The sequence below is a fragment of the Eublepharis macularius genome, chromosome 1, assembly GCF_028583425.1.
Source record: "Eublepharis macularius isolate TG4126 chromosome 1, MPM_Emac_v1.0, whole genome shotgun sequence".
NCBI lineage: Eukaryota > Metazoa > Chordata > Lepidosauria > Squamata > Eublepharidae > Eublepharis > Eublepharis macularius.
The window spans coordinates 228,702,547-228,772,569 of NC_072790.1; the positions used below are offsets into that span (position 1 = coordinate 228,702,547).

At 45.3% G+C, this 70,023-nt stretch overlaps 4 protein-coding genes across 7 annotated transcripts; 2 read left to right on the forward strand and 2 right to left on the reverse strand.

The window, feature by feature from the left end:
* Positions 1-1,176: 1,176 nt before the first annotated feature.
* Positions 1,177-17,458, reverse strand: GLMP (glycosylated lysosomal membrane protein). Of its 3 annotated transcripts, XM_054991166.1 has the most exons (9): positions 17,365-17,458; positions 12,343-12,600; positions 10,314-10,511; positions 8,818-8,898; positions 7,884-8,102; positions 5,367-5,644; positions 4,112-4,252; positions 2,105-2,170; positions 1,177-1,699 (listed from the first exon to the last, which is right to left on the reverse strand). In XM_054991166.1, the coding sequence occupies exons 1-8, from the start codon at positions 17,449-17,451 to the stop codon at positions 2,146-2,148; spliced, it is 1,287 nt and encodes a 428-aa protein (XP_054847141.1). In that variant the 5' UTR covers positions 17,452-17,458; the 3' UTR covers positions 1,177-1,699; positions 2,105-2,145. The 3 variants fall into 3 exon arrangements, with proteins under 3 accessions (XP_054847141.1, XP_054847131.1, XP_054847150.1); XM_054991156.1 differs by lacking the exons at positions 1,177-1,699; positions 2,105-2,170 and having other exon boundaries at positions 2,172-4,252; XM_054991175.1 differs by lacking the exons at positions 1,177-1,699; positions 2,105-2,170; positions 8,818-8,898 and having other exon boundaries at positions 2,172-4,252.
* A 7,171-nt stretch (positions 17,459-24,629) lies between these two features.
* CCT3 (chaperonin containing TCP1 subunit 3) lies at positions 24,630-41,817 on the reverse strand. The gene is made up of 14 exons (XM_054991213.1): positions 41,713-41,817; positions 39,104-39,165; positions 34,864-34,914; positions 34,671-34,733; positions 33,506-33,602; positions 32,253-32,370; positions 30,926-31,112; positions 30,107-30,256; positions 29,198-29,330; positions 29,002-29,083; positions 28,117-28,297; positions 26,933-27,178; positions 26,082-26,213; positions 24,630-25,014 (listed from the first exon to the last, which is right to left on the reverse strand). Exons 1-14 carry the CDS (start codon positions 41,741-41,743, stop codon positions 24,910-24,912), a joined length of 1,638 nt encoding a protein of 545 aa, XP_054847188.1. The 5' UTR covers positions 41,744-41,817; the 3' UTR covers positions 24,630-24,909.
* A 3,642-nt stretch (positions 41,818-45,459) lies between these two features.
* Positions 45,460-50,219, forward strand: TSACC (TSSK6 activating cochaperone). The gene is made up of 4 exons (XM_054972981.1): positions 45,460-45,529; positions 46,441-46,470; positions 48,688-48,843; positions 49,993-50,219. The coding sequence occupies exons 1-4, from the start codon at positions 45,484-45,486 to the stop codon at positions 50,217-50,219; spliced, it is 459 nt and encodes a 152-aa protein (XP_054828956.1). The 5' UTR covers positions 45,460-45,483.
* Positions 50,220-52,092: 1,873 nt separating this feature from the next.
* Positions 52,093-59,835, forward strand: SSR2 (signal sequence receptor subunit 2). Of its 2 annotated transcripts, none has more exons than XM_054998088.1 (6): positions 52,093-52,170; positions 54,410-54,564; positions 54,980-55,078; positions 56,365-56,473; positions 57,292-57,369; positions 59,273-59,835. In XM_054998088.1, the coding sequence occupies exons 2-6, from the start codon at positions 54,410-54,412 to the stop codon at positions 59,381-59,383; spliced, it is 552 nt and encodes a 183-aa protein (XP_054854063.1). In that variant the 5' UTR covers positions 52,093-52,170; the 3' UTR covers positions 59,384-59,835. The 2 variants fall into 2 exon arrangements, with proteins under 2 accessions (XP_054854063.1, XP_054853244.1); XM_054997269.1 differs by lacking the exon at positions 52,093-52,170 and adding an exon at positions 54,104-54,203.
* The last annotated feature ends 10,188 nt before the right edge of the window (positions 59,836-70,023 follow it).

Consider the following 70,023-nt stretch of genomic DNA (forward strand, 5'->3'; position numbering starts at 1 on the left):
CACCCATACATCCTGCAAGAATACTCCCCCCATGGACATCTGTCTAATTTGACCAGGTGGATTAAGACAGCTGGATAGTTTCCAGGCAAGATATTACAGTCTGAAGGCAGCTTGAACCACCACAGCCCCTCTAAAATAAACCTGGCAGTTTTTTGAGTTTCAAGCACATGAGCCACTGTAGTATAGTGGCTGGGCTGCAAATCAGCACTCTTCTGGTTCGAATCCCACTACTGCCCTGAGCTCAGCAGGGGGCCTTGGGTCTGCCACTCCTCTCAGCCCCAGCTCCCCAGCTGTATTGTGGGGATAACAACAACACTGACAGTTCATTGCTCTGAGTGAGACATAAATCTCTCTAGAAGAGCAGTTATTATTAATTATGTATTGTCGAAGGCTTTCACGGCCGGAGAACAATGGTTGTTGTGGGTTTTCCGGGCTGTCTTGCCGTGGTCTTGGCATTGTAGTTCCTGACGTTTCGCCAGCAGCTGTGGCTGGCGTCTTCAGAGGTGTAGCACTGAGAGATCTCTGTCTTTTGGTGCTACACCTCTGAAGATGCCAGCCACAGCTGCTGGCGAAACGTCAGGAACTACAATGCCAAGACCACGGCAATACAGCCCGGAAAACCCACAACAACCAACTATTATTAATTATGTTTCCTTCAAGCAACATAAGTCAGCTGGTGATGTGGGAAAGAGAACACAAATGCAAACCCCCATCTCACATCTTTTAACTGCAATTTCCTCCCAACACAGCCTTGCCATGTGATACCTTCTGCTCTCACTTCCTTCCTACACACCCATGCAAATCCAGAGAGTAACCCCTTCTGGACAGATCTGAAACAGCCTCACTGATCAACAAACATTCAAGTCAGTAGGAGCCTGCAATTCTAACACTAGAGCGGGAAGTTTCTGTCTGGTTCTCCTGCTTGATTTCCCCAGGTTACACCCACATTTGCCACAGAAAACTGTAGTGCCAGCAGTTAATAAAAGTCACTTGACCGAAGGATGTGCCCAACTCAAAACGGCAGAGGAGTGGAGACCTTTTCTCAGAGCTGTACGTACTCTGTGAGCCCCTGCAAGTGCAGAAGAGAAGCTAAGGTGTGAAACCAGCAGCAGAGGGGGGAACATCATAGAATTTTATAAAACCACAACTGGTGCAGAGGAAGTAGTGGGGGGGGGGGAGAGTACGTTTTTTCCTTTTATGGAAGAACCCAGAGTCACCCAATACAATTGGCGGGCAGTAGATTCAGGACATACACCTGCAATTCTTCGCACAAAGCATAATTTTCTTAAGGAACTTGCCATTCCAAGACCGGCTTCCATGAGTATAAAAGAGGATTACATACGTTCATAGGAAGTTTGACAGCTATCGCCCATGGTGACTAAATGGAACCCCCACATTCAGAGGTTCTGTACTTCTTAGCACCAGCAATGGGAGGATTGTTACCTTCATGAGCTTCCTGGAGGATGCTTGACTAGATGAACCCTTGGTGTGATCCAGGAAATCAGTTATGTGCTTTGTCCAGCATCCTGATCATACATCTACGAATTGGTTTCATTGCACGACACACACACCCCATTTATGATTTTGGAGGACTCTTGCATCGCTCTCCCCAGTCAGCTTTCGTAAGTTAAAAGATATCCAGCAGTTCGGCAGGGAAAGTACTCCCTTGATTACCTTGATTGTACTTTTCTTGAAACACCTAACCAGAGAGGAAAGTACTTAGGCCGGAACCAACTACAGGTGGTATTAAACATGGCGGTTATATAAACTCAGCACCAATAATAAAAGGGGCTGGTTGCCACCTTTTGGGATAAGAAAAGAAGCAAAACTAAGCCCAATACACACAACACAGATGTCACTTGGAAATTTGCTCTGTACCCAGAAAATGTATGACTGAAAATTGACAAAAAATATCCTGGGACGGAGTATGCTCCAGCTCCAACTGGGACAGAATGTTGAAAGCTGGGGGAAGAGGCCGTTTGATCAGGTCCCAAAGAGCATAAATAAATAATCCTGGAAGGGAAGATATTCCCAAATTTACATAGTCCCTCACACCCGATCCCTCAGTTCTTTACCACAGTTCCTCATAGACCCAAAAGCTTACCTAGGTAACATTTTGCTTCTGTTAATTCTCTCTTTAGAACTCTAACATGCAGCAACTGAAGGAAAACTGTATGAAAAAAATAAACTTATTTTAATTGGTCCAAGACAGACAAAATGGGAGAGAAAATAACCCAGGGGCCCGCCCCCTCCATAAGCCACAAAAAGGAAAAGCATCAGTTTGACTACATTACAATGCTGTGCAAAGTAGAAACCGCAAGTACATCCATCCTGATAGGCAAAAAAAATAAAAATGTTACCACTGCTCAGTTGAAGGCCACATCTCAATAGGAACTTCAGGATGGTAGATCATCTGGTACTGTCAGGAAACGTGTCAGGAAACAGGATCCTCAAATACTCTTTGGTTGAGAAGCTATAAGTAGGGCTAGTGAAGAGTATGTACCATCAAGCACCCTGCTAAGAACCAGGAAGTTCAGGGTCAGGGTTCCTGAAACATGTCCATTTTTAACCATCTGGTAGCAATGCCTCATAGCCCTACATTAAGCACCACAACACGGAAAGGTATCCCTCTGGGAGAGAAACAAAATGGCTGACACCAGCACTCAACAAGCTTGCAATAACTTGACTCCCTACCAAGGCTTGAAAGGTTTAACCTTGCCTTGGCAGAAGCCCTAATCCAGCCCTCCTCTGCTCAGGAGAACAGTTGGAAGGCCAAATGGAGCAAACCAGCCTTGAGGCTTGGGGAAAGTGAGAGTGGTGTCAAGAACCTATTAATATACCAGTATTTTTTTTGAGGGGGTGGGGAAACAGGAGCTAACTTCTACAATAAAGAAGGTGCATTACTTGATAATCAGTGCAATTTTGTCTCTCGTTACGGGACAGCAGCCTGTAAACATCGTAACTAGTAGTAAGCCTTTTCTTTAAAAACGACGAAAAATAATAGCCAATGTCCATTCCCTGTCTAAAGTTCAAACACTTTTGACAGTATACATATGGGGAAGAACTCAAAGGATGCTTTTTTAAAAAGGAGTTCATATCTGTAGGAAGTGCTGCTATTACTTCATGAAGAAGAGCTTCATATCTTAAGGATACAGGAGCCTCAGCTGGAGAAGGCGGCAACATCCAAATGAGGCATTTTACAGCAGCAATATCAAAAATATTCGCAATTCTGCATGAATGCAACCATTACATTAACAAGACAGTTTTTTATCTATTGGCTAAGCCAAGGGTTGGGGGAGGGGGGGTTGAATGTTGCCTGAAAATACAACTCAAAGCTAAAGAGAGGAACAATTTCCAAACCAGCTTTTTGGAGGGAGGGGAGAAGGAGGGAAAATAAGGGAAGCCCTCTGCCTGCTCTTAAGGCAAAAGTTTTCATAGACAGGCAAAAAACAAACAAACCCAATAATAGTAACATAAACATTTTCAGTTGACTGTGTGAAGTGAGAAACAGAGGCCCACAAATTCTACCTTCCTTAGGGCCCAAAACAGTTCTTGGGATATATGCAAGGAAGGAAAATAAATTTAGCCTGTCCAGTGTTCCTAACTTTTTTTTTTAAAAAAAAAGAACAAAAACCAAGCACAACAACTGCTTTGGACGCACTATACGTAGGACCAAAGTGTCAATGGAACTGAAAGCAGGAGAACTCATTAAGTGGTGCAAAATTTCAAGTATTACTTGAGCACTGGAAAGTGAACACTTAAGTAGTGGTCGTTTGAAGCAGCTGAACTTTTAAACATGCTCTCCATCACCTCACTTCTCAATAAGCTGTATGTCAGGGCAAGAAAGTAATCCCTGCCCGCCCCAAGGCAGCACCGTAACGCTCATTAAGGATACCAGAGCATGTCAAAGGTACCAGAACACCCACTGTGAAAGCCTGATTTAGAGATCAGTTATGCCACCATGAGGCAACCCTGTAGCAAATGTAAGCAACTCATCCCAGTAACAGCTTCCCTTTGGAACAGACACCAGAAAACAGTTTGAAGTTAGTTTGGTCACACAGCCCAGAACAACCATCACAGCGATCAGTTGATAGGTTCATATTCAGAATACCGTTTCTTCCGTGAGACAAATGCAGCGATGCTTCCCCCAACGAGCAGCACTACTGGAGTCCCTAACCCCACCGCAAGGATTGCAATCACTAAAGTGGAAAAAGTGTCCTTGGGAGGTTCACCAAATCCGATCAATGCGGACCTACAAAGGATGGCAGTGGGACGGGGTGCGAGGGGAAGAAAAAGAGGAAAAACTTTCATTAGTGATCAACTTGTAATTGTCGCTCCCTTCCCTCTCCCACAATCTCCCCCACTACCAAATTTGGCACAGGAATCGCTTGTTCCATCATTCATTTGATGCTCTACAGTATCATCTATATTGACAGTGTTGATTATTTAATACGAAACAAATATTAATGGGTGTGTGTGTGTGTGTCACATGGTCACTTATTACATAATGGAGAATACACGAACCCTGAATTTTGTAAATTAAATAAACTTGGAGGATCCTCTTACTCTCTGAAATTCAGCAGGTGGGAACTAGAGGTAGGTCTCTACCATTGGCAGTATCTTCCTCTAAGTACTTGGAGGAGGCCAATAGCAATGGATTATTGACAGCTCTATATTGGAAGGGCAAGGGCAAAACTGGGTGAAGTGGGGAATGGAAACTATGATCCATTCCTGGTTTTTTGAACAAAACGATTAAAACTCTCCTTTTATCTAGACAGGAACAGTCAAGGGCATCTACAGAAGTTTATTGGCAATAACCTGTATAGATTTGTTACTGGACATTACAGTTTTAATATTGCTGGATTTTAGGGCATTGTGGAGAGCAGTTTTGGAAGCCAATATGTGGCTGAAAAAGAAGGCCATTTTCTTTTGTTTCTAGCAGAAGAGGCAGGCTACTCTTTAGTAATATGCTTGCGGTCAGGGAGTTCAGTTTGCTGTCTCCCTCTCCCCAAGTGCTTTCCACACATTTTGATGCTTTCTCTTGAACTATTCTGCCTACAGATCCCCTACTGCTTAAACGTCTCTTCTTTTTTGCATCTTCTTACAAACACACTTTATCCCTCCTGTAACCAGGTGTAAACATGAACTTTCTCTCTCTGCCCCAAACCACCTGAACAAAAAGCTCAGAATCTTATACTTCCTAAACTGCTGTCAATGTTCTATGACTGACAGCTTCTCCTGAGCAGCTGTGTATGGCTGGAAGAATACCAGGAGGATCATGACAACCCATGCAAAGGCTACAGATTCTTTTAAAGCTTATTTGATACAGCTACACAACACCCAACAATTCAAAGATGCTCTCTCACCAACTCAAGTAGCGTTTCTCTTCATAGGCCTCGCCATCCTCACTGCCAAAGGAAATATTGATGGCGGCTATAGCATGGTGACTCTCAAGATCCTCCCCAAAGTAGGCATGGGCTATGCTAGACCTGGGAACCGTGCAGTTTGTTGTCTGTAGTGGGTAATACTGGCAATGGATGGTGTCTGCCCGTTCAGCATGCTGGGAGCTGTACGCAGTCGTCTTCCACTGGAGGAAGCTTGACGTGGTGCTGTGGTTGCGGGGCACAGAAACCAACTGCGCCATCTGCTCCAAGAGTTAGGTGAAAAAGGGGGCAGCTGTCAAATTGGACAGGAGAAATATGGTGGGAGGCCACCATCACATACATTTAACAATTTTTAAAAGGCCAGTGATTTTTCCAAACGTTTTCTTCCTTTAGGAAATCCTTGTTATGTTTTCTGTTGAAAAGCTCTTCCATGGAAGCCTGGACATTGCCAAAAATTCTGAGAATGAGGTAGAAGAGTCCTGAGCGGACAAGGACAGCACCGATTCAGGGCACAGGTGGCACTGAATCACTTTTTAAAATAGTTTCCTACACAAAGAACTAGATCTGCAACAGGGACAGCCCAAACCTCTTTTTCTTTACTTGGAAGTCTCAAGAGAGAAGGTCCCACTGACATCTAAGGATGCATGTACAGGTTTGCAAACTTAGCCAGTCAGATCAATCAGAAGAAATGTTTTTAAAAATAATGGTAAGAATGAAGACGGCAAGTACTGCCTTAGAATACGAATAGCCTCCTCCAGGAGAAGCAGGAAATACTTCTTCTAAAAGGAGGACTACTACATTGCAGGCACAACAAAGAATGCCTTTTTCTTTTAGAACTATTTCCCCCTTCCATTACATTCTTATGTCAATTTAACCCCTAAAACTCATACGATTCATTCCTTTAAACTTGGGACAATCTTAGCAGAAGACTAGCACACCAAGAAGTTGATGAGTTAGAACCTTTCCTTGCCATTTGCTAGCTTTCTGCTTTCAGGAAATGTTTTCTGTAAACTTGGGAAGCCGTAAAGAAGTGGTATTTATTTGTAGTTCAATCCACCCCACCTGAGTATTTTACCATATATAGGTCAAGCCTTCGTTCGTACCAAGTACTAGTTAAGCCTACTGATCAGTTAATTTGATACTCCTTTCAGGCAGCAGAGAGAGTTAGCAGTATTTATTGTTTGCCTCATTTATAGTTCAGTAGTGGCCATGCCATTTTCAGGGTGGGGGGGATCGGGCTGATATTTTCACTGGGGAAAATGATCAAAAACTTTCTAGTGAACTCCAGGCCTCCCAGGAACATGCCATATGCCAGTGTTCCAAATCCAGGCTAAAAACAAAAATCAAGAACATGAATTGTTAGTAGTGTTTATTGCCTGATAAGGAAGTCAGCTTGACTCTCAAATGCTTGTACACCCTGGAAATCTCATCAGTTAAGGTGCTACTGGACTCAAATCTTGCTCTTCTACTGCAGATCAACACCTAAAACTATCAGCTCTTGCATGTGTCCTCTGGGCAACTATTACAAAAGATTGCAGGAGGATCAAAGGAAGTATCTTTTTTCCCTGAACACTTGATCATGTTTTCCTCTCTTTATCCTGCCTTTCTTCCAAGGAAAGTTCAGAGCAGTGTACGTGTTGAACCATTCCCCATTTTATTACACAACAGCCTTATGAGGTAAATTAGACTGAGACTGAGTTATTGGCCCAAGATCACCAAGTAGATGGCAGAAAGGAGATTTGATTATGGGTCTCCCAGATCCTAGTCTGACAGTATAACCACTATACCATGCAGCCTGTCAAGCATGTCAGTCACAGCTTTGACGTCACATTAGCTAGAACTATGGAATGCAGAAATAGGTTGGTTTCTCATTTATGACTAGGTAGAATACTGCCTTGTATCTCTGGGTCCATATGGGCTAGAATTTTATCCAAAATAGCCCGTGTGATATAGTGGCTAAGGACAAGGCAGACTCCAGGTTGAAATTTCCACTCAAAAGTTCACCTGGCTACTTACACCCATGCTCTCTATGCTTAACCTTCATCACAAGACTGTTGTGAAACAGAGACATAGAGTATCATGATTACAGGCTCTTTGAAGGACGATGGGATTAAAAACGCAATTTTTTTTTAAAGTGAAATCTGTGAGTCCTTAATGGGTATCAGGTGGCATGCCCAGAATTCAGACAAAAATCAAGTCACCCAGACTCTGATGGGACACAACACGAAAACTGCCATGCTAGAGAGACCCCAGAGAGCTTTGTTATGGTTTCTTTCCTCAGTAGGTCAGTTCCAGACAAGGGTTGAAGTTTGTCGGGAAATCACTATGCCCAGCACCAAATGCCATATCCTGAAAGTCAACTTCTATAACCTCAAGTATTTGGAGCCTAGTCTAATATAGCTAAAGGCACTCTTCAAGTTTCAAAGGTTTTCTTATTGTTTGTCCTGGGTCTGGAGTCCCTGGCATTGAAACAATTCCAGCAACAAGCCCACACTGTACCTCAAATATCGTTGGCGTATACTCGTCATCAATGGAGCGGATGGATTCCAGCTGTTTGCGCCCCTCTCTCTCTTCCACTGTGACAATCTCCAGAGCAAAGCGAGAGTGGTTGCCCCGTGGAGCAACCCCACTCATGACAAAGTTGACCTTGGAACAGTTGGCTGTGTGGAGGAGCCGGGGGAGGCGGGCATCGCGGCTGTTCTCTTCATAAGCTGTGACCTGAGGACGACGCCAATGTTGGAAGATAATTTGGCAATTTCTTTCCAGTTTGTGTGTGTGTCTACTAGCAAGGAGAAGGGACAAGGTGCTATCTAATTGCAAGTTAGGAATACAGCTTTATCAGCCAACTGCTGATAACGGTAATGGGGACTACAAGCTGGGCTGGGCTCCTCTGACCTTTGGGCCCCAGTAAAAGGTACCTCATGTAGCGGCCATGTCAGGTATTAGGTTTTTATTATTTATTTTACCTTTTTTCCTGCACGCTCTCTAAAGTAATATTTTATTCACTTTCCAGTAAACATAATGTATTTTATTTCTCTGTGGTGTTTCATTGGTTCAGGTTTCAACCTGAAAATATTACCTAGCCCAATCTAGCCTTATAATAATAATAATAATAATAACATTCGATTTATATATTGCCCTTCAGGATGACTTAACACCCACTCAGAGCGGTTTAGAAAGTATGTTTCTATTATCCCCACAACAAAACACCCTGTGAGGTGGGTGGGGCTGAGAAAGCTCCAGAGAACTGTGACTAGCCCAAGGTCACCCAGCTGGCTTCCAGTGGAGGAGTGGGGAATCAAACCTGGTTCTCCAGATTAGAGTCCTGTGCTCTTAACCACTACACCAAACTGGCTCTGCTGCCTTCATAACTTTGCTGGTTGGGCCAGCCTAGATGAAACCCAGCTACAGTCTGGTAAAGGCTTTCACTCACCATGTTCTGACTAGAGTCTTTTCCACAAGGGGCTTTTTCACTGGTTCCGGCCCCATACTGCATCAATTTCTCCCCAGAGTTCTACACACACGGTCAAAATACTCCAATTCAGTCTCCAAACTACTTCTCATTGTTGCATTCCGCACAGAGAAAGGCTGTGTCTGCTGCTCAATCGATCTTTCCCTGGCTTTTCTGCAGCTTTTCTCCCTGTACGCATATCCTGATTCCCCCCCCCCCAGCAAAGTCAATCTGGGGCTTTTTTGAAGCGCAGAATGCTTTCTTCGGTGTGAGGCCTGGCCCTGGTCCTACCTTTCATAGTTGCTTTGTGTATTTCAATAGAAAAGTAAATAAGGAGCTGGGATGGGTCAAAGTTCCAGTTTATTTGAAGAAAATCTCTCTACTGAGCTCTCTCACTTGGCTCAGGCCATGCTGAAGAGAAACAGAAAGTGGGTATTTCCCTTGCCTCATTCTTCCCAGAAAGTACAACATAACCATTCTACCTCTCATTGTTCTTTTCCATACTGCTGCAGGCAGAAGGGATCATCTCTTAGGCTTGTAAAGGCAGTTTGATTTTCATAACTGAATTGGGCAAGTCCAGCAAAGGGTACCAGAATTATCAACCTCCAGGTGAGGCCTGGAGATCTCCAGGAATCACAACTGAACTCCAGATTACAGAGATCAGTTCCCCTGGAGAAAAGGACTGTTTTGGAGGGTGGACTCTATGGCATTATATCTCACTGAGTTCCCTCCCCAAGCCCCACCTTCCTCAGGTTTCACCTCCAAATTTTATTATATTCCCAGTGTGGAATTGGCAACTCTGCTCGGTATTAGTGCAAATACAAAACAGTGTACAGTGAAATATGCATGCAAATTCGTCTTCTGCAGGCATTTGGAAATGGCAAAGTTGTCCTCAGACACTCAATCTGTTTCCTGATAAATGGAAATCCTGCTCAGGTAGAGATTCTACACTTTTTGGCCCAATTTGACAACCCTAAGGGCTAGAGAATTGCTTTAAAAAAGAGCCAAAATTCTCAGGATTCTGGGCTTACACCAACTGCCAAGGACAAGAAATTCCGCTTCATTCAGAGCCCCCAGGGCCCCCCAGACAATGAATCCCTGTCCCCTCACATCACCCAGACCTGACACAGTGTATGAAAAAAATCTGTGACTTGAGATAATAGGCTAATATTACCTGTGTGTGTGCAATAGTTCCCCCTACTACACACACACACATTCTGTTCCTCATATCAATATCCCAGCTTTCTTCCAAGAAATTCAGGGCAGTGTACATGATCCCCTGCCTTTTTATCCTCACAAGCACCCTGTGAGGTAGGTTTGGCTGAAAGAGAGACAGGGAAAAAAAAAGAGTGGCCAGCTCAAAGTTAAGCTTTCCCCCTCCCTTCAAAGGGGGGTGGGGTTCAAGGATCTTATAGCCACCCTCCCAGTGCCACCTTGCCCAGGTCTCCCTAGTTTCCCCCCTCAGTTGCCCTATTTACCTGGAAGGATATACTGCCATTCCCAAAGGTTCCCTCAGGGCCTGAGGCAGCACCCCGAAATGTAGCTGTCAGCGTGGTCTTGTTCATCTTATCACCAAGGCTTTCCCAGGTGAAGTTGGCCAAATTGTAGGTAGGGTAGAACTGATCTGCAGGGACCTTGAAGAGATCTGACGTGTTGGCACCATTGTACTCAAACACCTAGAAATACCCACATTAGAAAACTATGAACATATAGCTTGTTTCCACATTTCAGTTGCTAAGACTTGCATTATCTCAAAGGATCACGATGAGCCAATAAGGGCATCTATTTAAAAAACATCTATTCTAACCAGGCATGCACATCTTTATAAGTCTGCTAGAAAATGCACAGTCTCAGACTTTGGTGCATCTCTTAAGTCTTAAAACAGCCAGCAAGGGCTCCTTGGCAGCTACCCTTCAACCCCCACATTTGTCACATGGAAAAATATTGAAGACCACAAAGTCAGCTACTGTTTAATGCAATGTATCTGCATGCTAGCACATGCAAAAGGGCAATCAGGATGCCCCGAGTTCAAATCTCCCATTGATTGTTACCTCTCTATGTAGTCTTAAGTAAACTCTGTTCTCAGACTCAGACTCCCAATTAATCCCATCAGCAAGATAATGGTTGTAACAATGGCTTTCCTTACAGGACTGTTGTAAGAATGACGGATACAACATGATGATAATATTGCATAGGTCCTGCATGGCATGGTAGGGTCGGAAACTCCAACACCCATTGCTAGGAAGTCTGATAGCCAATGCTATCTTATGCAAAATCAAGAGCCCAAGATAGCAATTCTATGCACACTTACCTGAAAGAAAGTTGCATTGAATTTAGCAGAACTTGCTTCTGAGTAAAAATACACAGGATCAATTACCAGGAACGTTCCCCTAATACAGGAGGCTTTCCCACCAGCGAAGTGTATTTGTGAGACCCAACTAACTATATTAAAAATCAGGTTCAAGAGATTGCAGTCTCTCCAACCTAAGAGTTTACAAGCAGTAACTAGGGACAACATCTTCTTGGACAGAAGGCCTCAGACTCCGTACTTCTCATTTCAGGAACTAAGCAATGATGTTCACACCACAGCTATCACTACCCTGCCACCATACACTACTGTCCCTGCTTGTGTCTGAATGACTCCCTAATATGACACCCCAATACATTTTTGTTTCCTGGCTGCTGCCTGAATTTTGAGGGTCCAGAATGGAAATGAAGAAAATTGGGAGCTTCGGATCCCCTCTCTGCCGACTGACCAGCAAAGCTCATCTGAGGGAACTGTGTGCACTTCATGTAGTCATAAGCCCAGACTTATTAATGTCTCTGGTAGGGATCCCATTCCCCTGGTGGGGGTAGTGGATTCCTGCTTTCACCCACTGGCCCCTGCCTCCACTTACCTGGATGGCAGGGGAGGAAGGCATCAGAATGGGGCCTCCTGGGCACGCTCGGGGGGGGGGGACACCACGACAACAATGTCACTGACATCGTTGTGCCACCCTGGGAGCACTCCTGTGCTTTGCTGCAGGTTGAATTGGGCCGCAAATGGGCCAAATGGGGCCTGTCTGAGGCCCAAATTGGCCTGCTGTGGAGCAGGTGTGCCCCTTGCGCCTGCATGGTGACATCGTTGGAAGTGATGTTACCACACAGCCACGGGGCCACATGCGCTAGAAAAAAGGAGGAAAGAAAGAAGGTAAGAGCCAGGTCTCCCCCGCCCCCTCACTTGGAGGGTAAGGGGACCTGGCAACCCTAGTCTCTGGGCTTGATAGTGTCTTCCTGTGCCACCCTGGGAGCAAACTCTTCCCTTACTTTGGAAATTGAAACCTAACCACATATCTTCCCTGAAGCAAAGTGCTTTCCCACCAGCTCCTCCCAATGGCAGCCATTTTGTGACTGACCCTGTCCTTATGGCGGCCATTTTGTGATGGCACCTGCTTCTCTCTCAAAATTCTAGAAGGGCTCACAAGGTCAACAAGGTTGACAATTCCCAGACGCTCTGCAAAAACACACCTTGGAGAAGATCACTGCTGTGGAATACAGGACACTGTCAGTGGGTTCTACGTGGACGGCTCCAGAGGGAGCGGGAGAGAAGAGCTTGGTCCAGTTCACATGAAGGGTGCTGTTCTGGCTTCTTGTGTATACCAGCAGTGCTGTGGGCGCCCCAATGGTGCTCCATACATAATGGATTGTATCATTGTTGCCCACAGCCCGGATGTGCAAGAGGTTGACAGAGGAGATGTTTAAACCAGGGTTGTATTCCAGAGAGACCTGGAAATGACATTTGTGCCAAAGTTTAAGTCAGTTGCCTGTATGTGAACTCCTGCTCTAATATAACAAACCAGGATCAGGCTAGCAATATTGACTCCTCTTTCAAATGGGTTACAGAGAACAGTTTTGCCAAGCACAGGCCATGGAGGAAGGGGTCTACAGATCCATAAACTTGTTATCTTTTCCCTTGCTCTCTTTACGGTATTTCTAGTCAATGTTTGCAATTATGCTTTTGTCATACCATTAAAAATTAAATATAGGAATACAAAAAGAATAGGTAGTAGAAAAGAGCAAGAGTCCAGTAGCATCTATAAGACTAACAAAATTTGTGGTACGGTATGAGCTTTCGTGAGTCACAGCTCACTTCTTCAGATACACCTGGAATGTGAGTCCATCTGTCCATATATCTTGGGGTGATTGCAGAAGCCAAATGACAATAGCCAGTGAATGTAGGGTTGCTAGGTCCCTTAAGTCTCCCAGCGGGCAGCCTGGGAGTGCACGCGTCCCAAAGGGTTGAATCCAACCCCCCCATGGGCCCAACTTGTCCCGAAATGGGCCTATTGCAGGGCACGGAAGTATGCCATGGTGGGGTGCGGGGGTGTGCTGCGCCGCCTGAGGGGCACCCCAGGAGGGCACGTCCCCTGGTGGCCAGGAGGAGGAGATCCCCTACCCCCAGCGGGGGGATGGCATGCCTAGGTGAATGAAAAAAGGAGTCATGATTGGATAGGGTGGGGTATGCAGAGGGGTAGTAGGTGTGGAGAAATCAGCACTGGCAATTATGAGACAGGAAGACTAGGTATCGATTCAGTCCGGGTGAATGCATAGTTTTGAGCTTCGTTATCAATTGCAATTCAGCAGTCTCTTTTTCTAATCTCCCTTTGAAACTCCTCTGCAGGATAACTGCTACTTTTAGATCAGCCACTATATGTCCTGGAAGATTAAAATGTTTCTCCATTGGTTTTTGAATATTTTGGTTTCTGACGTCAGACTTGTGTCCATTAATTCTTTGTCGAAGGGACTGGCCAGTTCGTCTATTGTAGAGGGTGGAAGGGCACTGCTGACAGGTGATGACATAAATCACATTAGAGGATGAGCAGGAGCATGAACCCGAGACGGTATGGCTGATATTGTTGGTCCACTGGTGGTGTTGCTGGGATCTATATAAGAGCAAAGTTGGCCTCTTGGTTTGTTGCAGGCCTTGGTACCAGAGTCCATGTTAGCGTTAAGTAGTTAATCATTGTGGGTGGAACAAGAATATGTAGTAGTAAGTCTAACACAATAATGAAATGAGAACCACCAGCAGCAGCCTGAACATAGCCCTTAAACATTTTTCAATGTTTAAAACATATATATGCCACCTTTCCACCCAAATAAGCCCCCCTAAGACAAACACCAAGGCATTATAATAGCATTTAAAATGTATATATTAAATATTCAACAGTACAAGTAAAAACGTGGAAGAGAAAGAGAAAAATCTTCTGGTGTTTTACACCAAAACACCGTAAAAAACAGCTGAAAACTCCCCGTCCTGCATCCCTCCCAATTTTACAGAGTTGCTTGGCAGAACAGATCTCAGAGAGCAGACAGGCTCATACAGGCCAAGGGCTCACTCAAGTATTGGAGGCATCCAGAGATATTTAGGGCTTAAAAATCAATAAAAGCACCCTGAACTAGGCCAGGGAACAATCACTGCAAAGGAGCCTGATCTGGACAACACATTCTTTGTGGCAGGGTCTCTCATCTGCTGTTGCATTTTTATTTTAGAAAAGAAAAAGGTGACAAGGAAGGACTTTATAAAGGGTTTATAAAACTACACAGGGTGTTGAGAGAGTGTATATACTTCTTTCCACCTAGAATTTTAGAACTCCAATGATGGATGGGCAGTAGCTTTAAACTGAGAAAAAAGAGTACTTCTACTCACAAGACATAATGACTGCATGCCATTCACTGCCACAAGCTAGGTGGCAGTCACTGGCTCTAGGGCATTAAACCAGAAGTAAAGAAATCCATATTATTATTCTCTGAAATCCGTTCAGAGAAATCTGAACTTTTCATGAGCTTGTTCCTTCACCCAGCTGAGGTTTCCTTCTGCATTTTGATCAACGAAAGCTGGATGTATTCTCCTGACCAAAAGTCACACCACCCATTTTCTACTCTAGAGTTCACACCAAGAGCATGCATCTGAAGAAGGGAGCTTTGACTCTCAAAGGCTTATACCCTAGAAATCTTGTTGGTCTCTAAGTTACTATGGATTTCAAATCCTACCAAGAGTAAGCGTGAATTTAAAAAGTGCCCCTGAGCATGTACAGAGCACCTTCCAACAATGTCTTCGTATGCCTCTAGGATTAGGTACACAGCTACCAGATCTGAGGGTTAGGACTAGAAGTCCCAGTAGCTGCCTTTTCAGATGTTAAAGAGCAGGGAACAAGTAGTAGTACACTCATAAGAGGAAATGAAATTACTTTTGAGCAGATTTATGAACTTTGTTCATTTAACTTGCATCAAAGGCATTGTAGACAGGCAAGCCAACTGCACCCCCCCCCGCCCACACCCTCTGACGTTTCCAAGAAAAATGACCACCTCAGCAGTTCTACTTCTTCCTCTGAGAAAAACAAAACTGACTTACTGCAGAGATTAAACAAATAAGGAACATTCGCTCAGTGACTTTTAATTGGGCAGGGCACTTAAAAAACAAAACACCATAACCTGCCTCACACCAAACAGGTAATTCCATTTGTAGTAGTTTCACGAACTTTGATTCAACTTGACAAGGAACAGTCCAATTGAATTTACTGTCACAGGTAGCCTCAAGGGAAGAAGCCGGGGAAGAAAATGAAACAGAATCACTTAGAAGAACAGCGCTACTGGATCAGACCAATGGTCAACCTAGAGCAGCATCTCCCCGTCCCAGGGGCCTGCTTGATACTGCAGAAAGCCCATGACTAGGGCTGCAAAATAATAGTCTTCCCCTACCATTCAGTACCCAGAGGTATACTGCTTCTAAACATGGGGGCTCCTCATTCAGTCATAGGGGCTAATAGCTGTTGATAGACTCTCCTCCTCCGTCCTCCGCGATCCTTTAAAAAAATCCACCCTCAGCATTACGCCACATTCTGTGGCAGTAAGTTTCTCAAGGAAAAATGTGTACCTTGTGAAGACACAGCCAATTCATATATCTGGGTTCAAGGTGGGGAATTAAGTTTTGGTGCTTTTTTTTTTGTGCAAGCAGAAGTTATAATTGTATTTTCACTTGCATTTTGTAATCCACCTTGGATATCAGTGAGAAAGAGAAAGGATGACTATAAATAAATAACAACAACAACAACTTAAAGAGTCATAAAACTTCAGCCACAGGACAGCCGTGTGTTCACACAGTCTCTTTCTGCCTCTGCAACTGAAACAGATTTCCGCAAAAATACTAAGTCGACAAATGTCCATTTCAAATGCCAAGTAAATAAACGTTAATGCTAGATTCTGGATGTTTTGCTGTATTGAAAGGGGCAAAGAGCAAATTCATAGTGTCAGAAACCCGTGGTCGGCATGCACTGAGTTGGCATGCTCCATAGAGGCACCCCACCTGAGATCACAGGATCTGCACTGCACTGAAGCTGGGCTAAGCCCCAGAACCTTATCAAAAGTGAGGCTCATCCCAAAACATGCTATCTCCAGACTTCTCAGACTGGAGACCCACACCCTGAAAATGGGACACATCCATTGTTTTTAAACCATATATGCACACCTTTATTGGACTTTTATCTCTCCAAGGAGGAGATGGTGACTGGCCCAAAGGCACCTAATAACAATAGTGTTTATAGTTCACTTTCAGTGTACCACTTAAATAGGTGCAAAGATGGTAAGCAGCCCTAATGATCTTTGATTAGGACCAATTAAAGCATCCCCTAGCAGCGAGCAAGCTTTTCAGTGCCTCAGGCTGCCCTGTCAGGCTGGAAGCTTAGGGGGGAGGGTTAAGGGGGGAGAGGAAGGCAGGAAACTGTATAAGGGCCTGACAGAGAAGCTCATGCCCTGCAGTTTGTTGTATTTTATAATGGAAAACATGGTTCTTTTCAGACCTAATTGAATTAGGTAGTGCTAGATGCAAAACAAATTTCAAGAGGCGCCAGTTTATCACGATAGAGGAGGGGAAAACCAGCAACATCTGCTTTGGACAGAAAAGCTGCATAATCAGATGGCTCATTATCTTGCAGTATATAAGAATCCCAAATTAATAGCCAGCCCCATATTGCTGATGAGGCAAGGGAGGGGCATGCCCATAGCAACAGGCAACCACCCAGATCTTCACTCACTCTCTTCAAGCTCTGGGACATACCGAGATCTGAATTCAGGTCTCCCCGCTCACAGCCCAATACACCACCCACTTTTAGTTTTACTTATTTTAGTCTCTGTGATTCTCTGTTTTTCTTCAAGCAGCTTAAAAAAGAACAGTAGCTGGCCTACTGTCGCACAGGATACTTCCAGTGAAACCACAGCCTCCCGGTGAGACCAACAAAGGAAGAGAGTGCCTCTGATCGTACACAGAGTGCATTTCTTCCTGTACAATGCCTACTTCCTTTCAATGCACTAAGGCTTCAGAGATAAGCCTCCCAGCCCGGACAGCGTAACACACGGGCAAGTGTAAGCCCCAGCACCTTTTTTAAAAAAGCCACAGAAAAGACTGTCGTTGAATCTATAAACCAATTAAACTTCTTCAAAGATAAATCTCAACAGGTGTGCCCTCTAGACAGCTGCCTGTGTCCCCGAACCTACCTTCCGCCTGTAGCCCACTGGATCCCTTGCCAAAGTCCCCACTAGCCAGAGGAGAAGCAGAAAAACACAGCTTCTCTCAACCAGCATGTTGATTCCAATGTAGCAATTCTACGCCTGGCCACATGACTCAGCACCTGATCATTCCGGTTCTTTCTTAAAAGGGCAAGGCAGGCGCCTCTTAAAGGGGCCGCGGCATGCCAGGGCCCTCAGTTGTGAGCCAAATTATTAGGATGCATTTGAATCCTTCCAGGTAGGGAGAATATTTTATTTATTTATTTATTTATTTATTTCAAATTTGTATTCCGCCCTCCCCGCAAGCGGGCTTTGGGCGGATAACAACATATTAAAAATACAATTAAAATACAATTAAAAATTCATATTCATTAAAAACAACACACAAACCAAAGACGGTTTGTTTCAGTATAGGTGAGCTATTGCAGCAGAACATCAACGAAGAATCTTGACGAACCTGAAGAGGACAATGCCTCGCTGTGCAAGTCTAAAGGGTTTAGGGTTGCCAACTTCCAGGTGGAACCTGGAGATCTCCTGGAATTAGAACGGATCTCCAGATTACAGAGATCAGCTCCCCTAGAGAAATATGGCAGGGCAGACTCTATGGCATCAAATTCCTGACGAGCTCCCTCCCCTCCCCTAATCTCCAGGAATTTCTCAGCCTGGAGTTGGCAACCCTAAAATTTGTGCCCATAATACAAAATACAGCTTTCTGCTCCTACAACAATTGCATTATTGACAAACAGAAATTCTATAAGAACAGCTTTTCCCAAGATCCAGCATAAATCCTGACAGATTTCTTTCCAGCTGAGGTGGAACTTTGTTGGTGAAGGGGGACCAACTGGGAAAAGGCCATGCTTGAGTGACTTGCATGCAGAAAGTCCCATGTTTAGTCTTTGATCTCTTGTTACTGTGGGAAGATAAACTTACTAGGGACCGGAGACTATTTGATCCTCCCACGTTACAGCCCAATATAGTGGGGAACCAACATTACCAATATGGAAGGGTTTCTGTTCAGCTAGGAATCCTGATAGTGTTTTGCCATCTTCTGGGCATGGAGCAGGGGTCACTGAGGACGGGAGGTAGTTGTGAATTTTCTGCATTGTGCAGGGGGTTGAACTATATGACCCTGGAGATCCCTTCCAATTCTATGATTCTAAAGTAACCCCAGATGGATTCCTTTATTTGATTATAAAAAGGATTTATTAAAGATAGACATACAAAGGAATAGCAGCAAAAGCAATGATCAGTGCCCAGACTACAACAAACCCTGAACAAGAGAAGTCAGGCTTGCCGTCTCCTATCAGCAGGGCATAGGTAAATGCCAGTCTTTTAACCTCTAAGATCTAACATAAGGCTTTGTCAAAAGTGCATACAAAAGCAAAGGAATGGTTACTAAGGCAAAGGATAGAAAAGCTACAACAAAGAAGACGTGTGTAAAAGAGGAATGTTGTCCAGCATGTATTCCATAAGAAAAATACATTTGTTTCTGCCATGTACCAGTGAGGTGAAGTTAAAATGAGGCTGTAAGTCGTGTGTCTATGGTATGAGAGAAAACCATACGACTGGTCCAGAAAGAAAAGGCAGTTGAGATGCTCTTGCCCACAGGCCTCAAAAAAGAAACTTCAATTGGGGAGGTCTGCCTCAAGATGACCAGTGCTGTTAAGAAGGGCAGCACACAAAAGGCAGATGTGAACCAACGATTTCTTTGGGGACTCCCCTTACACTCGGGCAAACCAGATGCCATGTAAATGAAGCTGCTTAGTATGGACACTTGTGTCTCTGCATCAATTGAATATCGTGAGTTAATTTGAGCTCAGATTGGAAGTTGATATGTTTGGATATGCAGTTGGAAAATAGGGAGAATCTGATGAGCCATCACAATTGGATGGAGAATCTGTGTACCTGGGGTTCAAGGTTTAAAACTTCCCATTCCCTAACACCTTAGGTGCTAACACCATAATACAGAGAAGAAGTCAGGGCTCATTTCGAGGGGGAACGCACAGAAACGCAGTTCCGGCAGTTCCCCAAAGAGGTCACATGTCAGGTGGCCCCGCCCACCTGACTCGGCCATTTTGGGCCTGTTTCAGCCTGGATTGGGGTTGAAACGGCTCAGATCGGGCCTCTGACGGGTGGTGGATCACTCTCCCACTCAGCAGCAGCCCGATCCTGACCATTTTGGGCCCCTTTTTTGGCCATTTTGGGCCCAGTTTCAGCCCTGAATGCCCAGGATTGGGTCCAAAACAGCCAGGATAGGTGATGTCAGGGGGTGTGGCATACACAAATCAGTTATACTAATGACACACTTCCGGTGATGGCAAGGGGTGTGGCATATGCTAATGAGTTATGCTAATGAGTTCCACCAGCTCTTTTTCTACGACATGACCCCTGAAAGAAGTAATATCCTGAGAAAACTCTTTAAGAGTATATGGCTCATATCCTGACAGCTTTGAAACAGAGGGGAAAGATACAGAGCATAGTGCCTGCATGTAGAGTTGCAATTTATAACCCAGTGCAAGATCTGAGTTTCAGGTGAGGGGATTTTCCACTCCAGTTATCTAAAGAATCCCCTGCTCTCCTGAGAACTTGTCCACTTGTTGACACCCTCCACTCAACACTATGATCCATCTTCTTCAGATGTTCAGGTGGGACTTCAAAGAAACAAAAAAATCTGTGATTAACTCCTACCCAACATAAACTTCTGCAATCCCATTACCTATTAAGTGTTTATGATTTGTGCCAGAAACTTATAATCAGCAGTTATGTTTTGGTTGTTCAGATACTGTTAACCAATTTCCTCAAATCATCTAATTTCAGCACCCTTCCCAACTCACAGTGCATTGTGATAGAATGCTTGTGAAAATCCACCCTGTGGCAGAGAGGTATAACAGCATACTGAGGTCCACTTTGGTGTAGTGGTTAAGAGCGTGGGACTAATCTGGAGAACTGGGTTTGATTCCCCACTTCTCCACTTGAAGCCAGCTGGGTGACCTTGGATCAGCCCCAACACCTCACAGGGTAATTGTTGTTGTGGGGATAACAACGTACTTTGTAAACCGCTCTGAATGGGCATTAAATTGTCCTGAAGGGTGGTATATAACTCGAATGTTATTATTAGTCATTGCAGTTGAAAAAGTGGACTCTCACCTGAAAGCTCACAGAGGAACTATTTTAGGTGCCATAGGATTTGTGTTTATCCTTATTTGCAGAGCTGGATTGGTAGGTGGAAACAGAGACTTAGCAGTGTTCAATGTTTAACCAGAGTTCGTCGAGTTCAAAAACAAGCTCTTGCTCCCTTGTTACAAGCTGAAAAACCCAATCTCCAGAAATTCTTGGATCCAGTAATATTATCAGTGCTCTAGACAGAACAGTGCACCCATTAGCCACTCTTCAGCTTTGAAGGTTTTGACACAAGAGGTTCACTGAAAATGTGAGAGCTTGTTTTAAAATAAGACTTGATTGATTAGAAGAGGGGTTGTGCTTCAGGGGTGGGCATAGGAAGACTGTGTGTGTTATGTGCTGTCAAATTGCTTCCAATTTATGTTGACTTTATTAACAACCTCCAAAACATCCCAGCCTTAACAGACTTATAGAGATCTAGAAAACCAGAGGCTGCAGCTTCCTTTACAAGCCATCTCATTTTGGGTCTTCCTCTTTTCCTGCTCCCTTCCACCTTTCCTAGCAATATCATCTTTTCCAGCAAGTTTTGTCTTCTCATGATATGACCAAAGTATGATAGTTTCGTCATTTTAGCTTTTAGGGAGAATTCAGGCTTGATCTAGAACCAACTTATGTCTTTTTGGTCATTCTGGAGTACTCCATTAACCACTGTAAATTCGCAATATGAACTCTAGCACCTCTCCCTTTTCTGACTCCAGCTTGAACATCTGGCAGTTCTCATTCCATCTATAGTGAGAATCTTTGTTGTACAATCTTGAGCATCACTCTGCTTGTGTGGGAAATTAATGCAGTGGTCTGATAGTTGCTATGATCTTGGGCACCGCCTTTTTTCAGAACTGGAATGTAGATCGAACATTTCTAGACTGTGGGCCATTCCCCCCACCCCCGTATTTGCTTGAAATAGCTCTACTAATATCTCATCTATTCCAGGTGATTTTGCACAGCTTTCACTTCACTTTTTAAAATTGAGGCTCTTCATCGATTCTTCTTTGAAGGATTTGGTCATTCTTTCATCTCTTCTGTATAATTCTTCAGTATATTGTTTCCATCTTTTCTTTATTTTAGTTCATCAGCATATTGTTACCATCTTTTATTTTGCCCTGATCAGATACTGTATTTTCATGTTGATCTTTCAGAGTTCCTACCTATGCTTTGAATTTTCCTTTGATTTCCTAGACATTGTGGAACAGATCTCTTGTTCTTCACATGAAGCCTGCTGCACCTTTAGTTTGATCCATATTACAAATCATCAGGAATTCCATGGCATTCAGCCCAACAGGTTGTTGTGACATTTTAACATTTCAAGTTTGTATGTGCAACTTCTGGTTTTGAAAACAGGTGAACTAAAGGGTAAAAGCCACATCAAGCCCAATTTAAATACAACACTTTAAATGCAAAAGCACTTATGTAAGAAAGTTTCCACTTACACAGTACCTAGACAGCAAGCCAGTTTAAGTGAGCTGCTGAATGAGTGCAAAGTCCTTCTGGAAAGCGGTGTTTGGCTCAACCAGTCGTGTGTTTAAATCTGGCCTTGGTCTGCAGTGGTTTCCTTTTTTGAATAAAGACTTGATCTCTCATGCCCTCTGCTCTTAAAGGACTCTTAATCCATTAGCAGCATTTCTAGTTGGTCACCTTTTAACAGGTTGATTATAGCACATTAAAAACATGTTTTCTGAGAGACTGGAGAAAGTGTGTAAACAACATACAATCTTATCAACAAAAAGCCCTTCCTAATTTTTCAGCCATCTTTCCCAAGACATCAAATAATAAAATATATGCCTACAGCCCACAAGTTACAATTGTTCTCCCCTCCTCAGTCAGCTAAGGCTGCATCTCATTTCTTTAATCTATAGAAATCATTTGCAATGAAGTTATCCTAGACTGCCTTGTCCAGACAGGAGGTGAATGCTTGTAATGCAGCAATAGCTCCATATCTAACAATGTACAGATGCAACCTAATTCTTCAGCCCATTTCTTTACTCATTTGAACACTGAATCCTAGAAAAATCTCATGTCCTGGGATACATGAGTAGTAAGACTACAGGGATGGGGGCACACAATCATTTCACAGCAAACCAACGTGTACTCATTGGGTTATGAACAGGCCTTGGGAAGAAAGTATCACATGAGGCTTATAACAGCGATCTAAATTCTACCTGGGTGTTCACACATCTTTGCTTGTAGCAGCACTTCTGAAAAGGTTAAAGATAAACCTTTGTCACCCAACCTCTCTTTGTGGCTCAGTTCAGAAATCATTTGAAAACTGAGACTGCAAGCTGCTTAACCAAGTCTTGACATGGTGAATGGAATCAATAACCATTTGGTGTGGGTATGCCAAGCTTGGCTTTGGGCTGAGGTTGCTGTAGTGCCTGAACTAATAGGTACCTGTTAGGTAATAGGTACCTATTAATAGATACCTCTGGAATCTCCTACTGACAGAAGAAAACAAGCTGAGCAGAAAAAAACACCAAAAACAACCAAGCAGCTCTAAGCTACCTTGTTGCAAATTTGGAAGCTGAAACCAGAGTTCAGATTCTGAACTAAGGTCTGCACAGACCACATCTTGGCATGTATGGCCTGGACAAGTCCAAACTGTGCTTTATAACAGTATTACAGGACTTTCAGTGTTGGAATGCTGTATGAACTTCCATGCTTTTCTTGCAGGAGATCACTGTCAATTCTTATTTTAACTTTGGAGAAGATAAATAGATGCAGAGGAGTTAGCCATGTTAGTCTGTAGTAGCAAAATCAAAAAGGGTCCAGTAGCACCTTTAAGACTAACCAACTTTATTGTAGCATAAGCAAGCATCTGATGAAGATAACTGTGATTCTCGAAAGCTTATGCTACAATAAAGTTGGTTAGTCTTAAAGGTGCTACTGGACTCTTTTTGATAAATAGATGGAGATTCAAATGAAAATATGTGGTCGGACTGAGACCTCCAAGAATGAACATATCCCTATGCTAAGCTAGGAATTGACAGCAAGTGCAACATTCTGGATTCCCCCCTTTGCTGCAACCACAATTGTAGGTTTCTTGGTAAACAAGACTCCTTACCACCGTCTTGTACACTGTAATAAACCTTGCATGTTGATAGCACTTTAGTAAAGTAATTGCTCTCCCACCACAACCGCAGTCTATTCCATTACTTTCCCTATTATATTGACTTTAAGATGGTAAGCATCCAAGTTTAGCCTTGTTTAATAAAACATATATGCTGTCTAGTAATTTTAAGGGCTTCAAAATTAGGATTTTCAACAACAGTGCTGTCAGCATGACAACCTACAAACATTGCTGCATTGAAAGGAAAAGACCCGGCCAAGGTACCTGTTGAGGAAGACAACAACTGGAGGGAAGGTATTAGTCTGACCAAGAGAATCTTTATCTATTGTACAGTTTAGGTGTGGACATCCAAAACATTTTTAAAAAGCAGATATATTGACTTAACCAATACGGTAACACAGTGATCTCTGATGCGGTGCCTGTGAACGCCTGTGTGTTTCCTGGCACCCAGTTGCTTATTCCCCAGAGAGCCATTTCTGGCTTCTTTCTACCATGAGATGCTTCAAGAAAGGACAGGGGCATCATTTTTGTGTGTCTGCACAGTGCACCCATTTGGAAACTGCCTCTATCAGAGGATACGTGGCTTAGAGCCTCCTGACATTTCATGCAACCTTTTAATGTTTTGCCATTGGACTTGGTTCCCTCCACACCATTTTGCTATTGTCCCCACCTAAGTAACAGTCATTAGGCTGTGGTGCCCATTAGCTGTTCTCAAAAATCCAGCAGTGCCTGCAGCCTCAACAAAGTCAGGGATCCCCTGAGAAAATGTGTCCGAACACTGTGAAAAACACTATACACGAGAATGTGTGAATTGGGTGTTTGAAGACACGTGCACTGTACAAAGAACCAAGACAGAACATACCCCCACCCCAGTGGCTTCAGTCTCTAGGACAATCCTAGATTTACTGCTGTGCAACAAATGACCCTAACAGCTGGACTGGAGATCACCCCAAGGAGAAAAACTTGTTACAGCTATGGGATGGGGGTAAAAAAGTAAATTAGGCCTTAGTCATGAATGTGAACTGACATTTTTATTATCAAAGCCACGTAGAAGCTACAGTATACATTTAAATAAAGCATCAGTGTCTCCTTAACAGAACTGGGTGCAGCTAATGCATTATTAGCACTTCCTCCTTTCTCTCGCCAACTTTGAACAAACCAGTATTTGGACTCTGATTGCACCTGAACCTAGAGTGGAGAAGGAAAGCAGTGGTCTTGTTGTTCATGTTGCTTCCATATCCCGCAATCCAAGGTGCGTGGCTTTCCCTTAGAGGCTTCCTAACCCAACAGAGTTAGTCTTGGGCTGCATCTGGGGCTCCAGACGGCTTATTTTGATCATCTCCTTTCTTCTTGTGCCCCGAAACAATGTCATCGATACGCAGGAGAAGGACAGCAGTCTGGGAGAGGGGGAGAAAGCATATAAAGGATGTGAGTCATTAATAAGAGGAGAATTTTGGAGAGGCGTTTGTAAGGCTCAAATCCTCTATGCCATGGAAGCTTGCTGGGGACCCTGGGCCAGTCACTGTCCCTCAGTCTAACCTACCTCATAGGGTGGTTTTATAAGAATGGAGGAGGGGAGAACAATGCTGTGAATCCCTACTAGGCAGGACAGTAGGGTATAGGTATCTAATGAAATGGTTCCCCTGCCACCCAATGCTGTGAGGCACGTTAAGCTGAGGGATAATGACTGGCCCAGTAAGTTGCATGGAAGAAAAGGGAACTGAACTCTGGTTTCCCCAGTCTCTCTTTTGCTTCCAAATGTTCTTCCCACTCCATGAGAGCTAGTACCTTGCTTGGTTCTATAGATTTTGAAACAAAACTATGATTCTATTAAAATGCTCACTTCTATTCTACGTAGCTGCTGTGGTTGGGCTGCAAGACAGCACTCTGCTAGTTTGAATCCCATTACTGCCATGGGCGTAGCAGTGGCCTTGGGTAAGCCACTCCTCTCAGCCCCAGCATCCTAGCTGTACCGTGGAGATAACACTGACTTTGTTCACCACTCTTAGTGGGCACTAATTTGTCTAGAAGAGCAGCATAAGCACACTTACTATGCTGGACTTGCTCCTCGTTGCACAACAGTAGCTCACATTTATTAGCCACACAAAAGAGAGCATGCACACAAGCAAACAGTAGTAACAAAGTAACAAGAAAGGTGGCAAGTTCTAAGTGAGAGAACATCAGAGCCCAACTGCAAAGGACTAGAACCAAGAGGCCCTTTCTCTGTGATAAAAAACTCGGCTCATGCACAGCCCTGCTTTCTAAGTGGGAGGAATAACCAGCCTAGATTTGCTCCTTCAGAGAAAGAGCACTTCATTTTCCTCAGAAGACAAGAAAACCCAGGAGGGATGATGCAGCTTCGACATTTCACTGGAAATGAACAAGGTGATACTGACAAGCCCCTCTCCAGCCAGAGGCTCTACCATGAAGTCCCAAGAGACTTGTGCTTCAAGCTTCTCCTCACCTCCACTGCCGTCTTGTATGTCTGCAATTTGACTGACAAAGGATCCCATATACCCAGCTCCTTCATGTCTGCCAAGGTTCCAGTCTCTCCATTCACCCCCCAGGTCTGACTGCCTTCCTGGGTGTGTTTTGCCTGTAAAAGAGTTCACAGCAATTAATGTCAAGATGTCAGAAGGGCCAATTTCCACTGATGGCTCAGTCCACACCCCACCTCAGCACCCGGTCTCTAAAGCACAGACAAAAACAGATGTTAGCTGTGTAGTAATTTAAGGACCCCTTCTAATCTTCTGCTCAGGCCCAGCTTTCTTAATAAATGAAACTGAGATCTTAAGATTTCCAGATCCACACTGTAGCCCCCATTTTCCCTCCCTTCCCCCACTGGCACTGGTCTTCTACGGACAGTACCAAGCAAAAAGTACTGTTTTAGACAACCATCAAACAGTAGCAGCAAGAGTGCAATTTAGTTCAGCCTCTTATTAACAATATACTAGGGATGGGCATTAGACTGTTGAAAGAAAGTTTAGAAAATTATTGATCAGTTGACTACCTGCTACCTGATTGGACTACCTGCTTGGCCATTTTCAGTTATTATTAACAAAATTAACTTTATTAGAAAATAAGGGTAGTTTAATTATCAATGGGTGTGACGCCTTAACCAAATCAGTTAACTGTAATGGTGAAACAAATGATTTATAATTTAATTGATCAGTGTTGGGCATGTGAGCAATTCACTGAAGTGCTCTCTTTGGTGGCCACCTGTATGAAATACCTGACAAGATCTCATCACAGTCAGATAACAGGTAGTCAACTGAGTGGCATGCCATAGCAGAGCAGCGTGAACATGGCGCTTACCCGTAGCGAGGTGAGTACGCGGATGGTGCTGGCACCACAGTTCTGAATAAGTGTCCTGGGAATTACTTCCAGAGCCTGGGCAGCTGCACGGTAGGGCCACTGTTCCACCCCGGTCATGACCTTTGACTTCTCTGTCAAGTAATGAGAAACTGCCATCTCAGAAGCTCCACCTCCTGGCACCAGCTGGGCATCAATCATGACATTGCGGCAGACTTGCATGGCATCATGGAGGTTACGCTCCACCTCCTGTGAGAAGTGAGGGTTGTGCAAAGGGTGAACGAGGTTCAACAAGCTACAGAGATGCTCAAAGAACAACTCGAATGTGGCAAGATATGAACTAATAAAATAATAAAGTCTACTATAAGCCCAAGTTAACCTGCCAATAGAGGGAACTGACTACTGAGTTTCTGCATGAAACAACTCTAGCCTTGCTACCTTCCAACCAGCCTCCATTTCTGGTAGTTTGGCCAAGGCCTCTGCACTGGATGCAAATTGCAGTGGGAGTGTTCCAAGTGCTCAGAGATACCACTCACATCTAAAAAAAGCTGTCTCTCTGCAGGAGTCACTGCCCTAGTATAGTCTCTTATGAAGACGTGATGCAACCTTATATATTGTCAGACCACTAGATTGATCTTGCTCAGTATTGTCTCTGAAACTCTGGAGACCGAGAATAGACATTCCACCTCATTAACAACTACTACTTGAGCACATTAGATGTACCAGGGACTGAACTTGGGACCTTCAGCATACAAATCACATGCTGTACCACTAAGCCATGTCCCCTCCTCCAGCTGCCTCCTTCCAATCAGAATTAGACTCTTCAGAAGGGAGGTAATTTTTATTCCTTAACGTTCTAAGGGCAAATCTTTGGGAGTATTAAGGCTGAAGTGTGCCTCCAACTTCTTCCAAAATTTAAAGTGTCATGAGCTGTCAGCAGTATGGTAAGTACCACTTTAGGTACTGGACACCATGCAGCATCAGCATGGGACACTGAACTAGTTTTAATCATGTGACTCAAAAAGGCCATCTCTTATTTGAGGATGTTTTTAAAGTTATGTTCACACTCTCAGTCAAGACTCATTGTTCTTATTTTCTCCAGAAAAATTTCAGAAAGGATAATGTCTGTTGTTTCCTAGTGATGTTCCAGCAGGCTTGTCTCTTAGCCTCAACCAAAGATTACTCACTGCTAGAATCTCTTTGCTGGCACCCCGAAGCAAAATGGTGCAGGCCTTGGGCTCCTTGCAGTCAGTGATGAAGGTGAAGTACTCATCTCCGATTTTCTTCACTTCAAAAACTCCTGCCCCCGTCCCAACATCTTCTTCACGCAACTCATCTGGACGGCTAACAATACGAGCCCCGCAAGCCCTACCACATAAGAGCAAGAGAGAAGCCCACCCATGCTGAGTTTTTGTTTGTATCTGAAAGCAACATTAGGATTCTGCATTCATCCACTCTTCTTCCTTGGTGGGACGGACTTTGTCACTATGGTACAGCCCCACTAGTGGTGACTTCTAAAGATTGAAGTGCTGGGTCTCTGAAATTTCACAGCAGTGTAGCCTTGTTAAGATGCCTATTCCCTCGCTCTGTCTAGGTTCAGACAAGTTTGCAATAAGCTAGGCAGGGAGGCTTCTTAAGCTTAAAACCGTAGCAATTATAATGGAGCCTTTTAAAACCATCAGCACTATTTATTAGCAATATTTATGGATAGTAGTAACAACATACAGCTAGCATCAGGAGGAAAGGGAAGAAATTTCCCATGGACAACCCCCACCCTGCTTCCCAAACTCCCCCCCCCCAAAAGTGAGGCAGGTCATTTTAAGGATTTCATTTAGACAGCTGGTAGATGCAGGGAAGAAAATGGGAAATCTGGCACCCCCTCCCATCCTCCTGCTTTGCCCTGGTTATACGAGGTGCTACCTTAACAATTCCATGAAAATTGCTGAAGTGCAAGAGAAGCACATGCACCAGAGGAATGAAATTTCTCTCTCTCTCTCTCTCTCTCTCTCTCTCTCTCGCACGCACACACCAGGGGTCTCAGTATAGCTTGCAGCAACTCCTGTCAGTCTTACCTAGCAATCCGGTTGTTGTCTGTTTTCCTCACTCGGCGGATAGCAGTAATGTTGGCTCTCATCAGGAAGTGCTGGGCCAAGTCTGAATCCAAAATAAAACTTCACTAAGTACCCCACATAGTTAACACAGAGGCTTTGTAGCCAGAGGTCTCCCCGCTATCCCCACCACATGCAAAAAAGCATGCAGTCTGTTTACCTGAGATTCCCTTCTCTGTGATGATAAGATCTGGCTTGGCTTTGATTAGTTGCTCACACATCTGCTGAATGAACTCCTCCTCCATCTGCAGGATGCGGGCAAAATCCTCCTCACGGGTGATTTCAATGTCAGTCTGCATGAAAAGAATGCTAACACTTCTAAACAAATCCAGAATTTTGATTAGAGAACAGATCTGTTTAAACATGTATCCATGGTGGACTGCAGTGTGTAAGCACTTTTGTGCTACACCTAATCAATGCTTGTAATTCTGCACCCCATTTTCCACAGGGCACTATTAGCTTCGGGAATAGCTTTCTCAAATGCACTAAAGTCAGAGCTGTGTGCGCAATGTGATTATATTCAAGCACAGAAAGAGTGTAAGATGCAGTCATCATGAGTACAGAATTCAGCTGCTTAAGAAACTCAGCTTTCCTTTTTTAAAGAAAGGTAAGCTTCTAGACATAGTGGTGCACTGCTTTCTCAACAGCGGCCTTCCACTCTTGTGGCTAGCTTGAGTGTTTTCCCTCTGTGCAGACAACTTGTCATTTATGTCAAATGAAAACAAGAAAGCTCCTTGACTGGTGGGAGACTATCAGATAAAAACATGAGTCCCAGCCTACTGGAACTGTATACATAACAGGAAAGGGTCACAGAGCTGGTGCACCCCAAAGCCCTGTTGCTCTGAACTGGGGGGGGGTGTCCCTCGGACTGGGAAGGACCAAGTACAAAATTTATTTGCTTAGCCCTACCTCTGAAGCCAATGGAAGGCTGCTTAACTGGTTACACAAAGTAGTAATAATCCACTCCTGGATAACCTCCCCCCATTACCATACAGAACAAGCTTCTAGTCAATGTGGTTGCCAAGACACACTTGGAAGTCTGACAAGTCTGTCTTGTCAGCCAATATACCTGACTCTCTCCTTTCTTGTACTCCAGGGAGCAGTCCAACAAGACAATGCGAGGATTCTTGATGGTGCGACGCATTCGCGGGTGAGTAACATCTTTATTGATCATGACCCCACGCAGGACACACGAATCCTCAATAATGCCGCCAGGAATCTGGAGGATGAGAAGTAGTCAGACTTTGTAGGAAGGCAAAGCTGTATGGGAGACTTATAACTGAATTTCCTTCCATGTCTTAGCTACATGATCAACTTAAGTTTTGGTGTAAGCAAAAGGAACTATTAAACCTAAAACAGCCCAGTGATCCTGGATATTTATGTCAAGCAGACACTGAGCCAAAACCTCCCTAGGCCTGGAAGTCGCTCTCAGCCTCATCCTCCTAAGTGATGGGCAGGGGAGAAAACCACAGAAGAGGAAAGGTGCCCATTGAGCCTAGACATGGCTGTGGCCAAGAATCATTCAGCTTTTATGAGTCTACCTCTTATAAAAAATCTAAACATGCTGAAAAGTGATAATACCTTGAAGTACATTCTGGTGGGGACAAAGTGCTGGATCTTGCCAGAGCAAGAAGAAAGCAAGTGGCTTATGTCACTCATGAATTTATTAGCAGAAATATCAGAAGAGAATGGAAAATGCTGCAGTGCCTTCCCTTCAAAAAAGCTCTTCCAACGTGACAAAGTATGAGCTGAGTGGGATCAATTCCTTCTCTACATACTGAAGAAACTAGAATTAAAGAAATGTCATCTATTCTCAAATCTCTATTCCCAGTTCAACAGTCAGCATCACCTAGCTGAAGCAGCACGCACACAAAATTCCTTTTTGCACCTTCTCTACTTTGGCGTATTTCTTGATGTCAATTTCTTTCCTGCCGTTTTCTTCAAATTCCACAGTCTTGACAGCATCCAGGGCAATGCTGCAGGCCAGGTCCGACCAGCGACTGATCGTCTTGGTGTTGATGGCGCTATTAATGATTTTGAGCATGTTTTCACGGCTGTTCACATCGACTGGAGTGCTGTGGAAACCGGACACAAAGGCAAACAAACCAGAAGGGGGGAAAGGATGTTAACTGAGCTCTATTCACTTTCCTAATTGCCTGAGCAGGAGGTCACTTTTTAGCATGTTGATATAGCAAATGTAAGTGCCTGAAACTGAATTCGCAGTTATGGTTACCGCTAGTGCTTTTTTTGTAAAAAAACAAAAATAGTGCTAGTACTTGCATATAAGGTTGCACCAATTTCCACTAATTTTCCACTCCCTTTGTGCACCCCCTCTAGGCAGTTCCTGAGAGTCCACTGTCTCTTTCTCTGGCTGAATGGGATGGGCTGGTGTATGAGGATCAGAATTTGGGAGAGCCTGGGGGGGGGGAGGGGAAGGTGCCAGTACCCAGTACCATCACAAAAAAAGTTCTGTTCTTCCAAATGAACTCCTGAACTTTACTTTGAAAGCGTTAAGAATTCTCTGCCAGAACTCCCTACAGCTGCTTCGGAAAGCTCCAATACCTGTGTTTCCTTGGCGGGAAGCCACAGCAGTCTGACTGGTTTAAAACTGGCTTCAAGTTGTAATTGTAATGCCACCCAAATCGCATCAATGGCTCATCTGAATCAATACAATCTACTCCAACTGCAGCTCTCCAAGGCCTCAGTTAGGGAAAAATCATTTCCACCCCTGTTATCTAAGATCCTTTAACTGGGAGAAGCTGGAATTAAGCCTTTGCTCTATAGCCTCTCCTAAATACAGGAACCTTCCTCATATCGCTTTACCATTGGTCCATCCAGCCCTGTGTTTTATTCTGACTGAAAGCAGCTCTTCAAGGATTCAAGCCAAGGTCTTTGCTAGCTCTGTCTAGAGAGCCTTATCTGGAAATGGCAGTGAGGGAAACTGAATCCTTCTGCATGCATAGCAGGCCCCATCATCAAGCTACAGTCCCTACCCTTAAATGCAGATCTGAACCCAGATCTAATAGACAAGTGTTTTGAACTAACCTGATTGATATGCCTCTGGTACCACTTGACCCCTACTCGGTGCCTGCCACAGGCTTTGCTCCCCTTACTGCTTCCTCCCATGAGTGTCCAGAGATGCAACCAGCACTTTGTGATCCACACCCCCACTGTGCTCCCTTCCCCCTACTCCCATTTCCAGCCATCCTGCTCACCTGATTTTTTTCAGTGCGCTGATCATGTCGTCCAGCGCCTTCCGGTATGCCCCAATGACTACCGTCGGATGCATCTTCTGCTCCAGGAAGTGCTCTGCAACCGCCAGCATCTCTCCGGCTAAAGAGCAAGCAGATGCCAGTGAGGCAGAGCTACTGCATGTGCCATTTATTAGAGCTGTATCATGAAGACGCACCACCACAATGAAGCAATTCCCACTGACATAAATGCTTATGAATGGCATGCTTTTAAAACTAGAATGTGCTTTGAGTCCAATCCTCCAGCTGTCCCCCAACTTCATTTTCTGCCAACTGGTGTGAAAGGAAAGCAAAGGCTTGGAAATATCAGCAGTTCTGGTCATGGAACAACAGGAAGAGTCTTTTAGGCAGGCAGCAACACTCATTGTGGCGTAAGACACCAAGAGCTGAGCTAGATGAACAGGCTACGGCCTTTCTTATTCTGCCGTAACATGAGCCCTGTAGTGTCTCCACTTGGTTTGCTAAAGGAAGCCTTGTATCAAGAAAAGATACCTTCTGAACTGGCTGACCAACAGGCAAGTGCCTCCACCCCCAAACATGGGGCATATCCCCTTCCTCTGGTTTCCAACTGCCATTGCAAAGAACATCAGAGGAAAGGGAGGCAGTAGCTTTGCAAACCTCCACTATGCCTGGATCAAGTTTCATTCATTAAAAATGATCTTACATATTGTTCATTGTATGATGTTTTAATTATTTTACTTTTATGTTAATCACTTTGGCAACATTCATGTTGAAAAGTAGCCTATAAATAAAACAAACCTGATTCAGAGCAAGATTCATGTCCAGTAGCACCATAAAGGCCAACTAGATTTCCACAGTACGAGCTTTCGAGAGTCAAGAGCTCCCAAATCCTGCTCTTCTATTACAGACCAACACAGCTACCCACCTGAACCCTGATCCACTACAGCAGTCTCCGCTATAAGCCCTGCTGAAATGAATGGGAACTACACTACAAGAACTATCATGGGATTTTTTCAATCATTTCAACGGGGCGTGCAGCAGAAAAACATCCTAATGGACTACATTCTGTGGTTCAGACCTGCCAATTTCACACCTTGTTTAGCCTTCATGACATCTAAAACATAGCATCCAAGGCAATAACCTCACTTTTACTCCACTGCTGGGGCTACCTCTGGTTTTACAGGAACAACAGTTGTGTGGCCATCCACTGTATCATGTACCAGACAAAAAGTATCAAATACAGACACAGCTCTTACCAAGAATAATGACAGATGTGGTCCCATCACCCACTTCTTCATCCTGAGTGCGGCTGATTTCAATCATGGACTTGGCAGCTGGATGTTGGACCTGAATCTGTAAGGAGGAAAGGAGGAAGCACATGTCTGGAATTTTGAAGCACATCTGCTCCTTGGAGCTCAACTGAAACCTCATCAAATATACTAAAGAATTGAATGGGACCAATCTAGAGCTGGAGGAGGTGCATATTCAGATACCACGGCTGAAGCAAAGGGGGCTGGCCCCAAGCAGTGCTTGTATGTACCGTATGTTAGCTGCATTCCATGGAGGAAGGGTGGAATATAACCAACAAAGAAAGCCTGGCAGCATACTTCCAGGGGTGGCGGTTTCCCTCAGGTCCACTGGATGACAGCAGCAGCAGCCAGAACACCAGGGAGAGATGTTTTATATTAATCAGCATCTTTCCCAACTGCTTTACTGTTAAGATACGAGTCAGGAGCCACATTCTATCTGAAGCTGTTTTCTGTGGTTCTGACCCAGAGAACAACTGGTCAAAAAGCAGGGTATGAATCTTTAACACAGAGTGACTTGTTCCAAGACTACAAAGTGTACTTTTGCAAATAATTCTGTTAAAGCTGAAAAATCATTTACTATAGAAAGAAACATTTTATTTTTCAGGAGGAGATCTCTATTCTCAAATGCACTCTTAAATATTTGTACCATGAACAGTCTAATGTATGACTTATTTTGCATCTGCCGTTTTGACCATCCAGTGAAGGTGAGTAAAATCGAATTCAGGGCAAGAATACCTGTCAAACTTAGGAGGAGGTGGTGGCGGCAGTAGAATTAGCAGGATGCCCTAAAGTAGAGGAACACCAATACTGAGCAAATGAGAGAAGGATCAATGGGATGGACAGGTACTAATCAATACGAAAAGCAGGAACTTGCTAGGTTTGGGCTTATTTGGAAAAGCAGTAAGAGAAAAAGGTCTATTTGGAAAAGCAGTAAGAGGAACTGTATGTATCAGCCACATGAATGTAGTGCTGGAAACTTAAAGCAACCTGGCCATCCAAAGGCAAGCTTATATCTGGGGCATCCTAACTTGCTTCTCCAAGTCTCAAACACTATCTAGTGGGAAACACTATTTAATTTTCAGATTTTACCGCATACTTTGGTCACACTTACTTCTCTAAGGATAGCATTGCCATCGTTGGTCATGACGATCCCGCCCATGGGGTCCAACAGCATCTGTTTGGGAGATTTAAGAATAGGTATGTTAGTGTCCAAAAATGCATTAGTCAAAACACAAGCACAGCTATATTCAATCTCTATAATGAGTTTTTTAAAAAAACCAATACAGTAAAAAGGCATTTCTTACTTTCATCATGGCTCTTGGTCCCAAGCATGTTCTGATAATATCAGCTATCGTCTGAAACAAAACAAGAAACAATTTTTTTTCATGAACATTCCAACTGTTCAGAAAGAACCTACCAATAGATGTTGACAAATAGTGTAGTGCAAAGGGCAAAGAAAGGTTAGTCTGGTTAGGAAAAACTTCACACAAGGACAGGCAAGGGAGGGGACAGAAAAGGAAACTCTGGAAATGAGAAAAGATGAGGCAAGTAAGATTGATTTTGTGGCACAGAGGCATTTAGACCATGTGTGCGACACACTAGATCACAATGCAAATCCCCCCAAATTCTCTTCTATTAGCAACCAGATTCCGATAGTTCCTAAAGTTGTAAAGAGGCAGGCCATTTGTCTTTTAAAACGTGGGGCAAGCAGATACTTAACAGTGCAATCCTAAGCACAGTTACGTCTTAGCCAGCTGAGGTCAAGGACTTTAGAAGAGGGAACCTCTGCTTAAGACTGCACTCTTAACATCTTCACTGAAGCAAGACCCAAGTGACTGCAGTATGCAGAAGATTCAGTGAACAGCTGAAAATGGGGACTTGCTTAGCAACAAAAGATCAACAACGAACACTGCAAGGCACACACTGATAGGGCCTCACCCTTCAACAGGCCCTGGCAAATACTGATCCCAGGCCTGCTTCTTAAGTCAAGAGAGTGGTGCTTGAGGAAAACATCCAAGTTTCAGGTATTAATTTAAGTACATCAGAGTTTTTTCTTAATACACAGTTCTGGCTTTACCATAGTTCTTGCCACTGATCATCTCTAAGGAGAAGAGTCTGCAGACTGCTTTGCATGCAGAAGGTCGCCTGTGCAATCCCTGGCATATCCAGATAAAGAATCTCAGATATGTATGTGGGAAAACTTTTTCTGCCAACTCAATAGACCACACAATGCAACACAATGGTCAACCTGTATAAGGCAGTTGCATGTTTTCATTTGGTTAACCAATTCATTGCTTTGCAGTAAACTGGCACGCCCATGAAATCAACAACAAAATAACAAGGGTCTACAGCAGGGGCCACCAATCTTCTCTTTAATGAAAGACAGCCAAAGCTTCTCCCCCTTCCCATCAAACACTGCACTTTACTAGTTTTGTTGTTGTCCTAGAAACAAGACATGGATTAGAAAGATCACTAGAAATGAAGCTATCAGCCAAGCAGTACAGAGGAAAAAATCCTAAGAAATAAGTATTGGTGCTGTTTAAAAATATATAAAGAGAGCAAATCCTTTATTGTAATTCCTTCCTGGGTCTTTTGAGGGATACACAAGCTACTCTGCAGCAGACAAAGAGTTACTTGTCGGAGGCCTGTTGGAGACCTCTGGTCTAGAGAATGACTAGTCTCCAACCAGAAGAAGGTGATCAAAAGAAATAGGTGTAAGGACTTTTGAAGGCTAACAGTCAAGTACAGGTGCCAAAGCACAATAGCTTTCCTCCAAACCTAAACGTAACCTGAGTCCAAAGAGGTTTCAAAAGATTCTGCAGCATGCACAGACAATTCAACCAGGTTTCTTGCTATGGTTTGGTGCTCATGGACAAAGACTGCTCCTACAGGGTGATGGCTCCATCAATAAGATTTGTAGGAAAATAATGAAATCAATTACATTTCTCCAAAGAGGTCATGGGCTGAATTTGAAATACTGATTTCAACCAACCAACCAAGAAACTCACATCAGGGGAAGTGCCATTAAGCGGCAGAACAGATCCGTGGGATTCAGCCCACTGATTACAATCCAAAGTTTCATTCAATAGCAACTGAGTTCACCTTATGCTACATTCTGGACTGGTTGTCTCACTTCTGTCAATTGTTATGTACAGATATATATGTATACTAGTAACAAAGCCCGTTGTGGGAAAAAATACAACGGGCTCTAGAAAGGGGAGGGCAGGTAGGTGGGCATTCCCTCCTCCTCCGTCACTGATCCCGGCAGGATGAAGGCCGGGGCGGGGGGGCACCATGGCCACCTCCTCTGCATTTGATCCCAGTCAACTGAAGGGGGGCGGGCATGGCCACCTGCTCTGCATTTGATCCCAGCCACATGAAGGGGGGGGATGGGCATTACTACCTGCTCCGCACCTGATCCCCACCGGGTGAAGGTGCAGTGGGCATTGCCACCTGCTCTGCTCCTGATCCAAGACAGATGAAGGGGGGGGCATTGCCTCCTGCTCCGTGCCTGATTCCAGCCACAACAGGGGCAGGCATTACTTCCTGCTTTGTGCATGATCCCAGCTGGGTGAAGGGGGACAGGCACTGTCTCCTCCTCTGTGCCTGATTCTGGCCAGGTGAATAGTGGTGGGCATTACCACCTGCTCTGCTCCTAATCACAGATGGATTGGGGGGAGCAGGCATTGCCTCTTGCTCCGTGCCTGATTCAGCCCAGGTGAATATGGGTGGGCATTACCACCTGCTCTGCTTCTGATCCCAGCTGGGTGAAGGGGGACAGGTGTTGCCATCTGTTCCACTCTTGATCCCAGCTTGGTGAAGGGTGTGTGTGTGGACATTTCCAACTGCTCTGCTCCCGATTCCAGCTGGGTGAAGGCAGGGTGCAGACATTGCCACCTGCTCCGCTGCTGATCTCGGCCAGGTGAAGGGAGGAGCAGGCATTGTCACCTGCTTTGCTCCTGATCTGAACTGGGTTAAGGGAGGATGGGCATTGCTACCTGCTCTGCTCCTGATCCCAACTGAGTGAAGGCGGAGGGCGGGCATTGCCTCCTGCTCCATGCCTGATCCCAGCTGGGTAAAGGGTGGGCAGGCATTGCCACCTGTTCCACGTCTGATCTCAGCTGGGTGAAGGTGGAGGGTGGGCATTGCCACCTGCTCCACTCCTGATCCCAGCTGGGTGAAGATAGGAATGGGCAATGCCCCCTGCTTTGCTCCTGATCTCAGCTGGGTTAAGACGGGGGTCGGGCTTCCCACTGTGGCATGCTCTCTGTGGGTCTGGCTGCCTCATCTGGGCTTCCCTCCACAGCAGCACCCTCTGGAGGCGCCCCAAGGGAAGAAGTGAGTTGTATTGAATATGCTTATCCTTTTATATATAGTATGATGAATAAGAATATAAGACTACAAGAGGTACCATTCTTTGAAGAGAAATAATATTGCCCAGATCCTCACTTTTACCTCTGTGTGAACAGTAGCAGAAAGAAAAGCAATTAAGGTATCCAGCTGGTGGAAACAGGAATGTGTGTGGTCATGGCTCCAGGGATTGAGGGGCAGGCACTCACAATACAGCCTGTGCTACCCTGGCTGTATAACCCTATAATGTTCTCCAGGTGTCTGCCCATGCAGAAGCATTACAATACTTCCATGACATGCATGGTTTGAACACCTTCTGCCATTCAGAGAGCTATACCTTCTCTGGCATACAAGGACGACAGAAACCGAAGGGCAGAACAGCAAGATTTGGGATTATGTGCAACCGGCTGCATCTAGGCAACATTGCCAGTTGAGTCATGTGCACCCAATGCAGCACATAAGCAAGCCAACAACTGAAACAGACAAGCACCCTATCACTAGGATGCCTGCCTACAGTCATTCCATGTTTACTGATCCTGAGCTGACATGCTTGTTGATACACTTGTGCCTAAAAGTCACTGCATCAGCATGCAACAGCCTAGAACGGGGCAATTTCAGTGAGAGCTGAACAGGAAGGTTTCCTGCTGGATTGTGCCCAGCTACACTTAATGCTCCAGTTACACCTCTGTTCTTCAATGAGCACCCGGCTGGACTTTGTGCTTTCATTCCTTTAAGCCCCGAGTTCTAAGCCCTCACAATTTTATTAATCATGGACTTCATGCGCCAAGGTACTAAACTGGCTTGGATAACCTTGCATAACCTTTTTACCCAGGCTTTAAGAGATTTTATTTTACCAACTTTTAAAATGGTCTGTTTATGTTTTATAGATAGTTTTTATGCTGTTTATGTCCAATGGCTTGTTTTATATTGTTACATTGTTTTAAATGTAAGACATCATGAACAGAACTCTAAAGAGCTGGCATAGCAAAATTTTAAATAAATAAAATTCCTTCTTGACAGGAGAAGGCTCCTTGTTAAGAGGGCAGATGGCACCATTTGCAGAAGAATCCAACCCACTGTTTATTAGCACTCTGGCTACAGGCCAGTTTTTATACTGCAACTTGGCAAACTAAAACAAAACTGCACTTCTTTCCTTGCCACATCTCCAAGATGTTTCACATCAAGAAAACATACCTTAGCAGCACTAATGTTTCCTGCCTGGACTTTCCTTCCAGACTCACGCTTTGTGTTTTGACCTAAAACAGAATGGAAAAAACACAGATTACTACAACCACTTGATCTAACACATACACTCACTCTCTCTCTAGCCTCTCTTCCTCTAAATCCCTCCTCAAAATCTTTACCTTACCCCCAGTCGCAACAAAAAGTTAGGATAAATACTTGCATTTGTTCACACCCATTCTTTGTTATCCTACCTGTCCCAAGACCAGAATTCAGAAACTAACTCATAAATGCTACAGGGACCTGTCTTGTTTGCTTATTCATGTAAACTGATGGCAAAACAATAAAAAACTACCAAAAAATTGTGACAAGGTTTAGTTCACATAAGTTTCTGCAAAAAGACAATCCACTTAATCCATCTATGAAGTTCCAAGGGCACTTCCAACTTCTGGAGATGGGGCAAAGTTTTCTGTCAATTCCTCCTCCTACAGATCTCTACCTTCCCTATGTTGTTCCTCAGAGTATGCTGACCCCGCATGAACAAAACTAAAGGGGAGGGGCTCTCAGTAGGCTGTAGCAGGAAGGGGAGAAAGTTCCATGAGGTGCACACTAAAAGTGGATCTTGGATATATCAACATCTTCCACAGCACTTCCCAAGAAAGCAAGCAAATAACTTCTGCAGCACCTATTATAAGGCCAAAAGAACCAAGTTGTCTTAAAAGACAGAGTTGTTCACAATGTTATCCTTTTTACACTGCTGCTCTAGCACACCTGCTGGAGCCCCCTATTTGTTCAATAACCAGTAAGTCCCATTTGACAAATTACTGTGACATGTAGATTAATCTGTACTCTGTAATATTTAGTTGTGTCACTTTTTTACCCTGCCCCCCCCAGCTCATAATGGTGTACAAAATCTTTCTATAATTTTATCCTCGCAAGAATCCCTTGAAGTAAAGTTGGGCCAAGACAGAGTAAGCTTCATGTCTGACACTGGCTAGACTCCGCATACATTGCCAGTTTCCCAAGCCACATACACCATAAAATATAAAACCCTAAACACACACAGAAAAAATTCCTTACTGAAAAATATTTATTTTCTCTAAGCAATAATTAACCCTCTTACTGAATAAAAGACTACAGGATAAGAGACCTTAAAGAGCAATTATTTTCCAGCAAAGAGTTAAGTCCAACTGCCTTTCAATGGAGACATGCCAAACTATCTCACAAATTATATGCCTGCAACAAAAGCTGTAAGGTAAACCAAAAACATGATCTGAGGCTCTCTTTTCCCTTCTCTTATATGCCTTAACAAATGACATTTTGCCTAATTCAGAAATTCTCTACTGCCCCACTAACATTTTGAAAACCCATAATCTGCCACACACATATGATGGGTTCTGTGCCAGGGATCCACACCCATATTAGGTGATTTCCTGTACTCAATAAATCTACTGTAGCATCAAATCTCACTGTGATTCTCTTTTTTATGAATGAAAGGAGGACCCAAAGTGGCGTAGGAAACTGAATAGGGGAGTAATGCAATATTCAAGGGGAGTACCGAAGGCCAACAACAACAAAAAAAGGAAAGCTCTCCCATTGAGAGAATACAGAGAAAAGCAATTGCCAGGGTCAATGGAAAAGACTTTTGGGGCAGGCCTCAAAGTAGAGGATTTTTTATTTCTGTAATGATCTGGGCATTTTTAAACAAAACAAAATGAAGGAAATTTGGAAGCACATTATAACTTCAGAAAGCATGATGGGACTAGATTTCAACATGGAAAGAAAAATGATATGGGGTAGGTTGGGGATTTTGAACAGATATGATAGATTTGACAGAGTAAAATAAAGCACCCGCACTCTATGACTTGGTGGTGGAGACACAAAAAGGATAAGAATAGATGATTAACTAAGAGGCGATGGTTGTGGACCACAATGAAACAGCCCACATAAAATAGGCACATGGAAGGGTCCTGAACAAAGTGTAAAGGGAAGGGCACATGAAAGGCGACAGGACGAGCACAAAGGAGGTGAACTCACAAGCACATAACTGAGTATGAAATAGACAATGTTAGCAGTTTCCAACCTAAACACACGTTAAAGCACACCGGGGTATTAGCTTGATCACCCTGGAAGGCATGAGAACGAGCTGGAGACACCACATCTGAACAGAAAATCCCCATATACACTTGCGGAAAAGAAGTGAAGTAAATGATGGCAGGGAATACTGTTGGGGCGGGGGGCAGGACGGGCTCTACATATAACAGCTGGGAGTTGGTTAAAGGAGTAGGGAATAATGAGAAGGCCATCAAAGGGAACCTTAAAAATCACTCTGCATAGGAAAAGACACAAGGAGCAAGAAATTATAAGGAAAATCCTCCTGGGGGGAGTGTAAATGAAGCAAAAAGTTTACTAAAGATGTTTATGGATAAGGGAATGGGGGGGGCTCCTAACGATCTTCCCACGGGTTAGAACAAGGGAGAAGCGGGGCAGTTACACTGGAGGGGGGCAGTAGAAAGACGTGAAGGGGGGGGGGTCTTTCAGGGCGGAAAGAAAGACCAGTTCGGGGGCCCCTCAACGAGAGAAAAGGTCCCGCTTCCCTTCTCAGTCCTCCCCCGACTCACTGAGCACGAGGACGGGGCGCGGGCCCATCATCTTCGCGGCGAGGCGAGAAGAAACCGGCGCGGAACCTTCTGGAGGAGGAGGAGAAAAGGGGAGGGGGAGGGAAAAACCGCTGCTTCACCGCGCCCGGACAGCCTAACGGCCCCTCGCGGGCGCTCCGCCAATCAACTCAGGAACCACTACAACTTCGACCAATAGGAAAACAGCTCCAGGCCCGTCAGCCCCACCCATTACTCTTCAAGCAAGATTGGTTGACAGGACAACGGGCTAGACTTCTGCAGCTGCTCTTTCCCCCGCCCTTCTATTCACTACAGCGCGTGCAGACCCACTGAGGACGGATAAAGCAACGCGCTTGCGTGGCCACACCTCGAAACGCATGCGTATGGCAGAATTGGACGAGATGTGGTAAAATCCATTGCACCTGCGCAGAGATTTTCAAGACTCCCAAGGGGAAGTGCGCATGCGCTTAGTCTCCAGTCAGCGGTTGGATGGATGGAAGCGGAAAGCCGTCGCACAGGCGGTCGCTACAGCAGTTGCCGCGCTCCAGTTCCGACTGGGAACACCCCAAAGGCGAGTTTTGGGGAACGTCAAAGGAGCTGCGAAGTTCTCCCAAGCCCGGACCTTGGCTTGATCGGATTTGTAGTCTGGTTAGGTTTTCACCGTAAGGGCATCCTGGGAATTGTAGTACCGGCTTGGCTGACGCCATTATCGCTATGTATTATGGGAGCTGTAGTCTACTCTTTGCCACAATTTGCTTTTCGGGGTAAAACGTTCCTTGTTAAAAGCGCCCGGCGTGCAGCAAGTTCCTACTCACTGAACAAAGTCTGGTGAATGGGTCCAGTTCATATAGGCATATACATAGAGCTTTGTCGTGCTTTATGCCCGGAACCAAATATACTGGACGCGTGGTCTTTACCCGTGTGTTCGACGTGTCTCTAGTCTATCCATGTGTTCTAAGCACTTCACACACTGTTGCAGATTTTTCAGCAGTCTTGTAAAACGAGCCAGTATTATTAACTTCATATGGTGATGAGGCTGGGCGGGCGTGGCTTGCCCACTGATGAAACTCGCACAAGCTATAGTTTGCTTTGCAAGCCAGGGTCTAGACTGGTCCTTTGTAGGCAAGGCTTCCTCAGAAATAAATTCTTCTGAATCCTCAAGTAACTGCATAAACCACTGCACTTGATAATAATAATTATTCTTATTTTATTTATGGTCTGCCTTTCTCACTGAAGTCCAAGGCTGTACTGTACTGTACTGTAAGACTGATATTAAGAGGCACTGGGATTTTCTTTATTTTCTTCATTTATACCCCACTTTGCTTCTCAGAGGGAATCCACAGTGGCTCACATTCTCCCATCCTTCATTTTATTCTCACAACAGTGTGTGTGACTGGCCCAAGGTCATCCAGCAACTTCCCTGACAGAGCAATTATTTGAACTTGGATTCTAGACTGACACTTAACTGCTTCCTCATGCTGGTTCTCCACAAATAAGATGAATGCCTAGAAACGGAGAAGAAATCTTTTCTCCACACCATGCATTATTTTGTAAACATCTTATGACAGAAGTCACCAACCTTTTTGCGTCTGTGAACATCTGGAATTCTGACACGGGGTAGTAGGTGCACCCAGAAAATGGCAGCTGCATAGAGTTCTCAAGGTGCCCACTGCCTGCTGGTGGCGGGCAAACTTGGGAGTTTGCCATCTTGACTGCTGACCTGCTAGTGGTCGGCGGGAGGTGGCAAGCTCCCAGAGGTTGGTGGGGTGGCGAGCTCCCAGGCAGCACAGCGCGCTCCTGTGTGCCACAGCTGCCCATTTTGGGGGCCAAATCAGGGCTGAATCAGACTGAATTGGGGCCTAATTGGTTCAGATTGGACTGCTGTAGAGCACAGCAGCAATTGGCCCAGTCCAGACCTGGATTGGCTCTAAATTGGCCCGGATTGGGCTGCTGCAGAGCACAGCAGCACTCCCGTGCACCACAGTGGCCCGATGTATGCTTAATTAACCCAAATTGTTAGCTGAAATGGCCTGAATCAGGCCGTTGCAGAGCACAGCAGTGTTCCCGCCCTCCTCAGCAGCCCAATCCAGGCCAAATTGGCCCAATTTGGGCTGAATGGGACCAGTCCGGGCCTGGCTCCAAATTGGCCCGGATCAATCCCCTGTGTAGCATGGGAGCACTCCCAGGGCAGCACATGCCCTGCACAATGATTTCACTTCCTGGCACAGAGTGTGAGCGCAAGGAGACCACAATGGTAAGTGCTAGGCCTTCCACCTCCCACCCAGGGGCCAGGGGGACCTGGTAACCCCACTGCTGCAGCAGGTGGAACGACACACAGAGATGAAGTGTAGGGGAGAAGTAATGTAACAAATGCATTGGGAAAGATGAGAGAAAATCAAACCAACACTGTGGTGGCAGCTGCCACTGAAACAATATTATTTTAATCTGCACAGCCAATCAGAACCCTTTTTGGGCAAGAACCCCACATGGCCCCACCCACTTTTAAAAAACATTTGATGGGCACCAGGAAGGGTGTCAGTGAGCATCATTGAGTCTATAGGAACCCACCGGGGACTCTTGTCTTATGATAAACCCCCAAAACACCTCCTTGCTTTCACTGCCACCACCTCCCGCCAGCCTTCTTGCCTCTAAACTGAGGGGCCAGGATTGGCTCACAGGCCACCAGTGGCTCTGGGTATTCAAATGTGACAAGGGAGAAGGATTGTGGGGTTTAAATGGCTGCACAGAAGACAAAAAGTGCAGCTAGTTGTCATGTGATGGGAGCTGCACCTGGCAACACTGAAAAACATTCTCTGGGGCATCATGATAACCTGAAGACCTAGACATGTGTTTTCATTTAAAACAATGAAAGCAGAGGCCCTCAAAATACTCCTGTCTCTGTCTCATGCCCAAATCTGTGTTCCAGTTGCACAGTGGTCTTATCTGGGAAAAGGCAGCTGCCTGCTGAACCAAGCAATGGAAACATAGAAGCCTTGGAAGCAACTTTATACTGAGGTTAGGCCATTCATCTCCGTAGCCTAGATTGGTAGAAGTTCTTTAGACTCAGGCTAAAAAAGGACTTTCTCAATCCTTAAATGGAGAGGCCTGGGATTGAGTTGGGGATCTTCTACATGTGAATTGTGCACTTTGTCACTGTGCCAAGGCTATAACTTGGGCATCCCCAGCCTTTTGAGCCTGTGGAATTCTGACTCTGGGTGACGGGTGCAACTACAAAATAGCTGCTGCAGGCAGCAGAGCTAACCACAAAAAATCAGGGAGCATGGTTGGGCATAAGTCTGCTAGCAAGTCTTCAACATTTCATGGAGAAACTGTTTCATGGGATGCCTCTTAATGTTTCTAAATAACACCTCTGGCCCCTCCCACTTTCTAGAAACAATTGGCAGGTGGCAGGAAAGAGTCGGCTGGGGCTATGGCACCCACAAGCACATGGAGGACCCTGATCTCACTCACAGACCTATCAAAGGATTGTCTATGCTGTTTCAAGTGGCAAAAGCCCTGGGAAAGCCAGTGGACAGACTGTTGAGTATGCTCTAATTTGTCATTTATTTCTAACCACAGCAGCATGAAACTGGGGAGAAACCAGAAGACCGTCTTGGGCTTAAATAAGAGACCTAACCCTCTCCCTCCACTGCATATCAAAGGGGAGTTGCTTTCCAGTCTCAGACTTAATTCCCCCTCCCCGCTCTTCCATAAACTCTCTTGTAACTATGCTTCCTTTTCTTTCCCACCTCTGTAGGCACCAGTCCTGTTCGGATGGACCCTGATGCAAACCCCCAGGATGAAAAGCAGCATCGGAAAAGTAGGTTGGCCACCCTGCTCCAGAGGCAAAGGAGTCTGCAAGCTCAGGCTCTGTCTTGCCCCGACCCCACGGTGCTGCTGCTGGGGTCTAATGGGACTCAGCTTTTGAGGCGGTAGAGCCTTGTGGGTCAGGGGGCACAGTTTGTCTGTGCATGCTGTCTCTGAGATAGAGATTCCTGATGGAAGAGCAGAAGCCGAGCACAAAGTAGCTTGTCCTCTTGCTCCTGGGCCCTCAGCTGAGGACTCCCCCACCCCAGCTCCTGAGAGCATGGAAGAGAAATCTGTAAAATTTTCAAGTCACCAAGTGGGGCCTGGAGACATCCTGGAATTACAGTTGACCTCCAGATTTACAGAGATCACTTCCTCTGAAGAAATGGCTGTTTGAAGAGTGAACTCTGTGGCATAACGCCTCCCCCAGGTTCCACACCCAAACCTCCAGCAATTTCCCACCCCAGAGGTGAACAAGTAGCTGGAGAGGGGCAGGGAGGGAGCTGGTCAAGCTGCTGGCAGAGGGAGTGGCTAGGCAGAGGCTGCAAGGGAATCCCTCCCCTGCCCTGTCCTCCAGCCAGCCCATGGGGCTCTGTCTTTGAAAACTAGTTCCCAGGTAAAATTGCATCACAGGACATGGGTTTCAATCCATGCCCGGTGTCTCATTTAGCTTGACCCTCATTTTCTGCAAGGCTTAGTGCCCAACCAATCAAGGCCCTCGAAGATCTGTGAGTGGATCTTCCTAGCATTTTTTAAAAAGTAGCTGCATGGGACCCCAATTTTGATTAAGGATGTAGTGCGGGGAGTTCAGCATCAGAAGGAAGAACTTTAGGTTACAGTGATCATGCCTGTATATGAAGAAAACTTACCACATTACTTTGGAAAAAGTATCAGCCCCCGCACAATAATTGTTGTCTTTTACAGGCACAACAAGAAGATCCTCGCAAGTCCCACGTAGGTATTTTGATTCTTGCTGTCTTTAGATAACCCAACCCAAGTTCAATCCGTGAATTATATCAAGTAATTTAATTAGGGCTGCCAACCTTGGAGGTGTGCCCCCACCTTCTGAGCAACAGGTGGCTTGTTCAGGGCCTGCTTGGTAGGAGCACCGCAGTTACAGGCTTCCTTCCATAGAAGTGTGCAGTGTCCCCTTTGTTAGGGCCAAGCTAGATGGCTCAGCATCTACGGGTCCTTTAGAGATGGATTTGGCCATTTAAAAATGCATTGATCTTGTTTCCCCACCACACTCCTTTTCAAGGGCTGAAAGAGTCCCCCACAGTTGTTTTGGCACTTGAAAATGCATTGGATGGGGACGGGGTGGGGCGAGGCAAGATCACCTGGTCCACTGCACCGCCTTGCAGCATTATTAAATGGAAGAATACACATCTAAAATGGCATCGGTGTCCATGGGTTCAGCCTGTGGATGCCATAATGTCTAGTCTGGCCCTTACTATTTCATTGTCAGACCGGTGAAGCTGATCCTCTATAAATAGCTTTAGGTGCCTTTAGCCATATCGCTGTGGATCTGTTGCTTGACAACACTGCTTACGGAGATGGTTAATTGGAACAAAAACTCATGAGACAAGGATTACCTTTGGCTGTGATGAGTTTCTGTGTTCCTTCCTGGAGGAGAGAGGGCATCATAAGAACATAAGAGAAGCCATGTTGGGTCAGGCCAATGGCCCTTCCAGTCCAACACTCTGTGTCACACAGTGGCCAAAAAAACAGGTGTCATCAGGTCTGCCAGTGGGGAAGGGACACTAGAAGCCCTCCCGCTGATTGCCTCCCCAAGCACCAAGAATACAGAGCATCACTGCATCAACCCCCCCCCCCCACTATGGTCTCCTTGCACAGGTCCTGGCTGTCCCACGCCTTGGTAATGAAAGCTCAATGTGCACCCTCTTCCTCCTGGGCATTGGAAGAAAGACCACACACCCCTGGCATCTGCTGCCCCAACCCCTCCTGGGAGAATCTCCCTGGTGGCTGCCCAGGATGGTGCAATCTATGCCAGTCAGAGTGGCCTGAACCCTTCCTACCTGATACTTCCATTTCCACTATAAATGCAGAGGCATTCACTAAGGCAGCGAAGTACCTGCATGGTACTTTTCCTTGCACTTTCCTTAGCACATCTGGTCTCCTCTCCCCCATTTTTGGTAATTACCTGGTAATTGACATATCACTATAGCTTCAAATGGGTAATTGACATGTAGATCTAACTTAAAAGTCAAAATCCACATCCTCCTGTCTATGCAGAGATGCTTGGGAAAGATCACAGCAAAGGGTGGATGCGGGGGTGTTACCGAAAGTCTAAGATTGGGGGACAAGGGATATTCCGAAACAATCCCATTTCAGTGTAGACATGAGGATTTGTACTGAGGATGCACTGAGGGAGGTTGAACCCTTCAACTTGTGTCCAGTTCTGTCAAATCAACCTAAATTCCCTGAATTGCTATTTGCATTTTAAAGGTCACATCTTTTTTCCCCTTTAAAATGCAAAAAGCAGAACAGGAGGGGCAGGTTTTAGCCCCACAGTTCAACAGCCATAAACTAATTGCCATGGGTTCACGTTCCCTTGAATACTGTCCCCACATGGTGAAAGCTGGTATTTACCTGCCCAAGAAGTTCAAGACCTACTAAACAGATGACTGTTGCCAAATATGGCAGCCATATGTTTAGCTCAGCCGCCTATCTGTGACATCCAGGGCTTTTTTTCAGTGGGAACGTGGTGGAACGGAGTTCCGGCACCCCTTGAAAATACTCGGCAATAGTGCGTGAAAATATTTCAAAGAATCCCGTTTCTTCCTCATTTTCCTCTTGAGAGTTCCGCCACCTCTCACCCGTTTCCTGACATCATTATTCTGTTTCTCCCACACCCTGCCAGCAGCAGCTAGTGATGCAGAGGAGGATACATGGAATGCCATGATGTCAGAACATACAATGAAATTAGACTCACACGTGCCATTTTTCACATTTGCTTCTCATTTTCGAGCAGGAGAATCGTTTCTCCATCAGACAGGAAATACCAGCTGTTAGTGGAGCCTCTGTAATGAGTGACGTGAGACCATTCAGCACCCCAGCAAATAATGTATGAATTGATCCCATGTTTCCAAACATTCAAGCCATGGAAAAAAATTTTCCCCTTCTCTGTTCTTTTTCTTTCTTTCTCAACAGGAGACGAATTTGAAGGCCCACCTGCTTCTTTTAAGCCCCTCTATCCTGCCAAACCCTCACCCAGTTTCCTAGAACTTCCATCTACTCAATGGAGGCCTAGCCCAGGCCTTACATATACTCAGACGGCTAGGATAGGGAAAGGAAAGAAACATTTCTGTAAGTGACGGAAACCCTGTTATGCTTCATGTGTGAGTGCAGTCAGTTTTCCTGGAAGCTGTAACCCAGTAGCATTCAGCATTTGGGGTGATTGTGCAATAAGCGAAATCCAATGTCTAAGAGGCATTTGGGATGGTAAACATCTGAGACCGATTGTCTGTGTTGGTTTGATGCCATGGTATGTTCAGCTGCTCAGGGAATTGAGTAGTTTGCAGTCCAGATTCTATGAGGTATAGGGAAATTGTCTATCTAGGTAGAGTTTAGAACTTCACACAAGAATGGTTGGAGACTGGGAAGAGGTCATGGGAAGTTAGGAGACAGGTAGAAGCAGGAAGACTGAAGGAAGAGTATAGAGCAAGCAATAGACTGAGGAGGAATCTGAAGAAAAGACATGTTGTTAGAGACGCATCTCTCCATCAGGTACAGTCACCAAAAGCCTGAAGAGATGCATTCTTTTGGCTGCCTCCCACTTACAGAACTTTCTTCCATTGGAAACTAACCAAGGCCTGAGCACTTTTTAAGATCAGCTGCAAGGCCTTCCTGTTTGGGCCTGTCTTCAGGATTGTTTCCACATCTTGCTGTTTTCTCCCCCCCAAAACTGCACAGGTTTTAAATTGGTCTTCCATATTGTTGTGCTTGTGGGTTTTCCCTGGTTTTGTGCTGCAGTTTCCCAAAATTTGCTCATGGTACTATCATTCCTGAAAGATTGTACCGAAAGTGGGTTTGAGGACAGTGTAGATGGGAAGGCATGGAATTCCACAGCTCCCTGCCCATATTCAGTCTCATTTCTCCTGCCTGCCACCACCCCGTCTTCATACACCAGTGGTTTTTTTGCCTGTTAAAGAAATCAGTAGATATATTGCTGTAACATCCTAACACTACAGTGATATTCCTACCAAAACAAACACACACCTAGCAAAAAGCCTGCCAGAAGCAAGGAGGAGTAAATAATGGGCATGAGAGGAAAGAAAAACCTCTTTGTGGAAGCTCTGTTGTAGCAGTGAGAGCAAAATGGCCCATCAGCTCTATGTGGAAGCTCCCTGGGAAAGGGAAGAAAAATGTCAGGGAACTGGAAAGGGTATGACTGTAGAACTGTATAAGCAAAACCCAGCAAGCCAGCGCATGCCTGTATTTCTTTTCCCTCCCCAGTGCCTGATCACCAGCCCCAGGAATGCTTCGGTCTCCTTGAGTGCATGCACAACAACATCCAGGTGCAAACGCAGATCGCCCAGGCGCAGCTGTCCCTGCTGGAGGACATGCGAGAGTCCATTAACAGCCTCCTCTCCCGGCAGGAGCAGCAAAGCCCCGAGACCACTGGGCAGCCAGAGCAACGCACCCAGAAAGGCTCACCTTCCTTGCCCCATCCCCTCAGCTAACAGCACACGCCAATGACTTTCTCCAACTCAAAGCCCTTGCTCTGCGCCGAGAGCAACTGTACCTCCAGATCACTTTCTGTGACAACACAAGGTCTTTGTATTTTACTTATGGCTGCAAAATTTGGCAGCCGGGAATGCCATGGGATGCAGAATGTGATAGAACTTGACAATAAAAATAGTTACACATTCTGCAGTATCCGTCTTCCTTCCTACCTTTGTACTAACTTCTTATGCCGAGCATTGTAGATGTGGGGAAAATATCTGAAGCAGTAAGTTAGTTCAGCCTGTTAGCCCAGTGTGATAGAGTTGGTTGTAAATAAAAAGTTTAGTAGTCACTTCTGATCTACAGCTTTTCTACCAAGCCAAGTCAATTCTTACAGCATTACTAGTTTTCACAACAACCTCTGTGAAGTAGGTTAGGCTGTGCAAAAGTGACTTTCCCAAGGATCTCTGGTGAGGCTCGTGTCTTCCCTGTATAACCACAATTCACTAGTAAATTCAGGGCTTTTTTTCAGCTGGAATGCGGTGGAACGGAGTTCCGGAACCTCTTGAAAATGGTCACATGGCTGGTGGCCCCGCCCCCTGATCTCCAGACAGAGGGGAGTTTAGAGTGGCGTGGAGGGCAATCTAAACTCCCCTCTGTCTGGAGATCAGGGGGCGGGACCACCAGCCATGTGACCATTTTCTCCGAGGGCAACCCACTGAGTTCCACCACCTCTTTCCCCAGAAAAACAGCCCTGAGTAAGTTTCTTTGTATTATACAAATTCATGGAGAATAGAGCAGTCAACAGCTATTAGCCACAACTAAACAGAACTCTCATGTTCAGACGTAGTCCATCTCTGTAAATCAGACAACAGGGACAAATTTGTGCTGAACCAGTAAAAAAAAAAAAACCTGGCAGCCCAAGACAGGCTACTGCAGCAGTCTAATTTCCCTTTTCTACGTGAGTTGTGTTTTTTCAGTTTTGTAACACTAACGGAGGTTATGAAGTATGACTAACACAATTACAGAGGCACAAATGATGGTGACAGGGGTAAGTGCTGGGCTCTGGCCTTGAGAGACATCCAAGACCACGTGTTCTCTTTTGGTCCCATCTCAACCACTGATATCAACCAAACAAGCTTTCTTGACAGGCCCAGAAGTGTACACCATGTTTCAATAGCAAAGTTGCCTAGAGAGATGTCGACCCAAAGCTGGGAGGCTCTTTTCTTCTGGACATCTATACAAACCTGAGCTAGTCTATGTCCCTGAAGGGTGGTACAAACTTAGTCCTTGGGCTTGGTGTACAGCAGCCAGGATCCAGCAAGTGCAAAGGGCTAACTTTAATTGCAGTGAAACCCTAAGTTAGGTAGGAGGACAGCTTTAAAATATTTTCAATAAATAAAACAATCGCTTATTACAATTTACAACCAGTCATAAAATAATGTATACTGAGAGATTTGATCAGAATCCTGGACGTTTAAGCACATCAGAACAGAACCATCTTGGCGTGCTGGTCTTCTCACCTCTCAAATATGAAGATTATGAGCGGCATCGGCAGAATGCACCTCCAGAGAAGATCAACCTTCACACATCTATTATTAGGGGGAAAGGAAAGGTAACATCAGGGGACGGGTTTTGTAGAAGGGGTTGCGCCGTACAGCAACAGAGCCTTGGTGCGATAGACCACGTTTTAAAAAAGCCACCAAGATCTAAGTTTGTCCGATCAAAATATTGCGCCGCTGCACCTTTTAGCCCCACTTAATTTGTCTAAGAGGTTTTTCTTTTTCGTCTACGGGAAACGCCAGACACGTGCGCCTTGCTGAGCCCCACAACTACATTTCCCTGCAAGCGCTGCGGCTGCAGGGGTAACCACATGACACCTGCGAGGGGGCGGGGTTCCGGCGAGCTCGTTCGGACGAGGGAGCGCTGACGCTCTCTTCCGTTCTGTTGGCAGCGGCAGAAGCAAAGGTGGGAGAATCCAGGTCCTGGGGTGGCAGAGGGTTGCTGGGAGGTCCTGGCAGAGAAAAGCAAAGTTGGGAGAGGGAGTAAAGGGGTGGTTTGGTGTTTATGTGTATGGGTGCCAGTAAAGTAAAGGGCATGTTTGAATGGAGGCAGAAACACGTAAGCGGCTGTTAGGGAAAGATAAGATGGGGGGGGGGGGCTTTGTGAGGAGGCTCATAGGGAAGGGTGCTAGTTGAGGCGAGAGGTCTTGGGTCATTAGAGGGGGAGAGATAGGATCCCAGAAACGTAATTTTGATTTGGTTAGAGGGTTTGAAGAGGGGTGGCAAACAAGATTAGACCGTGTTGCATAGTAGGTTTTTAAAAAAGAATGAAGTAAATGGAATTGGAGCACAGAGGTGAGTGGAGTGCCCTAGGATGTGGTTATAGGTGAATGCGTTACAGTGAGTTAGACCCTCAGTCTATCAAGGTCAGCATTGTCTACTCTGACTGGCAGTGACTCTTGAGGGTCTCGGGCTGAAGTTTTTCATATCGCCTGCTTCCTGATCCTTTTAACTGGAAGTTGAACCTTGGGCCTTCTGCAAGCAAAGCAGATGCTCTGCATCTGTGCCATGGAGGATGGAAAGTGGGTCTCTAAAAGAGCATTCGTTGGGGTTTGGAAAGACTGGACCCAAGATGACATGGTGCCTGAGGTGGAAAATCATAATGGTGCCCTGCTTCCCACTAATGAATTGGGAGCCAATCTACTGGGAAGTTTGTCTGCACAAGAGCCATTGAAATGAATGAGATTGCGTGGAAATACTCTGTCCCATCCATTTAGCTGGGCTTATGCAGGTATTCTTCTGGATGGGTCACGTGTTTCCTGACCTGCTGCCTTCATAGGACTTCAGATCAGGCACCTGAAACAGCTGCCTCCCCTGACCTCCTGGTAGGGTTAGCTCTGTTGCAGAATAGGATGGGATTGGGGAGGTTGTTAGCAGACCCGGAGGCAAGCAAGAGATTCTGGGACAGGCATGGGAAGCCTTGTTCCTTACATGGGTTGTTATCCTACAGGCTTCTCCAGATGTTGGTCTGGGGTTCATTGTGGACTGATGTTAGTTACGGTTTTTCAAAATCTTAATGTGTACCTCAGAAATCTGTTCCAATCTTTCCCCTGATATGCCTAGTCTCTTGGTATTGTCTGAATGCTACACGGGTTAAACTTTTTCCCTTGTTTTCTTTCTTGCTTTTGACTACAAGTGGGAATAGCATAGTGGTTAAGTGGTTGAGCTAAAGATCAACACTCTGCTGGTTCTAATCCCACTACTGCTGTGAGCGCAGCAGGTGGCCTTGGGTCAGCCACTCCTCTTAGCTCCAGCTCCCCAGCTGTATTGTGGGGAATAATAACAACACTGACTTTGATCACCACTCTGAGTGGGCAGTAATTTGTTCAGAAGGGTTGTTATTATTGTTTAAAATGAGCAGTTATCCTTTGAACAGTCTTTAAGCAACCTTTAACCAACTCTAAAGTATGTTCATTCAGATGTGAAGCGAGGATTCAGACCTCTGTTTAATGACTGTGAGTTCAGAATGGGGCTGGCTGACTCCAGATTAAGTGTACTGTGGAGGAAGGGGTCTGTTTAATACTGGAGTGGATTTTAATATCTTCTAATACCTTGTTTATATTTTTGTTTTGTAAGCCACCTCAGGCAGGTTCCTGGAGAGGTGGCATAATTTTTTTTCTGAATAAGATAAATTGTAACTGTAGCACTCTGTTTTCTCAAGCATTCTCACCTGCTGCTTCTCTCATTGAGTTAGAAGACAATAGGTCCACCCTTTCTTTTAATCTCTCAAAAAAGTCACAAGGGGAGCATGCTTTTTTTTTTTTGAATGGACAGATGACTTGCGAGGAAAAAAGTTAGCCCTTTCTCAGGCCTCCCCTCCCCCTTTTAATGTGGAAGCACCAGCATCTGCTTTATCTGAGGAAAGAAAGTCTGACAAGGGGACATTGCAGACCTTCACATCATGTCTAGTTCTGTCCTAATGAACCTGGCTATATGAAGGTGGGTGTGACACAACATTCTTCATTTTTTGCCACTTAGCTTCCCTCCTCAATTTTCATTGCTTTCCACACACTTTGAAAGTTGTAGTGCTGTAGCTTGCTTGCTTGCTTCCAGCGTCCTCCCGTTTCTTTTCCAAAGTGTCCATCCTTTGGTGCCATCTCCTTTCTGGAAATAAATGCATTAGACCTTCTCTTCTTTCTTGGCAGATGAAGCTGTTAGTCCTATTTGTGCTGGTCCTCTTTGCCGCTGTCCACTGTGAAGAAGGAGCCAGGCTCTTGGCCTCCAAGGCTCTGTTGAACAGATATGCTGTGGAAGGCAGGGACCTCACTTTGCAGTACAACATCTACAACGTGGGTTCCAGGTAAATCCTGGGAAGGTGTTGAGGGAGGGCTCATGTTAAGAGCCGTTATGGTAGCTTTAAGGCTCAGGTGGATGCCATCTTTCAGGGAAGGACCATTGCAGTGGTTGAGTGGAAGGGTGGTATGCACTTCCTGTTTTCTTTCCCAAGGCATCCCAGTGCAGTCTTTTTGGACAATCCAGTACAAAATTGATTCCAGCTATTTGAATGCCTGCCTACTAAAACCTTTCCCATAGAGTTATGGAGTAACTCCCCTTGTCTCAATCATGTTCCTGACACCCAAGTGGGGACTCCTGAGTTTGGAACCGGAAATTCAGAATGTACAGCTCCCTAGTATACATTCTCTATGTTTTTTTTCTCATCTTCAGATCATATATTGTTCCTAATATATCCCCCACCCCGATCTGTTTATCTGCAGTGCAGCCTTAGAAGTGGAGCTGTCTGATGATTCGTTTCCTCCAGAAGACTTTGGGATCGTGTCTGGAATGCTCAGTGTCAAATGGGACAGGATTGCACCGTATCTTTTTGTTCAGAGAGGTGGTTGGGAGGCTCTTATTAGAATGCTGAATGTCTCAGCTATGTTTCTCGCTGTAGAGCAGAGGTCCCCAACATGGTGCTTGCCAACACCGTTTCTGGTGTCCGCCAAATGCTTCTAGAAAGTGGGCAGGGCCAGTGGGGCTTTTGCCCAGCAGGACTTTTGATTGGCTATTGGAGACTTGATTAGCTATGCAGATTTTTAAAAAGCTGCTTCTGCAGCAGCTGTCCCCATAGCACAAGGATCGTCACTATGTTACTGAAGGTGTATGCTAGAAAATATTTTTAAATAATACGTTCATTTTAAAGGGCATACTCTTAAACAAAGCTTCTGCCTAAAATGTTAAGAGTTACTATCAGAGCTGTGCATAATCTCACTCCCTGACATTTTGCAGTTGGCTTTGTCTCCCATGGCAGCCATTTTGTGGTTTGCGTTGTCTTCTGCAGCAGCCATTTTATGGCTGAGCCCACCAACCTATGGCAGAATTCCAAAGGAGCCTGCAGGTTCAAAAAGTGTGGGGACCCTGGTTGGAGGAAGATTGGCAGTACTGTTCTAATCTCTCAGGAAGCAAATAAAGAACCCATAACTCTCCTCCATGTTCCCTTTGGCTTCTCCTTGGGTTTCTTATTGTACTGGCCTGGGCTTGTAGCAGTGTCAGGAAAAAAAGGGTGTGTGGTTCTCTCCTTCTGAAGCACATAACAAGGCAGTTGTATGCCTTCCCTGCATTGTGCAGGATTTTCATGTGCTCTGCCCATGAACACTGCACCTATAATCTTTCAGACACAGAACCTGGAGTTTTTTGGACTCAGCCCCGTGAGTGCAGTCTTTGTCTCTTTGGAGAACCTGCTTTGGATCCTGGTTTATTATTGACTCCATCACACTTGGCCGTGGAGAGTCACCTGATCCCTAGGGACAGTGATTTGGGGGACTGCAGGGAGTTGGAAGCTTCCGTTAACACAGTTGTGCTTGTGGAACTTTGGGTCTCATTCATTAACTTTTTTAAAAATAAAAGGCAACGTCACTTGGCGATAGCGTACACTTAATGCTTTGTTGCAAATATTGACGGCCATTTCTCTCCTCTGTCTGGTCTCTGGTCAAGGACTTGGGATCTCGGTTTTCTTTGAACCACAGAGCAAACGTCAGGGGCTATGAAAGGAGCAATAATACTGAATGCCCCCTCAGCCTGGGCTTTGAATCCCCTTAAGTTTGGCTCCTTTTTTGTTCCCCTCCTGTGATGAAATTTGCTTTCTTAACCACTGGCTGCTCAGTGCCAGCAACGTCTCCCACACAGTGGTCCTGAGACCCTTGAAAGCCGGCTACTTCAACTTCACATCAGCTACTATCACATACCTGGCGCAGGAAGGGGGACAAGTGGTGGTAAGTATCACTTGTTCCGGGGTGGAATCTAAGGCCCTTGCCAGGTCTGCAGGGTCCATTTCTTTTGGCTTCTCAGCTTGTTACTTTGGGTGGGCACTGGCCACGCCTGCCCCAAATCACAAATTTGCCCTCGTACTGTTCTTTTAGAGAAGGCCAAAAGGAGTGCCTTGCCAGAAAGGCAGAGAAACCAGGCTTCCTTTCCTTCCTGGAGAACTTGGAGGAGGAAAGGTGGTTTCTCTCCCATGAGCTGAGTTTTTGCTGGAAGTCATGCATAAGTGCTCACTGGCGACAGAAAGGGATGCATGTTCCTCATAGGGAGTTTTGTGAACTTGCAGAACCTTTGACCATTCAACTGCACAATCTAGGAACAAGACTTTTTCCCACCTTCTGTCCTTGAGGATCTAGAGTCGGGGGTAAATGGCTGCCCCTTGTGATGCTTAGTGGGGCCTTACCTGGCTTATAGGGAGAACTTCAAAGATGCAAGTCAGTTGGGGTGGAATAAAAAGAAATCATTCTCTCACAGACATGCACACCTCTATAAAAGACAGATGAGCGGTGGTGGTAGTGGTGGTTGGCCCTATCTGTGGTGGCCGCTAGAAATTGACCAATAGCCACATGTTGAGTTTTGATTGCTTAGATATCCTGGAACTCCTGGAGGTGGGTGAAGGTCAGCAACAAGCTGATGGTCAATCTAGGTGTTCTTCATGATCAGTGGAGTTGGGCAGTGGGGCGAGTGTCTGTCTGAGGTCTTGAACAGCTTCGTTGGGGGGTATTTCCAGGCTCCAAACTAATTGCCCTCCCCTCTTCTGATCTTTCAGGTTGGCTTCACCAGTGCTCCAGGGCAAGGGGGGATCCTGGCCCAGCGAGAATTCGATAGGAGATTTTCACCACACTTTGTAAGTAAATACTAGCCTACCTCAGAGAATCTGTAAGTGCCTCTAATTCTACAGGCTGACCAAGGTGCTCTGTATTGGCAGTGCTGTTGGTGTACTGTTTAAACAGTGGCTGAAATTAAAGACTGAAACTTGGTTTCTCCAAGACTCTGGAACTTTCTTCCTTCTAGAGTCTCAACCGAGTCCCAGGGCTGAAGAGCCATGACTGAGTGGTAAAGCAAATGGCTTGCTTGCAGAAGGTCCCAGGTTCGATCCCCAGCATCTCCAGTTAAAAGGATCAGGTTATAGGTGATATGAATAAAGACTTCTGTCTGAGATCCTGGAGAGCGACGGCCAGAGTGGGCAACTCTGACTTTATTTGTTTACTGACTTCATGTATTGTTCGTCTTTCTATCAAGGCTGATTGTGTGTAAAATGCCATCAAGTTGCAGCTGACTTATGGCGACCCTGTAGGGATTTCAAGGCAAGAGGCATTCAGAAGTGGTTTACTATTGTCTGCCACTGTGTAGAAAGCCCAGACTTCCTTGGTGGTCTCCCATCCAAGTACCAGCCAGTGTCAACCCTGCTTAGCTTCCAAGATTTGATGAGATCAAACGAGCCTGGCTCTCAGCTCAGGACCCTTGCAGATTACAGAATTAGACAGAATACAGAATGGAAAAAAGTAATGCTCTAAAGAGCAGCATACAATAAAAAGAGCCAGAGTCCCGTAGTACCTATAACAAAAGTAACAAAATTTGTGGAAAGATATAAGCTTTCATGAGGCACAGCTCACTTCTTCAGGTAAGTGAGCTGTGGCTCACGAAAGCTCATACCCTTCCACAAATTTTGTTAGTCTTATTATAGATATTGGTGCTACAGAACTCTTGCTGTTTTCTGCTGCTACAGACAGACTTACATGGCTACCCATCTTGATCTATCTGCATACAATAAACAATGCAAGATAATGATAACAACAACATTCGATTTATATACCCTTCAGGACAATTTAATACCATACTCAGAGCGGTTTACAAAGTGTGTTGTTGTTATCCTCACGATAATCACCCTGTGAGGTGGGTGGGGCTGAGAGAGCTCTGGGAGAGCTGTGACTGACTCAAGGTCACCCAGCTGGCTTCAAGGGGAGGAGTGGGGAATCAGACTCAGTTCTCCGGATTAGAGTCCTGTCGCTCTTAACCATTACACCAAACTGCTGGTGGCCTGCTTGGTCAGGCCAGTGGTCCATTGAGTCCAGCATCTTGTTTCACACAGTGGCCAACCAGTTACTCTGGAAAGCCAGCAGCAGGGCATAAAGCCTGAGGCCTTCCTCTGAAGTTGCCTTCTAGGACTGGTGTTCAGAGACTGACTGCCTCTGAATGTGGAGGTTTTCCCTCAGTTACTGTGGCTAGTAGCCACTGATGAACTTCTCCTCCATGAGTCCGTCTGTTCCCTTTTTAAAGCCATCCCTGCTTGTTTCCATCATCATGTCCGTTGGCAGTGAATTCCACAATATACTGAAGGGAGTTTCAGCCGCAAGGTTAGTGCGCACGTGGGCTGGCATGACATAGCGGTGAGCGAATAGACCCTGTGAAGCTGCTGTACAGAGTCAGACCCACAATCCTTTCGCTGATCACTGGCTCCCGTGAGGGGCAGAAGCTCTCCAGGGTCTCACGCATAAAAAGGTCTTTTCCCATCTCTGCTGTTCCTCTTCTAAATGGAGATGCCAGGGATTGAACTCCGGATCTTCTGCATGCAAAGCTGATGCTCTGCCACTGAGCTATAGCCCCTCCCTGGAATGGCCATCCTCCTTTTACATTTCAAGGCCTGTTGCTCTTTGGCTCTCCACAGAGAGGCCATGCTTGCAACCGTCGTGATGCAATATTTCACTTCTAATATTTCTTTCCTTCCTCTTTTCTCTCTCTCTCTAAAGCTGGATTGGGCGGCCTTTGGGGTCATGACTCTTCCTTCCATCGGCATCCCCCTGCTGCTGTGGTACTCAAGCAAAAGGAAGTACGACACTCCCAAGACTAAGAAGAACTGAACCACGCCAGGTGACCACTGAGGCGGTATTTGGGAGTGACGGCAAAGCGAACAGCGGCTCCGTGCTCAGAACTCTTTTTTCAAATGTGGAATTCGTATGTCGCTGTTTGGGAAGCAGCTGCCATTTGAAAGGATGCTGGAGAAGCAAGCCTCCCATACACAAGGCTGCCCCCCTTCTTTTCTCGTCTCCTCTGTGGTCCCCTTCTGGCCACACAGTTGAAAGATCCATCCTGCTTCGTTAACGGAGACCACCTCTGCGCCAACCCCTCCTTTTCTCAGCCAGCATTTTTTTTTCTTCAAAGAAAGAGGCTTGCCCTAGGAGGAGAGATCTCCGAGCCACGAATGCATTTAAATTGGAACACTTTGATATTAGTTTGAAAGAAAGAGAGAGAGCGCTGTCATGTTGTGTGGGAGGGTTTTTTAATTACAAAAAAATAAATCACAAGTGATGAATCTGGTGTGATTCTATTTTTCTCTTTAGTCGCTGCGACGCTTCTGAGTTGGTGTATTTCGAAGTAGTAGACGGAAAATAAGTTGGTATCCTTTAGCACGTCTGTTGTATAGAGGAGCAAAAGAAATGATGGACATTCTGTGTCAAAGAAGCCGTGATTCTGTGAACAGTTGGGGTTCTGCAAACTGCAGACATGCATAATGCTTTCACTAGTCATGGGAAAAGGCAAGGCCCTGAAAGCTCTGCCCCTGGATTTTATGTTGCTGCCTCCTTTTTATTTTAAAGGACTTCCTGATTACTTGCAGATTGCGATTTGAATGTAAGCCGGCTTGCGAATTTTGCAAGCCGATTTTTGTAAGCCAGCTTGTGAATTTTGCCCCTAAATAAGTGAACACGAGACCACTGGAGAAAGAGGATAGGCCACAGATCTGGGACAGAGAAACCAAGGTGGTTTTTGACCTGATGTATAATTTGCTTACTGCAAAATGTGGGGTTGACCGTTGGCATATTAGATGGAGGTTAAGGAAATCTGTGTTAAGGCGCATTCAGCAACATGACCAGAGGAGTTCTGCACCCCGTATAAATGAAGCATGAATTTGTGACTTTTTTGCATGATTTTTTTGGTTAATATTTTCCATAATTTATTATACTTTTGCTAGTCAGGGGGCTACTGAAGCTCTGCCCTTGGGTCACTGGAAATCCTATTAAGCCGTTCCTTTGGCTCCTGAGGTTACAGCCAGCATTCTCCTCCCACGCTTTTCAAACATATTTTCTGCACTCACAAGAACTAGAAACTTGCTTTGTATTTTTAAGGAAAAAACAGATTCTCAGGAAGCTCATTCTGCAGCCGAAATCTCACAGTGTCTTTTCTGTACTGCTGTGGTATGCTCAGAGCCCCGGTGATGCATTGTGTTTTCCCACTGTTTATTTAGGCCTTCTAAATTTGGCTGATTTGAGAACAAATCAGGCCAGAACTCTCAGCTGTTCGCCACACGGGGCCCCGTTCTCGCTGAATTCTGCGGTGTAGGCAAAAAAGCCCTCGTAGGCTTTTTTTTCCTGTGAGCAAACACTGTGGCTTTTGTTGCTGCAGCACTTTGCAGGATTCCTCACCCCCTCAGCCAAACGTCTGTTGCTGCCGGCTCACTCCTCTTGGATGGAGCCGGCATGAAAAAAGAGCAATAACTGGGCTCCGTTGGTGAACGAGAGAACCTCCATGGATAGGGCAAACCTGACTGGTGTGTCCCCTTGCTTGGACCAGAGCAAATTCTTTATCCCTGGATCTCAGCCTCTTCCGAATGGCTTCTGACTTGGGAGTTTCTTTTATGGGCCTAACCACATGTGCCTAGGACAGGAGATTAGAGCCTCCAAGGATTTTGAGCCCACCATCTGGGAACCTGATCTTCAGTGTGGTGGGTTGGACGTCAGCCAGACAGGTAAGAATCTGCTCTAGGTTTGTACTTTTACAGATGCTGTGCTTAGCGTCCCCCTTCCTTGGCTAGTTGTAAGCCTCGAAAGAGAAATGTTCACGATCAACCTATGAAAATGGTCCATTGAGTTCAGTACTGTATTGTCTTCTGTGCGTGGCATCAATTCTCTGATCTCGGGGTAAGAGTGGCCTTTTCAGTCCTGCTTTGGGAGAGCCTCTCCCTCCCATTCCTTTTCTCTCTTTCAACATAAGGTAGAATAGTTAATAAATTCTGACCTGTCCAAAGCCATTTGGTGCATTATAAGCCTCTAAATAAGCAATAAACCAAGCCACAGATTTCCTTGCTTAGAACCCCCCTCCTCATCTGTTACTGAGCTTATGAGTACTTCTAATGAACTCCCAATAACCTTGAAAGTGTTACAGTATTATTTCACATTGGTTTTTTTATCTGCTTTCATTTCTGAAAGCCACCTTGGCTCCACAGGAAGAAAGGGGGGATAGAAATAAAGAAGTGGCTTGCTTAAGAACCATCTATGAACACATGAAGTTATCTTATGCCAATTTAGAGAATCTGGGAAAGATCCATCTAGACTACATTGTCTGGAAGCAGCTGTCTAGGATCTCAGGCTTTTCCCAATGCTGAATGCCTGAGAAGAGGTACTAGGGATTGGCCCTGGGGCAGCTTTTCTGCCTGCAAGTGCTCTGCCACTGAGCCAAGCCCTTCTAAAACTACATACTGTATTCATGGCAGAAGAAAGGACTCGAGCAGTTAACGCTATTAGGGTTTCAACACCCTACAGTTTTCTGGGCCTACTATGCTCCTTTGCTTTTCTTCTGACTTGACATCTCAAATTGATCTTTGAGATTGATGGGGAGGGTTCTCTCAGGAATACAGTCCATGAGCCCAGCCTGATCCACAAGTGGGTGGAGACCAGCTGCTTGAGCCACTGTCTGAGAACGCTGGAATTCTCTGCTGCCTGCAGGCTTTCCACCCCAGACCTGAGCCTGTGCATATTCTGGAAGCCCTCTAAGAAATTTTATTTGAACCAGCTCTTTTGTCTTTTAAAAGAGAATAATTAACAGACTGTTAACTGTTCTAAAGCCTTTAGGATACAGTATACGTCTCTAAGTTAGCAGACAAGTCGTGGATTTCTTTGTTCATTGCCTAATCACCCATATCTTTTCCCCCTTATGTTGATGTACGCACATTTTCCTCACAACAGCCCTGTGGTGCTGGGTTGCTTTGTGTGAAGTATAGACCGACCTATATCAAAAGGGGGGAGGGGATTGAGGCTTCCATCACCTTCCCTTTCCAAAATTCTCTTGCACCCCATGTCAACATTTGGGGTTAAATGATTTGCCCAAGGCCATAGAATGAGGTAAGTGGCAGAGGACCTGGGATTATACCCCATGACCTTCAAGCTGCCTTATACTAAATCAGTTCATGAAGGTCAGAATTGTCTACTCAGGCTGGAAACTGCTCTTCCGGGTGCAGACTTTCACATCACCTGCTGCCTAGTCCTTTTAACTGGAAATACTAGGAATTGAACCTGGGCCTCTTCCACTGAGGCCTTCCTTCTCCTGCACAAACTATTGAAATGAACAGAAACACAGTGTACCCAGTGGACTGGACTAGGATCAGGCCTGTCTCCCTATTGCACTCAGGTACCTTAATATCCCTCTGCCCCAAATGTGCAACTCCATGAAACCTTAGGACAAGGCTAACTATAGTGAACTGCCTATAGCATCCTTGCATACACCATTTGGTTTATGATCAACTGGATGTGTGCTATTTTGTCCACTAGGAGGTGCTATAGACTTTCATATAGTTTGGATACAAAACGCACACTCTTCTTTCTCTGGTTTAAAAGGGGGTGGTGTGGAATCAGAACGAACTTTTTCTGAATTGTGCCCATGTGGAATTAGGGGATTCTAGACAATTTAAGGCCTGCTGTACACTTGCAGCAGAATGACATGTTAAGGAGGTGGCAAGGTAGACTGTACCACTTTAGGACGGCTGATAAGGAAATACATTTTTCAAAGTTTCCCTGCATAAATGCGGTGGAGAGTGCCCTCAAGTCAGAGTTGACTTATGGCGACCCCTGGTGGGGTTTTCATGTTATTGCCTGCCTCTTCAGGCCTGGTCTTCAATGGAGGTCTCCCGTCCAATTACTGACCAAGGCCAACCTGCTTAGCTTCTGAGGTCTGCGGAGATCAGGCTCACCTGGGCTATACTTTTGTATAAAAGGGAAACAACTTTTCTCCCAGATGTGCTAACCAGATGTGCTATTTTTTTAATCTGTGAGGAATTCTTACGGAGGGAAATATGAAAAATGTGAACCCTTCCCCCTCCCGGACCCTACCCTACCCTACCCTACCCTGCAGGCTGACATTTTTGCATCTCAGAATTCTACCATCTTAAGTTTACTGTATGTGTAGACTAGGCCTGAATCTGAAATCTATTTGGATTTAGCAATGGTCAGTACAAATATCCTCACTTGATAAATCCAGACTTAAAAAAAAAATTGACTGTGGTTGCTTTAGAACCAACAAAACACACTCTGTGCATGTTCAGAGGATTGGAACATCTGGAAGCTCATTCTCTTCATTCGTTCAAGAAATGTTGGCCTTATCTTTCTGCTCTAAAGGCAAGCTCTAAAATAATAAAACATCATAAATCCAGGAAATAACAAATTTAATAAAAAGGTTGAAGGATTTGGGTACATTTAGCTTGCAGAAGAGAAGAGAGATATGATCACGCTCTTCAGATACATGAATGGCTGTCCATGGAAGAGGTAAACACTGAAAAACACCATGTACACAAAAATAATGTTAGACATATCCATTGTCATGGAATGAATTTTGTATGCAATAAAGAATAAATACTAGTATTCAAGGGAAAAGGCAGATATGAAGAAATACAATGTCTTTATTGCATATAGAATTCATTCCAATACAGTTTATAGCTCAGCGTTATTTTTGTGTACACGGTATTTTTCTGTGTTTACCTTCTGTACACCATGGCCCCTGGGCTTTTGACACTGTCCCATGCAAGAGGGCAAAGACTTTTTCTCTGCTGATCCGGAAGGCATGAAGACTCCTCTAGATCTAACTTGCTAATGGGATCGCTTTCAATGGAGCAGGAGGGAAATCTTCCCATTCATAAGAGCAGTCCAATGGTTGTGTCTTGGTTAGAGTGCCTAATGAGAATCTGGGAGATCCAGATTTGAATCCCCACTCTGTCATGGAAGCTCGCTGGGTGATCTTGGGCCTCTCTCACACACATCCACCCACCCACCCCTACCTCTAACGGCTACACTGCCAAACTCAAACACATTCCACATTTGTTATGTAAACAATACTAGCAAATCGCATTGGCGACATTTTAACAATGTATTCCCTAAGGCAAAAATGATGACAACATTGGGAAAGTGTTTTATCATGTGCTGGAGAAAAAAAACAAGGACTGTACACAGTTAAGGAGTAGGGTTGCCAGCCTCCAGGGTCGAATCCACATTCACCCATTACCCGCATGTTTATCGGATATCTTCCGTTTGCCTCCAATGCGCGATTTTTTCCTCTTCGTTCACATTCCTGCTTCCAATCCGTCTTTCTCGCGCGTCCCTCCGGTCACACGGCTGCTCGAAAACCGCTTTTTGGGGCGGGACCTTTTTTCCCCACCCATTTTTTAAAATTTTTTTGAGCGCACTTTTCCGTTATTTCAATCTTTCCTTATAAAGAAACATCATTGAAGATAATGTTGCCTCTCTTTCCCCCACTGACAACACTGATGGCTCTCTCCTGTTTCTTTTTTGGAAATTTGGAAGCATTTGGGAAGCTTTTGTGGGCATTTCCTATGCAGGACAGTTCAGTGCCTGAATTTTACTGAAGTTTCACTTCCTTGGAGTGTCATTATTTTGATATTTCATAATTTTGATATTACAGTAATATAAAATAAAAAAAATAAAAAACAGTTAAAAAGGAAGTTTTGCGAGTCCGTTCTGAGGGTGAATTCACCCCAAAATGATTTTTCAAACTACTAGATTTGATTCAGAAACAGCATAATCAATAAATCCAATGCTATGAAGTCAAAAACAGTCTTTTGCAGACTACGGAGCACTTGCAAGTTGAATCAGCCAATAGGAACTCTCAGAACGGCCGGAGAGACAGGAAGGGGGGTGGTTTTTTAAAAAAACCACGTAAATTGCGCATTGGCCCGTTCACGGCCACCGTGAAACTCCCGTTGAAAACCTGTGACCACATATTTGGGAGAAATGCGAATGAAATGCGTCTGTTTAATGAGGTAATGTGACCGGCACTCGGGATTGCGTGGGGAATGCGGGGAACATGCGACTTAGAATGAGTAATGTGGATTTGCCCCAGGTGGTGGCTGGAGATCTCCCGGAATTACAACTGGTCCCCAGGCAACAGAGACCAGTTCCCCTGGAGAAAATGGCTGCTCTGAAAAGTGAACTCTATGGCATTATACCCCACTGAGGCTCCTCCCCTCCCCAAACCCCACTCTCTCCAGGCTCCACCCCCCCAAATCTCCAGGAATTTTGCAACCTGGACCTGGCAACCCTATTAAGGAGGGAGGCTAACTCTGGATTTTGCACTTCTCTCCAGTGAAGTGGGTCCTCAGGATCCATCGTATGATCTAAAAGTGTTAATGCAGGTGCCAGGTGAGTCTGAGAGCCAAGCTACAAGTGACGCCTTACACAGGTTGGACACTTGTCAGCTTCCCTCAAGTTTTGATGGGAAATGTAGGCATCCTGGTTTTACAGCTTGGCTCTCCATTGCAGCTGCAAGACCAGGATGCCTACATTTCCCATCAAAACTTGAGGTAAGCTGACAAGTGTCCAACCTGTGTCAGGGGTCACTTGTAGCTTGGCTCTCAGCAAGGAAAGAGTTCCGCAACCAGGGCAGCATCATGGAAAAGGCCTTGTTTCCTATTACCTAAATTCCAAATGCAGAGGAATGGAGGGAAGGACTTCTGACTTGTTAATGGGGAAGTCTCACAGGCGTATGCAGTCTGTAGGATTGTCCCTATAATCCCAGATATTTAGGCCAAGGATTGGTTGGGGCAATTCAGTGGTGGGGAGGAAGCACTTGGCACATGGTCAGAAACACTCCCTGTTCTCTTATCGCACCAACGTGATCAAGAGCTGAGCTATGATGTAAAAACCAAACTAGATATGGGTTGTGCCTTGCTGAGCTGCGAGTGGAGAAATGCTTGGCAAGGCTCCATCTTTGTCACACACCACAAAGATCTTGGGAGCCACCTGTTTGCTTTAAAGGTGGTAAGAAAAGCATTGCTGGGAAGGAAATGGTGTGCAGGATGGGGAGAACCCGCCAACCCCCTGAGGATAATTGCAGAAGAATTTCTAAGCAGCAGTTAAATCTGAATTGGGCAGATTGTGGAGAATGTGGAATAGGCATTTAAAAAAAATAATATATGAGTTAAACAAATTAAAACTCCACAAAGGAGAGTGCCTATAGCTCTCTGGTATAGTGCCCGCCTTGCGTGCAGAAGGTCTGTGGTTTAATTCCTGGTATCTCCCTGTAAAGATTTCAAAGAGCAGGAATTGCAAAAGATTTTTCTCTCCATGGGGAGTCTCTTCCTTTCGAAGTACATTGAAGGCAACTTTATTTGTTCCTGCAGGATATTACACAGTGGCTGGGATCCACTGGACCATTTCTGTGGATGGAAGGATTTCTGCCCCCAGAGCACAACATTCTCATCTCCTCTCTCCTGTCTGCAGCCCGAAATGGCCCCCGCCCACCACCAATGCTGCTAGTTTGGGAGGTGTTTTAGGTGTAGCACGAAGGGGGAGTTGAAAAGCTGCTGCTCCATAAGCTGAAATCATTCCACTTGTAAAAATGCTCTGGTGGATTTCAAGCCCTTGTTCCAACTTGTGCAGTTTTCCATCTCCTCCTACCTGATTCTTTTACCTGGAGATGCGGGGGATTGTACAGGGGACCTTCTCACTGCCAAGCAACCGCTTTGCCACTGAGCCAAAGCCCCTCCCTGCCAAGGCCTGAAGAGAAATGTCCTGTCCCTTTAAAAGAGGCCTGATTTGGGGAAATGGGCTGCCGAAGCTTTATACGGTCGCTGGACATTGGCTGGAGATCAAACTGATATTAAAGCAACAGCTAGAGGGACCCATTTAAAAGTTGGGACTCCTCATCAGAGCATCAGGTGGGGTAGAGCTGGGGTAGGACAGTCGCTGACCTTCAACCTATGTGTCCCTGCTAGGGTTGCCAACTCTGGCTTGGGAAATTCCTGGAGATTTGTGGGTGGTGCCTGGGGATGGTGGAATTGGGAAAGGGGTGAGTTCTCAACAGGTATGTGATGCCATGTAGTCTGCCCTCTAAAGCTGCCATTTCTTCCAGGGGAACTGATCTATGTAGTGTGGAGATCCGTTTGAGTTCAGCAGCCATAGGGCCTGCCTCTAATCCTGGACATGACTGGCCTTTTCAAACATTGCACACAGGTTGTGCCTGGTGTCCTCACCATGTGTCAGATAGAACACAATCACACGTGTGTTGGGGCGGCAGGAGATTGGGGCAAGAGGACACAGACCTGTCTCACATGGTGTCCCTGCCAGCTGTATAACCAGAAGTGACATCATCACATAGTGTGACACTCTAGGATTTCCCTAAAACTCTGTAGTAAAACCCATAGAGATTGGGGAAATTCCTAGAATTTCATGCAACGCAGTAACAACATGCCTGGTTCCTAGCCAGAAGCGATATTGCTGCATCACACAATGCCATTTCCCCCCTCCATTCTACTGAGCACCAGTGGGGGATCCCTGCTTCTAGTGGCCATCTGACAACCTGTGCGGGGTTTTTCCTGGATTCCCCATCTCATAGTTCTTGATTAGGATCGAGTCTGGAATCCCTATGGAGAAGAGACTTCAGTCTTCCTTCCTATTTCATTTCCCCAATCTAAAACATTCTGGAGGAGGGGCACTATGTGGGGGGGACACCCATGTATTCGCAGAACTGCACATGTACTTCCCCAGTATTCCCCTCCCCACAACTGTTTCAGGCTGGCAAAGTTGTGGAGGGAGAAAGGCTGAAATCCTCCTCCATGTGCAGTTTGGTCCTGATCCTAATTGGATGCTGCATGTACAAAAATCAATGAAAACCTACAAACCACATCTGACTATGTTATTGTCTGATACAAGATGGAACCAGTGTGGTGTAGTGACTACAGTGACGGCGGACTAGGATCTGGGCAATCCAGGTTCGATTTCTCACTCTGCCATGGAAGCTCACTGGGTGACCTTGCGCCAGTCACAAACTGTCAGGCTAACCTATGTCTCACGGTTGGGAAGAAGAAACAGAGGAGAGGAGACTGAGAGCCAAGCTACAAGTGACCCCTGACACAGGTTGGACACTTGTCAGCTTCCCTCAAGTTTTGATGGGAAATGCAGGCATCCTGGTCTTGCAGCTGTAATAGAGAGCCAAGCTGTAAAACCAGGACGCCTACATTTCCCATCAAAACTTGAGGGAAGCTGACAAGTGTCCAACCTGTGTAAGGCGTCACTTGTAGCTTGGCTCTGATGTAAGCCACTTTGGGTATCCACTGGGGAGAAAAGCGGGGTATAAACAAGGTTAAAAAAAACACCTGTGTATTCTGTGTAAGTAGGAAGTGGTGCCAGCGCCAGCAATGGACACCATAATATTAAAAAGCCTCAATCTCACATTCCTTTCTTTTAAGTATATTTTCCCAGTAGGGTTTCTGTGCCATGAAAATGACTTCAAAATCAAAAATGTATCCAATGGCCCAATTTCCCACTATAGCGCCTATATGTGGAAGGGAAACATCTCTAGTTGAATTTCTGTCAGTCGCAGAGCTGCGAGAGGCATAGAAACCTTTCCTAGAAAGAAACAGAGCTGGCAACCGTAGCTGGTGCAGGATTCAGGTGCTGCCATAAATCAAGCCCTGAGGGATCAGAACAAAGGAAAGAGCATCTTGTTTCCAGCGGTGGTGGCCTTCTGATACTCTCTCCCCCTGGAAGTCCACATGCAGGGTTCCCCTACTAATGTTCCCCAACTGATGTTCAGAGGTATACTGTTTCTGAACCTGGAGGCTCTATTTAGCAATCATAGTCAATAGCCATTGATTTCATTCTAACCCTCTTTCAGAATCATCTAAACTAATGACTGACTGTCTTGCAGCAGATGAATTATGCAATGAATTTCATCTGTACTGCCCATCAATTTCATGGGGGTACCCCTGAGTTTTATTACTATGGAGGAGGGGGAAAAAGTTCTATCTACTATCTCCCACCCGTTTCAAGAAATGAAAGGGTCCAGCACGAGAAGCAGCCTGCCTGTCTTTTCTGCCATATGTGCGTGTTTGCACTTGCATTAGGGCTTGCATTTGTTTGTGTACACAGGGTGAGACCTCCGCATGACGTTTGCAGACCTGATTCAGGTGTATGGCCTGCTGCCTCACCTCTGTTATCATATCTTGTTTGCGGTCTGACTTCTTTCTCCTGGGATGCTTCCTCCCAGCCGGGTGGAACTACAGGTACCTGTTACCTTGCATGGCCCGCCTATAGGTCTCTTCTCTGATGGCAGAAAGCTTTATTTCGGGTGGCAAGAATTTGATTTCCCTAGCCAGTTTTCAACAAAGGGGGAGGGAGTGGGATATATTTTCAGTATTATGCGTCCATATGTGTAGAACTTATTTAGATATTTATACCTTGGCGTTTCCCCAATGAGGATCCAATGTGGTTTAGAATATTAT

Bases quoted from the DNA above. Each gene is read 5' to 3' on its own strand.
- GLMP (XM_054991156.1), bottom strand. From the start codon at position 17,451: ATGCTGGTTGAGAGAAGCTGTGTTTTTCTGCTTCTCCTCTGGCTAGTG. The intron at 8,899-10,313 runs GTAAATAGGGCA...CCGTGTGTGTAG, and splicing joins ATGGCAGTATATCCTTCCAG to AACTCTGGGGAGAAATTGAT. The intron at 4,253-5,366 runs GTGAGAGAGCAT...CATCCTTTGTAG, and splicing joins GAGAAACGCTACTTGAGTTG to GTCCGCATTGATCGGATTTG.
- CCT3 (XM_054991213.1), bottom strand. From the start codon at position 41,743: ATGATGGGCCCGCGCCCCGTCCTCGTGCTCA. The intron at 30,257-30,925 runs GTGCAAAAAGGA...CTCATCCTCCAG, and splicing joins AATACGCCAAAGTAGAGAAG to ATTCCTGGCGGCATTATTGA. The intron at 26,214-26,932 runs GTAAGCGCCATG...ACTCTTTTACAG, and splicing joins GCGTACTCACCTCGCTACGG to GCAAAACACACCCAGGAAGG.
- TSACC (XM_054972981.1), top strand. From the start codon at position 45,484: ATGGACCCTGATGCAAACCCCCAGGATGAAAAGCAGCATCGGAAAA. The intron at 46,471-48,687 runs GTAGGTATTTTG...CTTTCTCAACAG, and splicing joins AAGATCCTCGCAAGTCCCAC to GAGACGAATTTGAAGGCCCA. The intron at 48,844-49,992 runs GTAAGTGACGGA...TTCCCTCCCCAG, and splicing joins GAAAGGAAAGAAACATTTCT to TGCCTGATCACCAGCCCCAG.
- SSR2 (XM_054997269.1), top strand. The intron at 55,079-56,364 runs GTATCTTTTTGT...CTGGCTGCTCAG, and splicing joins AAATGGGACAGGATTGCACC to TGCCAGCAACGTCTCCCACA. The intron at 56,474-57,291 runs GTAAGTATCACT...CTGATCTTTCAG, and splicing joins AGGAAGGGGGACAAGTGGTG to GTTGGCTTCACCAGTGCTCC.